At 38.7% G+C, this 70100-nt stretch overlaps 9 protein-coding genes and 3 pseudogenes across 12 annotated transcripts in view; 6 read left to right on the plus strand and 6 right to left on the minus strand.

Annotated features, from left to right (window-relative positions):
* Nucleotides 1-449: 449 nt before the first annotated feature.
* LOC121805447 (polyadenylate-binding protein RBP45-like) lies at nucleotides 450-4699 on the minus strand. Its single transcript, XM_042205291.1, has 7 exons — nucleotides 4318-4699; nucleotides 3447-3918; nucleotides 1627-1682; nucleotides 1422-1552; nucleotides 1246-1342; nucleotides 1020-1169; nucleotides 450-820 (listed from the first exon to the last, which is right to left on the minus strand). Exons 1-7 carry the CDS (start codon nucleotides 4579-4581, stop codon nucleotides 818-820), a joined length of 1173 nt encoding a protein of 390 aa, XP_042061225.1. The 5' UTR covers nucleotides 4582-4699; the 3' UTR covers nucleotides 450-817.
* A 1556-nt stretch (nucleotides 4700-6255) lies between these two features.
* On the minus strand, nucleotides 6256-11910 carry LOC121802165 (DEAD-box ATP-dependent RNA helicase 32-like). Its single transcript, XM_042201753.1, has 8 exons — nucleotides 11458-11910; nucleotides 10358-10633; nucleotides 9136-9459; nucleotides 8596-8787; nucleotides 8311-8466; nucleotides 7668-8134; nucleotides 7240-7403; nucleotides 6256-6886 (listed from the first exon to the last, which is right to left on the minus strand). The coding sequence occupies exons 1-8, from the start codon at nucleotides 11824-11826 to the stop codon at nucleotides 6537-6539; spliced, it is 2298 nt and encodes a 765-aa protein (XP_042057687.1). The 5' UTR covers nucleotides 11827-11910; the 3' UTR covers nucleotides 6256-6536.
* Nucleotides 11911-25323: 13413 nt separating this feature from the next.
* LOC121803795 (zinc finger BED domain-containing protein RICESLEEPER 1-like) lies at nucleotides 25324-25746 on the plus strand. The gene has a single exon (XM_042203399.1). The coding sequence runs from the start codon at nucleotides 25324-25326 to the stop codon at nucleotides 25744-25746; it is 423 nt and encodes a 140-aa protein (XP_042059333.1).
* A 3224-nt stretch (nucleotides 25747-28970) lies between these two features.
* Nucleotides 28971-31247, plus strand: LOC121803215 (protein translation factor SUI1 homolog 2). Its single transcript, XM_042202911.1, has 5 exons — nucleotides 28971-29121; nucleotides 30161-30267; nucleotides 30449-30654; nucleotides 30720-30773; nucleotides 30991-31247. The coding sequence occupies exons 2-5, from the start codon at nucleotides 30231-30233 to the stop codon at nucleotides 31033-31035; spliced, it is 342 nt and encodes a 113-aa protein (XP_042058845.1). The 5' UTR covers nucleotides 28971-29121; nucleotides 30161-30230; the 3' UTR covers nucleotides 31036-31247.
* A 15040-nt stretch (nucleotides 31248-46287) lies between these two features.
* On the plus strand, nucleotides 46288-49469 carry LOC121804488. Of its 2 annotated transcripts, none has more exons than XM_042204045.1 (3): nucleotides 46288-46787; nucleotides 47217-47333; nucleotides 47545-49469. In XM_042204045.1, the coding sequence occupies exons 1-3, from the start codon at nucleotides 46458-46460 to the stop codon at nucleotides 49159-49161; spliced, it is 2064 nt and encodes a 687-aa protein (XP_042059979.1). In that variant the 5' UTR covers nucleotides 46288-46457; the 3' UTR covers nucleotides 49162-49469. The 2 variants fall into 2 exon arrangements, with proteins under 2 accessions (XP_042059979.1, XP_042059980.1); XM_042204046.1 differs by having other exon boundaries at nucleotides 47596-49469.
* Nucleotides 49470-49884: 415 nt separating this feature from the next.
* On the plus strand, nucleotides 49885-51312 carry LOC121804620 (annotated as a pseudogene).
* Nucleotides 51313-51865: 553 nt separating this feature from the next.
* Nucleotides 51866-54094, minus strand: LOC121804621 (annotated as a pseudogene).
* A 66-nt stretch (nucleotides 54095-54160) lies between these two features.
* Nucleotides 54161-55635, plus strand: LOC121804622 (annotated as a pseudogene).
* Nucleotides 55636-55724: 89 nt separating this feature from the next.
* LOC121804623 (reactive Intermediate Deaminase A, chloroplastic-like) lies at nucleotides 55725-57870 on the minus strand. The gene is made up of 6 exons (XM_042204229.1): nucleotides 57611-57870; nucleotides 57340-57455; nucleotides 57008-57052; nucleotides 56454-56527; nucleotides 56270-56319; nucleotides 55725-55971 (listed from the first exon to the last, which is right to left on the minus strand). Exons 1-6 carry the CDS (start codon nucleotides 57792-57794, stop codon nucleotides 55874-55876), a joined length of 567 nt encoding a protein of 188 aa, XP_042060163.1. The 5' UTR covers nucleotides 57795-57870; the 3' UTR covers nucleotides 55725-55873.
* Nucleotides 57871-60229: 2359 nt separating this feature from the next.
* LOC121804624 (protein translation factor SUI1 homolog 1-like) lies at nucleotides 60230-61342 on the minus strand. Of its 3 annotated transcripts, none has more exons than XM_042204231.1 (2): nucleotides 61193-61342; nucleotides 60230-60752 (listed from the first exon to the last, which is right to left on the minus strand). In XM_042204231.1, the coding sequence occupies exon 2, from the start codon at nucleotides 60708-60710 to the stop codon at nucleotides 60381-60383; it is 330 nt and encodes a 109-aa protein (XP_042060165.1). In that variant the 5' UTR covers nucleotides 60711-60752; nucleotides 61193-61342; the 3' UTR covers nucleotides 60230-60380. The 3 variants fall into 3 exon arrangements, with proteins under 3 accessions (XP_042060165.1, XP_042060164.1, XP_042060166.1); XM_042204230.1 differs by having other exon boundaries at nucleotides 61188-61328; XM_042204232.1 differs by lacking the exon at nucleotides 61193-61342 and adding an exon at nucleotides 61031-61181.
* A 4897-nt stretch (nucleotides 61343-66239) lies between these two features.
* Nucleotides 66240-67964, plus strand: LOC121805946 (ATP synthase gamma chain 2, chloroplastic-like). The gene has a single exon (XM_042205997.1). The coding sequence runs from the start codon at nucleotides 66469-66471 to the stop codon at nucleotides 67591-67593; it is 1125 nt and encodes a 374-aa protein (XP_042061931.1). The 5' UTR covers nucleotides 66240-66468; the 3' UTR covers nucleotides 67594-67964.
* A 501-nt stretch (nucleotides 67965-68465) lies between these two features.
* LOC121804625 overlaps nucleotides 68466-70100 on the minus strand; it is a 6002-nt gene continuing 4367 nt past the window's right edge. The window contains exon 9 of the mRNA XM_042204233.1: nucleotides 68466-70100. This exon is cut by the window's right edge and continues 263 nt beyond it. Coding sequence (XP_042060167.1) covers nucleotides 68909-70100 — 1192 coding nt within the window. The 3' untranslated portion in view covers nucleotides 68466-68908.

Raw genomic sequence — 70100 nt, forward strand, 5'->3', positions numbered from 1 at the left:
TAAAAGATGAACCAAAATAAAATTAATTTTTATATTTAAAGAACGGGAGTAGTATTTCATACAAATGGAATACTAATTCTCTTATAAATCAATTTTATTTTCAAATTCAAGACACTATTTTGGTATAAAAAAGTTTGGTTGCCTAAACGAAAATATCGGTATAAAAATTAAAGAATCACAAATCGATCTGAACTGGCAAAAGCGTTTAGTTTTGCTGCGAAAACAACCGAGTTGAAAACCAGTATCTCAAGCCGTTTCTGCACCTTAATAAGCAACGTTAATTCATAGTATATTTATTCATGCGCATGTATGTTTAACTTATACACATTAAATATTCTTTGCTGATATAAAATATTTCCGAACATTAAATCATTAGCTCAAAGGCAGTAAAAAGCACAAGAAATCATATAGCCCCAGCTTATAAATATGACAATATTAGCACCCAAAACTAAGACAAGGTAGATTTTGATTTTATATCTGGAAATTGGTTCAATAACTGAATAATAATCACTTTAACCAATAGCATTACAAGAATTTGCCGCAGCATGTTCATTTCAGCAGTTCAGCAAAAACAGCACAGCTCAAAACTAAGGCAAGCGATTGATATGCAACCGATTCATTCCAAACATGATCAAGAACTACAATTATACATGTAGTTTACTAAGAAAACCTCCAAATCCGTGGGGGAAAAGGGTCAACAAAACCAACAGAAAAATAGCACCAAATATTATTAGATAATAGTAAGTCGAATCCAACTTAGCAATATCACATAATAAGCCACTCAGCAAGGCACAAGCTCCGACTGCTCTCCAGCATATCACTGCAACAATGAAAAACGCATTCGACCACATAGCATACATCAAGTTCAATAACAATCAAATCTATAGAGTTCCATAAACAGAACACATTTCAGAAGATGATGAAGGAAAATATGAGAGGGCAATAAGTCTGCCAAATAAAGTAGATACTGAAAGTGGGAAAATCTGGTACTAGCTTCACAACACGCAAGGAATCAGTACCTGTTGCGGCTGTTGATAGTTTGCATATCCAGGATAGCCTCCATAATACATGTTTGGGTCTTGTGGTGGAGCAAATCCACCTTGCACCTCATGCCCCTGCGTGTACCCATAGTAAGCACCCCCTCCCCACTGGTTTTGATCTTGCTGAGTCTGAAAAATTAACAGCGAAATCAGAAACCAAATTCAAGTAAAGATGCAGTTATGTCAGCATTTTTAGACGCTCAACCTGCTTGTTCGAAGGACTGCGTCCCCAAGAAAGACGGATGTTCTCCCCTCCTAGCAGAGTCCCATTTAAGTTTGCTAAAGCTTGCTCAGCACAGGACCTAGGACAAATATTTATAAGAAGCAGATTAGTAGTTAGTTGGGCCATCAAAGTTATAAATGCAGTAAGTATCATGATACCTATCGGAAAACTGAACAAATCCACAACGCTTTCCAACTGGTATTTTCACATGTACCACATCACCATACTGTGAGAATACTTGTCTCAAATGGTCGTCAGTCACGTTGGAATCTAGACCGCCAACAAATATCTACATTTTTTAGGTTACAAGTAAGTTGCATACCATTACAAAAACATAGCATAAACAGGGGGAATGTAACGTACTGTTGTATTATTGGGGTCACTTTCGCCCTGAGTTCCTTGAGGATTTTGATATGAAGCTGCAACCATGAATAATTGAATTAATTGATGCCATAAAATGATAGTAGTATGCACAAAATAGACAGAGAAGATGTCAGATTGTTGGAAGGATATTTTTTTTGAATTGATTCTTCTGTTTCTCACATATTAGTACTATTTGCTAAGCACATTCTCATACCAGAATAATAATGCATACATCCTTTCTGCTTAAGCATCTTAAGCATACCTAAGGTTCAACTTTTTCTACTTAGCAAAATCCCAACCCATATTATGAGAAAAATATACTACACATTTCAAAATTCTACTTAGCTCCTGCAGTCCTATTAGAATGCCAACAGAAGAACACAATTACCCAACAAGCAAGCAGAAACAATTAGTAAACATTAACAAGATGAATCAATCGGGTTCCAGTTGCTGTCATTACCAACTTTCTACAAGGTAAAATCTCTACCTTAAAAGGCATGCATATAAAGCATCTCAACGATATACTTTTTGTTTGTTTTTAAAATGTTAAAACATTTGGCTATCGAGTCCAAGGTTAGCACCATACTGTACACAAATTTCATAACTCCTCCATAGTCCAGACAACCTACAACTTTACTATCAACAATACAAAAACCATCTCAGAATTTGTATTCTTCCAACAATCAGGACTATCAGGCTGCCAGATTCACAAAAATCAAAGGTACAAATATACTATCAAATGAGTTAATACCAACTTACAAGTCAAGAAGCAAATGTTAAGGAAAGTCGGGCATCACATAAAATTTCCATAATCTCAAAACTCGAAAGACTCCTTAAGCTAGACATCAACACATATCCAGATAAAGAACAATTAACAAGTAAAACTTCAACAATCAAAACAAATGCACACAGAAGAACACAGAGCTCTGTGACTGCACAATTACAGCTGAAGCCAGTTCAGAAAAGATAAATTGGGAGTGTCTGAATACTTGCTTCAAATACCACTATATCATAATCTCAAGTCATCTCACAGTAATGCAGGGGTTGAACAAACAACTTCTAATGGTATGCTGATGGAAGATGACCTTATTATTGGACTTACTAGCACTACATCTAATCATGGTTAGCTACCAAGAGTAGATAGCCAATAAATATGGTTTATATCGATGCGTTTTCTTTCTCGTTAAACTACAAAAGGAGCTTCAGCTGAGTTAAGAAACTAGCTCCAAAAAACGGACACTAAAAAAATTAAAGAAAGGAAGACGTCTACATTGTTGACAGAGAAAGAGGTATTGTATCAGAAGGTAAGTTCTGTGCAAGAAATGGTACCCAATTGACTGGTAACTTAAAAGGGAAAACTTGTGAAAGTAAAGAAATCTGTAGCAAACGAAATGCCACAAAGGAATGAAGGAAGCTTATGACATAAACAAATTCAACTGACCTAAACAGATGCCACGGATTATAGGGAATCATTTCAGCTGAAACCAGTCTCAGGCCCCCTTAATGAGAGCCTCTCTCTTCCCTGCTTCGAGACAACATGAGTTTTAAATAAGTCTATCTGTGCTTTATATAATTATATTATTCCAAGGCTATTAAAGTACTAGAAGGAAATGCTCGCGTATCTTCGATTTCATAACTACAACACCTTTCAAATCTAAAACTACATCATATAACTTCACAAGAACAAACTGATGAATTCGAATATCTAGAGTCACACAAACAACCTGTAGAATTGTATGATTATATAGGATATGTAGCAAACATTGTTAAACCCATTTGACAAAAAAATATCAACGATGTAAAAAAAATTATCTGCTCACCGTTCTGAGTTGGTGCATTCATAGGTTTTTTGTTAGCTGCAGGCCCAATCCGCATGGGCCTAGTTGAACAGAGAACACCGTTCATTTCACTCATAGCATGCTGTTGCTCTCTCTCATCCCCAAACTTAACAAATCCATAGCCCTTCGAGCGTCCAGTGACCCTATCTATAACAACTTTTGCACCCTTAACAGATTGGTAGACAACCTTAAACGTTTCCTGCAGGACATAATCTGTAACATCCCCAGCCAAATCTCCCACAAAAATTGTGTACTCAGGAGAGTCATCTGCACGCTTATCTCCCGCACCAAGACTAGCCCAGTTCAGTCGGAAGCTCTGTTCAGCATTAGGCATCAGTGCACCATTATATTGTTGCAATATACTTTCAGCAGAACCATGACTCCTGAACTCCAGGAAGCCATACCCCTCAGATTGGCCAGTTTGCTTGTTGCGAATCACCTTAGCAGATACTAGCTGAAAAAGCAGAAAATTATAAGATTACAAGGAGTTAAAAAAACAGACATGACTGACAAACATGATTCGCAAGAAAATTATGTGCAACCACACACACATACATAAAAGGGGGGAAAACAGAAAAAATAATTCACTCCAAATGCATTTGCTAATCCATTACACTTACACAACCTTGGCGAATCATTGCAGTCTATTTTTCTCAGCATAAAAACTGAACTACTCCAAAATCCAGACAACAATATTTAATTGGGGAGGGAAACCCTAAATCAAGAACCAACAACGCATATCAATAGAATCTCAAAAGAAGTTCAAGTTATAGCTTCCATAGAAAAAGTATCTAACAAAAAAAAAACCGTGCAACCACATATACATAGAACCACAAAAGAAGTTGAAGAATACCTCGCCAGAGTTGTAGAAGCAGGATGTGAGATAGTTCTCGTCCATCCAGAACTGAAGGTCTCCAATCCATAGAGATCGAACCTCGTCGGCGGCGCCACCAGCAGCTGCGTTGGTTTGCGGCGCACCGTAGTGCTGTTGTTGCTGCTGCTGCTGAGGCCAGACGTGAGGAGGCTGCGGTGGCATGGTCATCCACTGCTGCTGATGGGGCTGTTGCTGATCCATCCCCATAGGTTGTGGCGCCATTCCTCCTGGCTGCTGCATCATTCTCGGCTGGAGCTAAACCCTAATTCAAACCACGGCAAAATTGGGGGGTTTGAAAGGAGGTCTGTGTGTACAAAACGGACAAATAAATACGATAGGGTTTCGTGTTTCAATCGGTGGCTCAATGCCACATTAACTGAAGTCGCTTGGATAACGCGACTTCAAAATATATTTTATTTTTCTTTTTTTCGTCCATTTATACTTTGCTTTTGTCTACTCATTTCTCACGTATATGAAACTGTCAAGATAATTACTAGTAGTAATATTTATTTAAGTAATTTTATAAATTTTCTCAAGTTCCACATTTTCTGGCTTGCTTATTTGAAATTGGAAATTCAAAAATTTAAGATTGAAACTCAATATTTAAGAATGTAATTAATCCTAAATCGAATGAGTTGGCATTGGTGAATATAATGGGAAAAGACTTCACAACCAACTGCCGTTGAAGAGTGTCTAATAATTCCTCTAAAATATTCTTACTCATATTTATAAAATATCATTATGCATCCAAAATTAAAAACCCTTTAACTCGTTATATTGGTCGCTCTTCCAATTCTATAATCGTGTCATATATGTTGGACATATCATCTAACCCTAAATAAATCATTAATCCCTTCATCTATGTTTATAACTTCTGCGATCAAATTATACCATATCTCAATTTTCTAACTATCATAAACTTCAAACTATGATAGAACAAGGCCTCCAAGCTAGCCTTATTTGTACCCAAAGCAATTCACAATCCAATATTATCCACTACTAACATACTTAAACCTCTCTTTTCTCTATCAATCTTATTTTAATATGTCGTCTACGAGACTATTTTCGTGGACAAACGGAGTAACAAATAGCTAATGAATTATGCTCAATGACATACATATATTAATTAAGAAATAATAATTTACAAGACCTCTTCTTTCCATAATTATTGGTGTTTTATTATCCCAAGATTTATGATATTATAGGCTTTGACACTGCAACCGTTCACACTAGTCTCTTTCCAATCCATCCAGGTTGTGAATATTATTTCATTTAATTATCCTCACACTTCTTACATTATTCACTATTTTTGTTGTAAAATTGACCTATGGTAAAGAAATACTAGTACTATAATACCAAATTCATTCATTGATTACAACTAAAATTAAAACACCAGTACATTAAAAATCCTAAAAAATCCACACTCAAAACTGGTTGCACATAAACGGGCTAAATGGACTCTAAATAGCAAATCCATTCATTGATTAATAATTTTGTGCCAAACACCCCAAATACTCCTCCTTCACACCACCCTCCGGAACCACCCCAACAAGAGGTGTCACGGAGCATCCGCGCCTTGCTGGCGACACTCGGAATGCCCCTCCCTCCACCCCCCGTTCGTGCACCCACCGTCGCCTCCCTCCTCCATCACTGCTCGCTCCCCTCCATCTGGGTTGTGAATGCTCTTATGTTGGACAATAAAACAAAATTACCAAAAAAAACTATCCACATACATAGATCCACTTTTTCATCACACTTTCTAATCATATTTAGAGCATCCATGCGCCATCACATTCCCAAGAATTCCAGCATCTCCTCAAATGGTCCCTTGTGAAGTAGTCAGAGAGGGGCATAGTTTAAAAACCATTTATGTAATTTGCTCTACAACTAACGATAAAAGTTTCAGAAGATCCCATCTTAACCAGAAAAAAAAAATATCCAACAGAAAATATTCAATAGTTAACATTTAACAATGCGGTCTCCTGCCTATAAATTGTTGGTATATATTCTCTAGTGTACAACTATAAATCTATACGTAAATTAATGATGTAACCTTAATAATAATGAAGCACCCTTCTACAAAAATAAACCTGCAGAACACTTTTTGTTGCCTTGAGCATTACTCCTTAGACAAGAACATATAAAACCCTCTCCCAGTATACAACAATCGCTTTAAAATCAAAAGGCCCTCATTTCTATTATTGCATTGAGCTGAGCAGCTTAAGAGCCAGTTCTTCTTGCTCCGCCAGTGTAATTGGAGCTGTGTTGTTCTCGCCTTTGCCCCTCTCATCATCTTCATTATCACTATCACTGTTGAAATATTTCTTGCCTTTTTTATTTGGTCGGCTCATAGTTGCTTCTCTGCCCGAACCAGATAGATCATCCTCACTAACTTCATCATCATCGTCATCGTCATCCTCTTCTCTACCCCTTTTCAATTTCATCTTTTGCTTAATACGCTTTTCCTTCCGACGCTTGTGCTCTAGGGCTTTATCTTCCTTATCTACCACTTTCATCATTTCTCTCAACTCTGCATATCGTTGACTTACTGCAAGTTGGGGTGGACAGGGACCATTAGAGAAATGGAATAAATTTCTGAGTCAATACATTAATCAATTATTTTCATTTACTTTTCAGAGTGCATTCAAACTTTGCTCAAATCACTGCACAAACTGAGAAAAAAAAATTCGGAACCTTGGAGGAGCATGAGGGCAAGGTATCATTCTGAGCCCAAAACTAAATATAACAACCAAATCTTAAATACATAGGAACCCCCACATATAGCACCCCAACATATTTTGCAGAATTATGAAACTGGAAAGCCAAATACGAATATAACCTTTTGCTTTTCAAAATAGCATATTGCAAGGTAACAAAAACACATGGTAGCATTAGATCTACCTTTGTCCTTGTCCAGCTTGACAGAATCTGATCCAGCATTGGAGTCAGCTAATGTTGCAAGAGGCGGCAAGGTGTTTCCTTCATCATCAAATACAACTCTAGTACCCACAGGCCTATGCATATTGATCTTCAACTTCTTTTTCTTCAAGACCCTTGTAGCATTCCTACAGTAAACACAAGAAATGATGATAACAACATAAGGTTATAACAGGTAATACCAGAAAAACTATAAAGAAACATGCAGTCCATATTTGATTTAAACCTTAAGTGTAATATTTATCAAGTGAAATAGTGTAATAAGAAAAGGCAGGCAAGTATACATTGACTTTCTCCACCCACGACCAGAAAATCACCTCTTACTTTCTTTAAACCGAAGTAAAAGTAATGAAATTCAAACATTTGAACATGTAATCATGATCATAACTTACAGATCATCTCTAATATCAGTTTCATTTTCTCCTCCAAAAAGCTGTGCTTTCTTTTCCAACAGAATACTATCTTTCAATTCAAGTTGTGCTTTCTTTTCCAAGAGAAAACTTTCTTCCAACTCAATCTCTGCTTTCTCAGGCTTTACTGCATTCACAGTTCCTCTTAAGAGTTCAGAAGGATTCACATCAGACTGGCTTTCAGGCACCAGGGCAAGATCTTCAGAAACTTTTTTGCCCTTAACTTTTTGTTTCAGAAACCGAACTCTGGGAGTCAGGGGAAGACCTATTGATGCAGAATATTCATCAATTGGAAGTTTAGTGACATCAAAAATGTCCTTATCGCGCTGTTTGTGGATGGACTTCAAATAAGTAATGAAGGCTCTCTGGGCCAGACTCTGTAGATTAGGATACTTGACTAACAAAGCTGCCAATGAACCAGAAACAGATTCCAATCTTTTTGTATTTGCCTGCAAGGAATGATGCAAACAATTTACTCATTTATATGAGTTACTATGAAAAATGGGAACACAAATTGGTTTACTTAACCCAACTTATATGTGAAAAAAACAAAAGCTTCACCAATAAATGGACCCGTGGATTATTCATGCAATTATAACTGGAAACACTGGAAAACAAGGCATACCTTAATGACTCGAATAGGAATCTTTTTTTCTTGCAATTTGTCAAGCATCTTTGTCTCTGAGCGTGCAAGGAATAACACAGATCTCCCACCTGAAAGGTAACGAGCAGTTCTCCCGACCCTGTGTATGTAAGAAGCAACATCTTCTGGGCAATCTACCTGGAAGTGCACATTTACTCAAATCTATGGTTCAGAACTCTAACAGGGCACTCTATTACTGAAAATTAAAAACTTGAATTGTTATAGAGACACTGGAATTTAATTTTGGGGGACGTGGCGGGGTCCAACCTGAACAACCCAGTCAACAGCCTTGTTGAAATCAAGCCCTCTAGATGCAACATCAGTGCAAAACAAAACTGAGTGCTGCTCACAGAATGATGCATATATTCCCATACGTCCGTCCTGCTTCATCCTTCCATGAAGACATTTCAACGGAATTCCTGGTCGGAGTTTCTTGAAAGCTTCATGCACAAATTTTACCTGTTGAGACAGGTAGGAAAACTTTGCAGGATCACATTTTGGCAGAACAAAAAGGTAAATAGAAAACAAAAGAATGAAGGCCCAGAGGACAGCTAGATAACTTATTATAAATGCAGATAGTTTAGTAACTATAATCAACTAAGATATGGAGTACATATGTAAATGGCAGAGTATATTTATCAACTATGCATCCATAAATCCAGGGTGACATGAATGCACCTCCCCAGTAAAATGAAGTAAATGACCTCTTATAAACAATAAAATGATCATAAATCTTGGTATTGAAAATTTAGTGACACACTTAAATTTACCAACTCTCTAATTATTGAGAACTAATTGAAAAATTACCTGCTTGCAGCTAGAAAGAAATACCAGAATTCTTGAATTAAGGTGTGTCCTTATAAAACTCCAAAGCATGTCAAGCTTTTGTTCAAGGGGAACAATCATAGCAGTCTGGTCCAAACGATTAGGAGTAGCAGTAGTAGACTCCTCATGCACGCTAAGATATTCTGGGTCTTTCAGACTGAGTCTTGCAAGATCTTGAACAGACTTTGTTTGAGTTGCTGAGAAAAGGAAGGTTTGTCTTTGTTTTGGTAGTTGAGATATTATAGCATTTAATTCTTTCTTGAATCCCACATCAAGAATACGATCTGCCTCATCAAGAACTAAAACCTGTTTACTGACCAGGAAACTAGGTCAGAAACTGCTGACATCTGTTCCACACTTGCTTTAAAGGGAAAATAAATGGACCCAGCAATCAGATACACAAAACTTATCCTAGCAGGCAGCTAACATAACCACGATAAAGGCTCACTTACACAATCATAATAACGAGAGTATCTGTTAGTCATCACATCATTCTCTCCATGAACCAGCTAAATACAAGTGATACTCTAGTGTATGTTTAGAATCGAAGTCATAACGGAAATACTCCCTCCGTGTTCAAAAAATAGAAACATTTGAAACGGCACGGGTTTTAATGCACAATTGGTAAAGTAAGTGAGAAGAATTGGTAAAGTAAGAGAGAGGAAAAGAAAAATGAGTAAAGTAAGAGAGAGAAAGAGAAAAAGTAGTGAAAGTAGAGTTAGTGGATTGTGGGGTCCATGTCCTAAAATAGAAAGATTCTAAAGTTTCTATTTTTAAGGAAAGGCCCAAAATGAAAATAATTGCTATTTTTAAAAAACGGAGGGAGTATAAGAATATGAAGCATCTGTATTGCACAAGATTCAATGCGAATGAGGAAAAAATTGCAGCAAAAAATGTTACTCCCCTAATAAGACCATCCAGCAGGGTGAAAATAAATGAAAATTGCACACCACAAGTAGGCCATTATGACAAAAACTTGATGAAACAAAACTTAGATGCATAAGCAAGACACCTAGAGTTGAGAAAGGCAAACAATTTTAAATGTTCATCTCCATAGAAAAACAGTTATCGAGGCAAGCCCAAAGCTGAAGACATTTCATCGCAATAATATTGAAAAAGAGTTCACCCTGTCAGTATAACACAATATAAAACCACAATGGATGAAAAAAGCAAATAAAACAAGCAAATTTGTCAAAAGAAAGACCTGGAGTTGTGAACATTCAAAATTTGGAGTTTCGTCCATGTGTTGGAGAAGTCTGCCAGGAGTACAGACCAAAATGTTCAACCCGTTAACACGCTCTTTTTCTTCGACAACATCTTTACGACCACCAATCAAAAGGCCAGCACTAAATCCATGGTGCACTCCTACATTTTTCAGAACTTCAAAAAGCTGTCCAGCTAATTCTCTTGTAGGAGACATGATGATGCATCCTACCCCATCCTCTGGTCCCCATCTAGCTCGATACAACTTCTCTAAAACCTGATGAACAAAACCACAACACATTTTAGCGATCATATTAACGTATATGCTTCATAATTTCAAAATTCAATATTATCATATTAACACAAAAGAAAATAGCAGATCAATGCATATTCTAAATGATGTCACCAGAAAAACAAGGAAGCTCTGCACATTTTGTAGCTAATATATCCTGAAATGATGGTAGACTGGTAGTTTCCTTAAGAAGGGAGTCTCACAGGTGTACATAAATGAGGCATGTGTAATTAGTTAGGAATGTTGAATTTCCTAGCACACAATGCCTATTGTTGGCCGTGATTAATCCCGAGTGCTCTTCAAATACACCGTTTTCCTTCTTTGCTCCTCGATTAAAGATCGATCTCATCAATTCAAGATTTTAAGTACAATTAGGCATTAATCAACAAGCTGAATGTGTTTATACTTGGAGAAGGCCCCTTACCACACCAGAAAAATAATACTAGTATATGTTTTAATAACATTATTTGTGTGACCTACAACTATTTTAATCAATACGCCCATCTTAACCTCATTCTTTTTATATGATCTGATAATCACCACCGAAATCATTAGCAATATTCTTAATAGTAGAACACGAAACACAAGTCTACACAGTAGCTCTATAACAACATCACAAATTTCATCCAGCTTTCAAGAAAAGGTAATCGAATGAGTAGCAAAAGTCTGAGATGCAGATATTTGAGTGAAGTAACGTTGAGGTTTCACTGGTATTAACAGTATAAGGAACGAACCCCTGGATATAAATATATGGGGCCGCAAATTCTTAACAAATAGAACAAATGTAAAGATATGGATGAATAACTCACCGGGATAACGAACGCTAAAGTCTTCCCGGAGCCGGTTTTAGCAGCTCCCAAGATATCTCTGCCGCATAAGGAATGAGGCAGAGAAGCCCTCTGAATGTCGGTCATTTTCGTGTAATCAGAGGCGGCCAAACCATCCTTGGTCCTCTTGGATAGCGGCAGTTGGAAAAACTTGTCGGCGCCGGCATAGGGAGAAAAGGAGGCGTCAGGAAGCCTGCCGATAGGCGATTTCTTCAACGGCGGAGAAAGGGAAAGAGGATTAGAGCCGGCGTCGGGTTTGCAGGAATCAATCCATGATTCGAGTAGCTCGATTTCTTGGACCTCGGTGAGGCGTTTCTGGAGCTTGAATTTCCTGGATTTGGGTGCTCTCATTGTTCAGGCGATCAATTGGGAGTAGGGTTTTAGGGGTTTATGCCATTGTATTAGGTTTAATTGCTCTCTCGTATTCACGGTTCACGACTGATATTTTATATTCCTTTTCTTATAGTATGACATTTTTTTGTTTATTTTAGGGCATGTTTGGTTTAACTGTGAGAACAATGTATTGATATTTATTACCTATATATGGTTTGAGCAAATTCTTAATTGTATGGCCTGGAATTTGCCCTTCACTCTAGACTCTAATGTACTACCTACTTACAAGAAAAAAGTGTGGTTTGCTCTTCTTATTAAAAAGGATACAAGGTTGCATGATTCACTTCACACCCCTTGTTAACAATTGAGACCATAGAGAACTATACATGGTTTATGTGTTAATTTCTGTCATGTTCTAAAATGTTGTCCACTGAGCCGTCAACGGAGTCATACGAGAAGGTTCAATTGTGAGGTAGGATTGTTCAATGTGTTGTTTAATGGCATTGAATTGTCAATTCCCCATTTGTAGGTCGTTTATATTTTGATATCAAATTTGTGATTTTTGATTAAATGATATATAATTCAAAATCGAAAATAATAAGTTAATCATTTCAAACTAGTGGGTTGTCTTTGCCAATTGCATGTAGGTTTTTCATTTTTCCACTTTGTTTTAATTTTTAACATATTATGTACTATTTTTTTTTATTGTTTCTAAACCAAGGCATCCCAAAATGCACACATCATATGGCCCAAGGCCATTATAATAGTCCGACCCATAAAATAAAAGTTTCTTCGCCATTTAAATATAAAAAAAAATTGGAGAAGGATGGAGGAACGGTATGAGCAAGATATACTAGTAAGTATATTTTGAAGGTGTAATGAACAACTATGATATGAAGGACAATAAGCGTGACAAGATATTAGATATTGCAAAAAATGGACAAACAACTAAGAATAGGCTAGACCAATTCTCCACCGTTTGCTCAACCGTACTTGTTTCAAGCAACGAGGTAGGTGCGAGTGTTCATGCGTCTGAGCGTCTCCTACTCGGCTCCACGTTGAGACAAGTTAAGCTTTATTGGGTTCCGTGGAGTAACAATGAAGTTGAGTTTTATTAAGAAGTTGAAATGGAAGATAAACTATAGTCTAAAAATACTCCTACAGCTTTGCAAGCTATTTTTTGAAAATCTCCCACAAAACGTTTGGCTCAACTTAATTTCATGTCAATACCACCCATTTTGTTTATGTCTTTTTAGGTTTCAATTATTTCCTACCAATACTATTACATGCCAAATGTACAAGTGACGGACGCAGAAAAAAATCGTAGTAGGGGCTGAACTACACACCTCCTTCATCCGTGAATAATTGTCTTTTATTTCCTTTTCTCGTACGTCCGCGAATAATGGTCACATTTACTCTTTTATTTCGATAATTGAACTCCACATTCCACTAACTCGTTTCAACCACGATTTATAACTCTTAAAACTAGTATATAAAAGTATAACTCATATTCCACTAATTTTTTTCATTCATTTTCTAATATAATTCTTAAAACTCGGACTAAATCAATGTAAGAAAATTGATCGCGGACAAAGAATATACTATTTTTAGGAATATATATATATAAAATATTAAACAAAATATTAGTCCAATTAAATAACTCAAAATATTGTCCTAATTAGTTTTAAAATTGAAACTTCAAATTATTCAATATGAACACCTCAAACTCTAATTCTAGGATAAAAACTCTAAACCAGTATAATCAAATAAAAATTAACTATTTGTAGAATCCCAGTATATGAATTAAACTACACGATCAATCCATGACATGTTTTTCATATTTTCATTCTTAAATAAAGTAAATATTAAAAGTAATAAAAAAATAATGCTTGTATAATAGAATTGTAATGAAATAAAAGAAAAAGGAAAGAAAATAACAAGAGTAAATATTGGAATTTAAAATATTAAAGCCGTATAAACTTTTATCCACGTAATTAATGAAAGAATATATCACAAATTTTATACTACCACTCAATATAAAGAAATCAATGGTCAATCAGAATAGACGCTAATTTCGAGGAATACTTAATTATTTTAGAATTGGGTGGGTCATCTTCTTTCCAAAAATAGCAGTAACCGCAATTTATTTCTCAATTCCGTCTGCAAATTTTGAATTCTCAGATTCAATTTATTAGCGGCTTCAAACGCCTTCACCCCCTTGTTAACATTAATTTCACACGATTTAATCTTCAATTGCAGCAAAAAGCCGATTCCGTCACCTTGGCGGCCCCACACTCCGATCCGACATCATGTGAGGGGATTAAATCAGGGTACGCAGTGACAGTTAAGAGGGAGGGTGATGCGATATTTTAGAGTTCTTAATCAAAGTATAAATGTTATCAAGTTCAATTATTTTAACTCTAATAATACTACACTACTGCAAGAATACATTATCGTAGTAGTATTTCAAGTGTCGATCCACAGGGAGGCGAGATTGCTTACACTTAATATGACTACACAAAGCATATAAAGATTTTGTTTTGATTTTGAGATGGTTAACTAACTTAAGCTACTGAAATGAGATTTTTAACACGAGAAAGACAAGTCACTCCAAGTTGCTCTCTAAGCTTGCGTTGTTTTACACCATTTACAACGAAACATACGACGGGATTATAATTATCAACCTAATCGCGTGCACTGAACATGTCTACGACGTATAGTTCACAGTCAGTTGAACACTTGTTCCATGAACCAACTTTCAACGACATTTAATTCCTGCGGATGCGCGGGAACAAACGTCGTCTACTATAATTACTTACCTAATCCACTATCAATTTATCCCCTGAACAGTTCTAATTCGATAGCATACCAACAAACGATCAATCCTAAGCTATGTTAAAGAGACGATAGTTAAGATTTAACAACTACATCATTAGCCAAAAACGTAGCATTTTAATTATCAAACACATTGTTGGTATCAAACGTACGATTCAATGTGTTAAAACAAATATACAAGCCTAGATTACAACTTGGAGCAACAAAGAGAGCTTAGCCTAAACACATGGTAATAATAACAATTAAAACCGTAGGAAGCGTGCTCTTGTTGAGTGGAATGGGATTCGGAAACGGAGCGTCGGAATGATGGCCGAAACTTCTCTGAATTCGTCTTCCTCCTCTCTGAATTTGTCGCCACCCAAGTCACTCTCTTTCCTCTATTTCTATTCCCCCCTCACGTCACTTTTTTTTATTTTTATCACATCTGCAGCCTTTTCTTTTTCTTTTCTCACGTCACTTCCACCCCTCTCTCTCCTCTCTGAAACTGCCGAAAGAAACTGCATTTGCAGTTATAATTTATCCACCCGACCGGGTACATTATTAGGCATAAAATCCACCCGGCCGGGTGGCCAATTTTGAGAGCTTTCTGTCCTCTCGCTGCCTTCCAGAAAGCACCCGGCCGGGTACATTATTAGACATGAAATTCACCCGGCCGGGTGGCCACTTTTGAGAGCTTTCTGCACAGCTTTTCACCCTCCGAGCTTCCTTCTTTGTTTCACCATTTACTCCTCTTCCTACACCATAAAACACACTTTTGCAAGCATCAAACTATATAAATCATGTAAAGTTATAGGAATAACAATGTAAATTTGATTCACATCAGAGGGCTTAACCCACTGACTGTCAGAAGCCCATCTCCCAAGGCTTCACACTTGTGCCTGAGAGATGGAAGCAACTACACGGCAACAGTGGGATTTGAACCCAGCTCATTGCAGCAAGATCTGCCCCTCCATTGCCAACTGCGCTACGCCCCTGCGTTACCCAGGGTACGATTTAATCTTCAATAACACTGATTTAGGAAGGGCTAAAGACTGTTATTTTTTATTTCAAAAAAAATTAGCAGTAATAATGAAAGGAAATTTTTTTTGGGAAGGGCTTAAGCGTTAAGAGCATCCACAACCGTGCTCTTGCCAGCGGCACGGTTGTGGGCCCGGGCGGTACTATTCATGCCTGCTCTCTGGCAAGAGCACAACACCCACAACTGTGCTCTTCCGCAAGGACGAGCACAATTAATTTAAAATTCAATTAAACAATAACATTTCCATAATATTAAAATTCATTTAAAAACCACAATAAATATTACAAATGACAAATAAAATTAAACATTACATAATTAAAATCCTAAAAATGAAAAATTACATAATTAAAATCCTAAAAATTACATAATTAAAATCCTAAAAATTTAAAAAACCACTACTCGTTGCCGAATTTCGCCCACATGTGGTTGATTAGGTCTTCTTGTAGTTGATTGTGGATTCGAGTATCGCGCATTGTGTGTCTTGTCTCGATCCTCTGGTCAACCGTCGTATGCTCGCCTCGGCGTGGGAGAGACCTCGCTGTTGAGCTTCCGGCTTCGTCCTCGTCGTAGAAGCTAGCCGCCCTCGGCCCTTCGTCGGCTATAATCATGTTGTGTAATATAATACACGTGAACATGATGTCAGCGATATTATTCACGTACCACAGCCGAGCCGGGGCCTTCACAATGTTGAATCAAGCTTGAAGGACCCCGAAGGCTCTTTCGACGTCCTTCCGCGCTGACTCTTGACGCTGCGCAAAAAGAACCCGTCTCGGGTCGTGCAGGTTGTGGAGCGTCTTCACGAACGTCGACCACCTTGGGTAGATACCATCGGCGAGATAGTAACCCATGCGGTATGTATTTCCGTTGATGGTGAAGTCGATCGCCGGTGCTACACCATTCATCACATCATTGAAGAGTGGTGAAGAATAGAGCACGTTCAAGTCGTTGTTGGATCCGACAACGCCGAAATATGCATGCCAAACCCATAGGCGATAGTCGGCGACCGCCTCAAGGATAAGTGTTGGGCCGCCGCCTTTGTGACCGCTTAAGTGTTGCCCCCTCCAAGCAGTCGGGCAATTCTTCCACCTCCAATGCATGCAGTCAATGCATGCAGTCAATGCTGCCAAGCATTCCGGGAAAGCCATGGACTGATTCGTGAAGACGAAGCAACCGTTGGCAATCATCGGTGGTGGGTGCCCGAAGGAATTCATCCCCAAAAGCAGAACGAACGCCCTCGCAAAAATTCTTTAAACAAAGGATTCCAGTGGACTCACCGATATGCAAATACTCGTCGAAGATGTCGGCCGTTTGCCCAGTAGCGAGTTGTCGGATGGCACACGTACACTTCTGCAACGCCGTGATACTTTGCCGGCCAGCTGGATCTACACCTGTTTGAAAGTATTCAACACGTGCGGACAATGTGTTGACAATTCGCATGAACAAGCGCTTTGACATGCGAAAACGGCGCCTGAAGTAATCTGCCGGAAACCGCGGATGGTCGGCAAAGTAGTCGGCAACGAGCCTTTCGTGGGCTCCCTCTCGGTCACGATGGATGTAGCGGCGATTTGATCTAGTGCGTTGAGGAGGATGAGCGGGGGTATTCGCCGCGACATATGCTTCGTAAGCGGCACGATGTTGTTCGTAGTATTCTTGTTCTTCGTGCTTCGCTTCCGCCATGAGATTAGTGAAATCCATTTGATGTTTTGAGTGAAGGTTGAATGTGTTGATAGTTTGTATAAGAATTATGAATGAGAGATGAATTGATGTGATAAATGAGTGATGAATGTGTGTATTTATAGATGATTTTGGGAAAAAAATAAAAAAAAATCAGAAAAACGGGAAAAACCGGCCATATTTTTGGGATTTGGAAAATATATTTTTTTATTTTTTAGCATTATTTATAATTAAATACCGATTTTAAAAAAAAAGTTTGAATGCAACGGCTACGCCGTTGCCCAATCCCGTGCCGCCACGTGTGCGTCCGCTGGCACGGACGTGCTCGATACATCGAGCAGCGCCGTGCCAGCGGCGCGGACGGCGGTGGCGACGGACGCCACCGCTGCGCATGCTCTAAGCCCCTCCCTGGGTTACCGTGTCCGCTTTAATGTCCCACATTTTCTAATGTATAGAACGTTTGAAGCTAAATACAGTACTACTGTCTCTTTTTATGGGATTGAAGAAAAATATGTAAAATACAAATTAACATAAAATAAAGTTTAATTATCAAGGTTTATACAGAACCAGCTCCAGAACACTTGGTACATTTTCTTTTAATTTCTTTCAATTTATTTTAGGTTTTAGTCGGTCAAGACTCAAGAGTACAATGAATCAGACCCAATTTTATGAGAACATGTTAATAAATTCCACACCTAAAAAAAACACAAGATATACTCACCTTTTCATTAAGCTCAACCCACTTTTTACTATATTTCTTAAAACAGTACTTAGTCAAATGTGCTCTATATTGATAGGCGGAGGGAGTATATTGATTTTTCAAAATTTAAATTAATAAAAGTAGTTTAAAATTTATATTAATAATTATTTACAGTATTATTTATTATTTAAACTGCATAATTTATTATATTCTGTACTTTTAATGTTATTGTTAAAGTAATTTCCAGTGATTATATACAGTATATATATTTTTATTATTGTTTAATATATAGATGATAAATTAAACCTAAAAGTACTATTTTTATAAAATAAATTATCGTTAAATTATGAGAATTATTATATATTTTTAACAGAATACTATGACATAATAAAATTTATATGATGTTAATAGTTAATCTATAATTTATTAAAATAAATTTAGAGAGAATCAATTTTTATTTATATATTCAAATACAAATATAAATCCTTTTTGTTATGGTTTCAGTGTAAAATAATTTTGATATATGTTAGAATGAAATCTATCTTAATATTTTCTTATATGCTTCCGTAATCTATATTTTTGGTACCTTAATTCCATGGTAAAAATTAACCTAATTAATTCCAAGACGATTTCAGTTTTATTATACCAAGATACCATAATTTTTATTTGTATATAACATTCATTCATGAAATGTCGTCCATTTATATCATTTTTATTCGTCCATGAAAAATTACTCATATTTTTTAGCAGGTGGATTCCACTTTTCACTAATTCATTATATTCATATGTTATTATAAATTAATATATAAAACTGGGTTTATATTCAACTAACTTTTTTAATTCTTGAATGAGAAGAGTAGAATCTTGGAAAAACGAATTTCACCAATTCGTGGAGAAAGATTTCGGAAAAAAATGATTAAATTCGCTGACCTTTCGAAAATTAGGATTAAATTCGCCGACCTTTCAGAATATGAGATCGAGGCATACAAATTTTTCGAAACAAGGGATTTCTAGTTTTTTTTATATCTTTTTTCTCTTCTTTTTTTCTTATTATTTCTCTCCCACAATTTATCAAGTGACTAAACTGCCCCTTCATATTTTTACCTGTATATTTCCTCTCTCCGGACGTCTCTGTTCTCTGTTCCACATTTTTTCTTGTTATCCTTTCTCCCACACTTCTATTATCTAGTTATTGCTCCATCTTTGTTCCACAACTTCATCTTTGCTCCACCATTTTTCAGTTCTCAAATTCACTTCTTACAACCATACCCTTCGTTCTTGTTGGAATGAGGAAATTAATTGATTGGAGAACAAGAAGGCAATGGATGAAATTATGGCAAGAATATTGAAGGAAATCAATTAAAAATTAAGGAAAATCAAATAAAAGGATATTAATATAATTAGAATATATTTTTCATGTATAGTTAGAATTAGAGCCTCTAAAAGGTGTGTAACCATTGAGAGAATTAATTCAAGTCATTCGCAATGTAGTCTTTAAAGTTCTCATGTCTTTTACTTTCTGCAATAATCTTTTATTTTCCGCATTTAACTTTTTAACATGGTATCAAAGCAGGTTCGATCATAGGGATCGATCACTGTCTCTATATAAAAATAAATAAATCCAGAAAACCCTAAACAAGCCTTCATCATCGGCCCTTTCCGAAAAACAGCCAAAACCCTTTCAAACATAACCATTAATCAGCCATTAAACGACGTTGCCACATACAATATGAGAGATCTGCTATCTGTAAAGAATCTGTTGGTGCTTTGCGGTCAATTGTTGGTTGGAAATTGCCTTGCTCGTTCGTTGAGCAAGATTTTCGAAGATGCGGTTATTTATGTGGACGGCCTTGTGAAGATGATAAGAGACAGCGCCAACTATGTGAAGACGTCTGAATCTCGTGAGGAGAAGTTCATCGAGCTCAAACAGCAACTCCAAGTGCCTAGCTCCAAGACTCTTGCTATCGATGGCCAAACTTGATGGAACACGACATATGAAATGCTGCTGGCTGCGTGGGAATTGAAGGAAGTATTCTCTTGTCTGTTGAGAAAACCGGGTAATTTTCTCTCAAATAGTGAAATGAACCGATTCAGTAATTTCAGAGTTAACCCAATGGGGTCTACTCGATAAAATTACTTCTCCAATTAAATTCTTTGGAAAGACTGGCTAGGACACTGTCCCTCTTAAATACCAGATTCCTAACAGAATTTATCAATCGGTGTATTTATCACAATATAAAAACACCCAAAAGAACCGTACAAAACACTACTACCAAACCCGCAAATAATATTGAATACAATACTACTACAGAAAATAAACCCAGAAATAAATGCGGAACAAAATAAATAATAAAGAAAGAACACACCCGGAACTTTGATAACGGAGTTCAGCCAAATTGCCTACGTCTCCGAGCACCCTCTGCAGAGCCCACTTATATATTTAAATGGAGAAGAGTACAATTTGGGATATTTTACAAAATGGGGGGTGAGCTCCTTTTATAGGCAGCCACTCCCCCAAACTCCCTAATGCCCACCGATGTGGGACAAGAAATTTTGACAAAAATTTCTACAAATCTCCACCTTGGCAAAATTTCAAATCCCACCAAACACAAATCTTCTCCATCCAAACAGACGACTCGCGGTGCTTTCATATTGGCGCAGTTAAGCGCCAGCTCCAAATCGCAGAATATTAACCAAGTCCAAACAATGTTCAAACTTGGCTCTCGTCACCACCTTGGTCAACATATCTGCAGGATTCTCCAAAGTTGGAACCTTTCGGATGACAATTTCCTCTTCTTCGAGAATTTCCCGCACAAAATGATAGCGAACATCAATGTGCTTCGTCCTTGCATGAAAGACCTGATTCTTTGCTAAATGAATAGCACTCTGGGTGTCAGAATATACTTCAAGTTGTTTCTGACCAACCCCTAATTCTTTCAGCAACCCATGAAGCCAAATTGCCTCCTTCACAGCTTCAGTAATGGCCATGTACTCTGCCTCTGTCGTAGACAAAGCTACCGTTGACTGCAAGGTAGACTTCCAACTAACTGGCGCATTCGCTAAAGTGAACAAATAGCCAGTAGTAGATCTTCGCTTATCCAAATCACCAGCATAGTCGGAATCACAATATCCAACTGCAAAATGACCAAGTGATTTATCCTGCTCAAACAACAAACCAATATCTACAGTATCTTTGATATACCGCAGAATCCATTTCACAGCTTGCCAATGACCCTTTCCTGGATCATGCATGTATCTGCTCACAGTACCAACGGCCTGTGAAATGTCTGGTCTTGTACACACCATTGCATACATCAAGCTTCCAACTGCGTTAGCATAGGGAACCTTCGCCATATATTCTCGCTCATCTTCCGTATTTGGAGATAACTGAGAACTAAGTTTCAAATGAGGACCAAGTGGGGTACTTACAGGTTTGGAATCATCATTTATACCAAAACGCTGTAGTACTTTGGTCAAATACTGCTTCTGTGTCAGCCAAAGCTTGCTTCCTTCTCTATCTCTTGTTATCTCCATGCCGAGAATCTTCTTGGCTTCCCCCAAATCCTTCATCTCGAACTCTTTACTCAACTGAGCCTTCAATCTGTCAATTTCAACTTGGCTCTTTGATGCTATCAGCATATCATCAACGTATAAGAGTAGGTAGATGTAGGAACCATCTTGAAGTCTGCGCAAATACACACAGTGGTCGTATTTGCTTCTTGTGTACATCTGATCCTTCATAAACTTGTCAAACCGTTTGTACCACTGTCTTGAAGACTGCTTCAATCCGTACAACGATTTGTTCAACTTGCAAACCCAATTTTCTTTACCAGCAACCTTGAATCCTTCCGGTTGGGTCATATAGATTTCCTCCTTCAGATCACTGTGTAAAAACACGGTCTTCACATCAAGTTGAGCTAGCTCCAAATTCAACTGCGCTACCAAAGCCAACAAAATTCTAATGGAGGAATGTTTAACAACAGGAGAAAATACTTCATTGTAATCAATTCCCTCCTTCTGGGCGTAGCCTTTAGCTACCAATCTTGCTTTGTAGCGAACATCATCTCTGTCAGGAAATCCCTCTTTCTTTGCAAAAACCCATTTACATTCAATTGCCTTCCTGCCTTTCGGCAATGGCATCAGCTTCCACGTCTTGTTCTTCTGAAGAGATTGCATCTCTTCTTCCAAAGCACATTTCCAACCATCGCTTTCTGAACTTTCAATAGCTTTCGAAAAGATACATGGAACATCATCAACAACTGGAAGCGCATATGCTACCATATCCGCAAATCGAGCAGGTTTCTTGTTTTCCCGCCTCGTTCGCCTAACTGCAATTGGCTCTGATTGCTGCGAAGGTTCTTGGGGTGGAACCTCTTCATCATCTGACTCTTCTTCTTCCGTAGGAGAGTCATTTGTGGTGTTCGTAGTTGGGATCACAACTGCTTCTTCGAACTCCACCTGCTTCGGTGTATACTCCACCTGCTGCGAAGTATCACTACTATTTGGATTTACCTTATTCAACATGGAAGATTCATCAAAGGTAACATCCCTACTTACAATCGTCTTCTTAGACTCCAAACACCATAACCGATATCCTTTAACACCAGCACTGAAACCCATAAACAAAGCCTTCTTTGCACGTGGATCCAATTTTGACTCAGTCACATGATAATATGCAATAGAACCAAAAATACGCAAAGAATCATAATCAGTTGCTGGTTTACCGGACCATACCTCTAAAGGAGTCTTGCCATCAATGGCAGAACATGGCAAACGATTGACAATGTGTTGAGCGTATGAGATGGCCTCAGCCCAAAATGTCCTGTCCAGCCCAGCATTAGACAGCATACAACGAACTTTCTCCACTAGTGTTCGATTCATACGCTCTGACACTCCATTCTGCTGTGGTGTATTTCTCACTGTGAAGTGCCGAACTATGCCACACTCCTGGCATACATCTTGGAAAGGATCACTCTTGTATTCTCCACCGTTGTCTGATCGGAGAACCTTGATCTTCCTCCCCATCTGATTTTCAACTTGAGCTTTCCATTTCAGAAAAATCCCAAGGACTTCATTTTTGCTCTTCATAGTGTACACCCAAACTCTCCTGGAAAAATCATCAACAAAAGTGACAAAATAGTGTCTACCTCCAAGTGACGGAGTCTTGGCAGGTCCCCACACATCTGAGTGCACGTAATCCAGAATTCCCATCGTATTATGGATTGCAGTGCCAAATTTCACTCTTCGTTGTTTTCCCAGAATACAATGCTCGCAAAACTCTAATTTGCAAGACTTCGTACCTTTCAATAATCCTTGCTTGGCGAGAATTTGCAATGATCTCTCACCAGCATGTCCCAATCGCAAATGCCAAAGCTTCGTCGCCTCTGCATCCTTCTTATTACTCGAAGTTGCAGTTGCTACTGTCCCAACAACTGTACTACCTTGGTAGTAATACAAATTGTTCTTTCTCACGCCTTTCAACATCACCAATGCTCCTGAAATTGCTTTAAGAATTTCATCTCGCATCATCACAACTAGGCCTTTAGATTCTAAGGCCCCCAATGAGATGAGATTCTTCTTCAACTGGGGCACGTACCGCACATCCTTCAAAATTCTGGTGGATCCATCCTGATTCCGTAGCTTGATTGAGCCTATCCCGGCTGTCTTACATGGACTGTCATTCCCCATGTAAACAAGTCCGCCATTGAGTTCTTCGAAATCAAAGAACCACTCCCTGATTGGACACATATGATAGGTGCAACCTGAATCCAATATCCACTCGTCTGGATGCGATGTTGAAGGTGAAACCGTCAAAGAACAATCTGACTCCGCATCATTTTTACATTCAGCAACATTTGCATCTTGCGAAGCCTTTTCTTTCTTCTTCAACTTTGGACAGTCTTTCTTCCAATGTCCTTTCTCATAACAGAAAGCACACTCATCTTTGGCAACTCGCCTTTTCGATTTGGACCTTCCTCTTCTCTCCTTTGATCGGCCTTGTTGACGACCTCTTGCCACTAATGCTTCATCTGTAACTGCTTTGCCTTTCATTTTATCTGCCTTTCGCAATTCATGACTATACAAAGCAGAACATACAGTATCTAAAGACACATTCTCTTTACCGTGGAGTAATGTGGTCTCCAGATGTTCAAATTCATCAGGTAGAGACGACAACAACATCAATGCCAGATCCTCATCCTCAAATTTCACATCTAAATTTAGCAGGTCTCCTACTAATTGGTTAAACAAAGTAATGTGTTCATTCATAGTGGTACCTGGTCGGTATTCAAATCGGAACAACCTTTTCTTCATAAGGAGCTTATTCTGACCACTCTTCTTCAGAAATTTGTCCTCCAGTGTCTTCCACAATCTATGTGCAGAAGTCTCATTCTTGACAGCATACTTCTGCTCCCTGGACAGACACGACCGAATTGTTCCACAAGCTAACCGATTTATGGTACTCCAATCTTTATCATCTATATCTTCTGGTTTCTTTTCTTCAATGGCAATGTCAAGACCCTGTTGAAAAAGAGAGTCTAGAACCTCCCCCTGCCACATACCAAAATGGCCAGTACCGTCAAATATCTCCACCGCCAATTTCATATTTGACGGTGGAAACCTCGACCACGATGACGAAGAACTAGCCTTGTTTTCTTGATCATTACCCGCCATTACAGACTCAAAATAAAGTATTCAATATTACAAACAAATAGAACCAAGGACGAACCTTTGGCTCTGATACCACTTGTTGAGAAAACCGGGTAATTTTCTCTCAAATAGTGAAATGAACCGATTCAGTAATTTCAGAGTTAACCCAATGGGGTCTACTCGATAAAATTACTTCTCCAATTAAATTCTTTGGAAAGACTGGCGAGGACACTGTCCCTCTTAAATACCAGATTCCTAACAGAATTTATCAGTCGGTGTATTTATCACAATATAAAAACACCCAAAAGAACCGTACAAAACACTACTACCAAACCCGCAAATAACATTGAATACAATACTACTACAGAAAATAAACCCAGAAATAAATGCGGAACAAAATAAATAATAAAGAAAGAACACACCCGGAACTTTAATAACGGAGTTCGGCCAAATTGCCTACGTCTCCGAGCACCCTCTGCAGAGCCCACTTATATATTTAAATGGAGAAGAGTACAATTTGGGATATTTTACAAAATGGGGGGTGAGCTCCTTTTATAGGCAGCCACTCCCCCAAACTCCCTAATGCCCACCGATGTGGGACAAGAAATTTTGACAAAAAATTCTACATTGTCTCGATACTATGGACCCTGATTACAAGGACACCCCGACAGAAGAGAATTGGAAGCAAGTGGAGATACTCTGCACTTACTTGAAACCCCTATTCGACACGGCTAATCTTCTGACGACAGCAGGTTCTCCAACAACGAACACCTTCTTTCATGAAGCGTGGAAGATTCAGTTGGAACTAGCGCCAGCAGCTTCCAGCGAAGATCCATTTGTTAGTACTCTGACAAAGTCTATGCAAGAGAACTTTGACAAATACTGGAAGAGCAGCTGTTTCATTATGGCGATTGCTGTGGTTATGGATCCACGGTTCAAGCTGAAACTCGTGGAGTTCAGCTTCTCAAAAATATATGGCGACGGTTCTGCCTTGTATGAGAAGAAGGATGACTGTAGCCGAATAGAAAACTACATCAGTCAAGAGAAGAAAACAGAGGAGTAATCCTCGGTTTGTCCAGCCGAGGGGGAGAGGACTACCATAGCCGGAGAAACCAGAAGGAGGCAGCTCGTCGGAAGGAGGAGACATGACTGAAGTTTACGCCTTTAACTAGGCTGTAAACTTGGATGTCGGAAAAGTGTTTCCAAATGGAGGTGCTAACTAAAAGTGTATTGGCGCCGATGAACAGATTGTCGCCAAGAAGAGAAATTCAGGAAAGGAGTCGAAGCAGTCGAAGAATTTGTTGGATAAAATTGGGAAAATTCCCGAGCCGTTTACAGGCAGTACTCTAACTATTACAACCGAAGAGCAATACAGATACAAGTGAAAAGGAAATTACAACAAAAATAGAAAATTACAGTACTAACGATAAGTCGAGTCGAGGAAAGCCCTCTTTCCGCAAGACAATTTACGCCCCGGCTAGTGCTCACGGATTGGCGTAGTGTCCCCAAAGATAAAACGACTTCGTCCAAGTGAGTAGAAGCACCTCAAACTCACTAGGCACCGGCGAACTTTCGGAGTTTCGAGAATTGAGGAGACGATACTCCTAAAGTGGCTATATGTGAATGAGAGAATTAGTTTAGAGAGTGAAAGGAGAGCTTGTGATGTTGGTGTGTTTATCATGAATCTCCTTTCAATCTCCTCACATATTTATAGACTTTTGGGATAGATGATGTGGTGATCATTTTTTATTTTACTACTTAAGAGATAGTTATCAAATTGATAACTAAGTTGGTTATCAAATTGATAACTAAGTCCTTAAGAAGCTTCTAACTTAATCAACTTGATAACTAAGTGGTTATCAAATTGATAACTACTTAAGAAGCTTCTTACTTAATCAAATTGATAACTAAGTGGTTATCAAATTGATAATTCCAACAGAATTATCCGGTAGAGGGAGAGAGGAAGTACACTACCGGAAGATTCGTCTCCAATTCTACCAGCCATAGTGGTGCGTGCAGCCAGTTAACCGGAGAAGAAAGCAGCTGCGAAGGAGGCGCGGTGCACGATTGGCGATAGAGTCGAGGCTTGGCAGGAATCGGCGAGGAAATCTGCCGTGATGACGGCAAGAGGAAGAGATTGTGAAGGTGAAAGAGGAGGCCGTGGTGAATAAGGAAACAAAAAGTAAACTTGAAGAAGAGGCTAAGGGGCCTCGAGCTCCTAACAAGTTGAATGGCCTTGATATGGATACGTACTCTTGGGGTCAGTCTCTACAAGAGGTTAACATTTATGTGTGTGAAATCAAGATTTATTGTGCGTGAAATCAAGAAAAAACACCTGAAAGTTGGGGTCAAAGGTCAGCCACCAGTTTTTGGTAGAGAAAAAAAAAAGATGGAGACCAAATGAAAGAGCTTAGTTGGTGGTTGTTGATGGAGCGGTGTCACTCAGCTGCAGCCAAGAGAAGAAAACCGAGAAAAAGATAAAGCTCATAGTTTGAGCTGGAATGGACCGAGAATGGTCTTATGATGGCTCCTAGATACGAGCAAAAACAGTCTAGATAAGCTCCTCGACAAGAGTCAGAACTGTTTGAATTAGCTCATCGACAAGAGTCAAAACTGTCTGAATTAGCTCATCGACAAGAGTCAAACTGTCAGAATTAGCTCCTTGACACGAGTAAAAACTGTCTGAATGAGCTCCTCGACACGAGTAAAAACTGTCAGTCAGAAAAAAAAAATGAAGTGACTCTTGGATACGATCTAAAACTATCCAAGATTACTCTTTGACACGAGTTAAAACTGTCAACTAAAAATTGAAGCTCCCGGATACAAGTTAAAACTGTCTAGATTAACTCCTTGACACGAGTTAAAACCGTCAACAAAAATTGAGAACTCCATGAAATGAGTCTAAACTTTCAATGAAGAAAAATTGAAGAACTCCTTGAAACGAGTTTAAACTTTCAATGATAAAAGAAGAGCTCCTTGAAACGAATCTAAACTTTCAATAACTCTTTGATACGAGTATAAATTATAAATGATGAATTGAAGAAGCTCTATGACACGAGCATAAACTATCAATGGAAATTGAAGAACTCTTAAATACGAGTATAAACCATTTATCAAACTAAAGATCGTGCAAGTTAACAATCGAAAAACTCGATACTGAACTTGAGGGGGAGTGTTGGAATGAGGAAATTAATTGATTGGAGAACAAGAAGGCAATGGATGAAATTATGACAAGAATATTGAATGAAATCAATTAAAGATTATGGAAAATCAAATAAAAGGATATTAGTATAATTAGAATATATTTTCCATGTATAGCTAGAATTAGAGCCTATAAAAGGTGTGTAACCATTGAGATAATTAATTCAAGTCATTCACAATGTAGTCTTTAAAGTTCTCCCCGTCTTTTACTTTCTGCAATAATATTTTATTTTCCGCATTTTACTTTTCAACCGTTCTTGAGTATAGATTCCCAACCATCAATTAAACTTTCATCACTTTCCAAAATTGAATTTTGCGCCCCTCAATCCACCAATTCTGCCAGCGCCACATATGATTGAAGAAGTAAAATCAATAGTTATGAATATCTTGATCAAGAAGAATCTCTCATCCTAAAGTCAAAGAATTTATTGATTTCGCACGTTGAATCAATTAATCTCAAAGTCACGTCTTTAATTGCAAAACCAGAGATAGTTCCAACTTCCAAATTAATGGTAAATGAACAACTAATCATCCTATCCCCACACTAAATCCAACCTTGCAGATCGAATCCAAACTCAAAAAAAAAGATTGGGATGATTCTTTGTTTGATTAATTATTCCTAACCCATTCAACAATTTTCTCCAAATAACCTAGAATTCAGATTGTTTCTGGTTCCAGTGGGAAAAATATTTCATGGGTTTAATTTGAAATTTGATCTCCGAATCAGTTGAAACAAAGAGACGGATAGTTTGGGAGTCTTCACAGAAGCGGATGATTTTTTAGAATTTAGGTAAAAAGTTGAAGGGTAGTTTAGTCGCTCCCATAAATTATGGGAGATAAATAATAAGAAAAAAGAAGATAAAAAAATAATAAATTAGACATTCTCGTTTTGAAAAATTCGCATAGCGATCCCATATTTTGAAAGGTTATCGAATTTAATCTCAAATTTCAAAAGGTCAGCAAATTGAATTCCCTTTTCTGACATATTGTGGATGGAAAGAGTAGCTAAGTATCTTGTAAAAACGAATTTCACCAATTCCTAGTCGAATTCAGTTTTATTATATTAGCAACATCGTATCTTGCGACGATTTGAAGCGGAGTATATAGTATATTGATATCCAAACGCGACTTCTTCTGGAGTCGGCTATAAAAGACGCATAAGACTTCAATTTTACTGATTAGCTTTCTCTGTATTCATAATCACCCTCTCCCTTCTCTCTCTTCTCAATCAGATCAGGTATTCATCGCCCCCATTTATCACTCTTATCTCCGGTATTTGTTGGATCTGTCGATTGCTAATTCTCTATTGATTCTAAAGATGCGGCCTTTTGGTTTCGTTTTCTTTTTCCGCCCTATTTATCCGATTAATTTTTCGGTTTGTAGACGACCGCAGCGCTTGATTTTTCTGTTGATTGTTGATTAAACACCGTCACAGCGTGTTGCTTTATTATTTTATTCCAGATAGTATTTAGGGTTTTCCTTTTCGGTAAATTTCAAGAATTTAATCAAATTTGTGCTTTTCTTGGATTTAGGGTTTAGGGTATCAATTGATTGTATAACGATTGATATTTGTTCCAATCCATCGTCTTTTATTGTTGAGCCTTTATCTATTCTTGAGAAAACCTTTAATTATCAAGAATTTCATTATGAAATTTATCTACATGTTAAATTTTAAGAATGTCATCAGATTTATACCTTTCCTGGCATCAGGGTTTAGGTCGATCTTTTATTACTATCTTATCCGTTGAGTTATTGCTCTGTTCGTGAAAACCCATGAAAAATAGTTTGTTTGAGTAAAATCTGAAGGCTAATCCTTTAGTGATCTGCTTGGGTATTATCGTAATTCGTTCCAGTTTTTTTGGGTTCATGTGTAAAGGACTTGAATGTAATATCTGTAGTTCGTATTTGAGGTTTGATTGTTGCATAAGATTGCTCTACCTTGCCTGGTTGCCAGCGTGTTGATGTTGTTGAAAGAATAATGCTCGGGTCTCATGCTGCATGCTCTTGCTACTTGTTTCACTAAAAATTCTAAATCAGATCACTTTATAGGTAGAGTGAGAGTGAGAGTTTTCTTTCTGATATGCCTCTGAAGAGCATATCATATACTGAAATGTGCTATTACATGGTGAACTATATTGTTATAAAATTAATGCATCGGTATTCACATTTTTATTTCTTGTTTTGTGGAAAAATCAAACAAATATGTTACTATAACTTATAATCGGCTTTGACATGTTTATAAAATTATATCATCAATATTTGTTTATTGCTTACAGGTTTGATCATTCCAATCCAGTTACTCAAATCTTGTTCTCTGTGTCACGTTTGCTGCATCAACCAAGTTTCATGTCTGATCTTGATATCCAGATTCCCACTACTTTTGGTATGCTTATCTTTCGTATTCTTGATTCTTTGAGCAAGTCTTTCTTCAGTTCATATATGGAGAGGTTTTCTATACAGTGGTTGAAAAATTGGCATAGCTTGGATTCTTTGTATAAACCAAAGTGATTGGAAGCCAATCTTCCCTTCGTGCCCCATTGATTGACTTGGTTTTGTTAACACAGATCCTTTTACTGATGCAAATGCTGACAACTCTAGCACTGGGTCAAAGGATTACGTACACATTCGGGTACAGCAGCGGAATGGTCGGAAAAGCCTGACAACTGTGCAGGGATTGAAGAAGGAGTTTAGCTACAACAAAATCTTGAAGGATCTTAAGAAGGAGTTCTGCTGCAATGGAACTGTTGTCCAGGATCCAGAACTAGGCCAGGTCTGTGCTAACATTTACGCTTCACCTTTATTACATGTCGAAACTGACCTTTTTCCTTTGTACAGGTTATTCAACTCCAAGGTGATCAGCGGAAGAACGTCTCTACTTTTCTTGTTCAGGTTATTACCTTATATCTCTCTTGTTATTAGATGTGATGTGAGCATGTTATCTTGAAGTAAATGGGTCAAATGAGGGCTGTGAGAGAAGGGAAGTGATGAAATGTTATGCTTTGAGGGCGAGAGTTTTTGTAGTAAAACTGGATCTTATGGTTTATACTTATGAAAATCTTTGTATGCATGAATTGTGTATTTATGTAGTGATTGGTTTGGATTGCAGGCTGGAATTGTGAAGAAGGACTATATCAAGATTCATGGTTTCTAAGCTGCAGTAGCAGCATCCATCCTTACGACCTATTATGATATGTGAAGTTTTATAAGTGAACTTTGTTGTATGCTCAACCTCTTTATATAGTCGTTGTTACGTTATAAGTGTCATGTGTTATGTTGAATTAACTTTTCCGATTGCTTATGGATTAAAGGAACAAATGCATTGTCTTTTTGAATAGCATATTCTTCATTTTTTTCCTGTTTCTACTTCATTCTGTTGTGTTATGTTCAAGTCTTTTGACATTGAAGATTGTGTTTATACTTGATTTTCTTTAGTTCAACTGATACATATTTTCTTTCTAATCTACATATTTTGTAAACTATTTATATACTCCTTAAGTTATTAAAACGGTTATGGAGATCTATTTGCTTTTGGCCGTGCACGAATAACTTTTTATTCTTTGGTCATCTACAACAGCTTATATCAAATTTAACTTATCTATGAATATATATCACACCAAAAGAGGTAATTTTACTTTAATCATTTTTACATTTTACAATTTTTAAGTGTATGTTTCCTAAAAATGTTTTAAGGTCATCCGCAACGAGTCTCGTTGTCATCTCTATCTGGTCTCGGCGAGACGAGACGGCATCGAGACGGCGTTGCAGCCCCGCGTCGGCCGCATCTCGTCCTGGTCTCGGCGAGCGTCTCGTCCCAGTGAGACGGTTGGCGCGCCAGCTCGCCACGCACCAGCGCCGCATGACGCGCTCTGGCGCTAGGCGTGACGCCCACTCGCTGGCCCGCTAGTGGGCGTCACGCTAACGCAATAAATCATTTTTTTAAAGAGTGAACTACATAAAACATCCCTGACGTTTCCATTTGTTTCACTCCAGACCCCTGACTTTTAAAAATATCGCCACAAGTCTCTGGCCTTTAACATAATCACGTATCAGGTTTTTTCGGACTAAAAGACCCTTCAGCCCTAAAGGGGCATTATGGTCATACCACAATGATTTTGCATGATGACTGCAACCACTGGCGTGATTTGACGGCCGCGCGTCAGCCGTCAGTTATGATGGGTGCGTCAGCGGCGGTTCAGTCGATATACCACACAATCACGCCACGTATTGAGGACTTCAGACGTGATTTATCAAAATAACTTTCGAAAATTTCATAAGCCTTTTTTCTTCTTATATTAAGCGTAATGCATTTTGAGAACATGTAAGGAAATTAGGTACACACATTCTTAAATATGTAACCAATTAGTAAAATAGTGTGATCAAGATAAGATGCTATACTCTCCCGGTCTGAAACATAAATAAAATAAGATAACCCATTCAATAAAACATAAATAAAATAAGATGCTTCATTTCAATACAGCAGAATTTAAGGCAGCAATGGTTGCTGGGAAAGTGAAATCTGTAATGGGGCTGCAGAAACCAGCAGCGGCTCCAGCTAAGCAAAGGCCCGCCGCCGCAGCCAAACCGTCGTGGTCAACCACCACCAAGCCGCCGCAGAAGGCCTCCGCCGCCCCTTTCTCGCGCTACTTCCCGTGCGCGTCGGTTCAGGTCCAGCCCCGCCCTCCCGACGCTGCTGAACTCCTCCGCCTCGTCGAGGAATTGCGAGAGAGCGAGTTGCGCTTGAAGACCTAAATTAGAGAGTCCGGGTTCATCGATATATATCTATATGTATAAATCTTTTTTTTGGAGTTTAGATGCGTCTTCAATAGTGATGCACCTTTTGTTCTTTATTGGCAATTAGTTTATAATTTCATAGTTGAATTTGAATCTTTTTTCTTATTTTAATTTTAAAAGCATACTTTCGTATTTTTCATTGTGATCATGATCCAATACAAAGTGCTCTTTTTTTTTACTTTCTGCAATTTTTTTTAAATATGTGAGTGTAACAGATAGTGTGTTGTGAGTGTAACAGACTATCAAACAAACTCAAGACACACACATAATTATGTGAGTATAAAATCTCATCACATAATTATTTTAAATCTTAGTGATTCTAATAAATTAAAAACTAACACTCCAAATGAACAATTAAAAATATAGACACTAACCAACTTCTTCAATTTTCTAATTTTATTTCAAATTTATTAGTAATAGTAATTTCACCAATAGACTAAATACAACCACGTAACTTTATTTATTTGGAGTACATATAATATGATTAATAATTCTTTAAGGAACTGGGTATTAGAAGAAAAAAAATGAAGAATCAGTACTAGAATTAGACAATATTACTATATTTGATTGTTGACTGATTATATTGGCAGTACGTGTAACATCAATTTGAGTTGACAAAGGTACAACCCTATTTTCTGCAAAAGTGCCGCCTCCCTGGAGAGTAAGCCTGCAACAGGGTGCAAGATGACTGAAATGCCCTTCAAGGCATAAGGGCCTTTTAGTCCGAAAAATGGCTACAAATACCTGATATGTGATTATGTTAAACGCTAGAGACCTGTGGCGATATTTTTAAACGTCAGGGGCCTGGAGTGAAACAAATGCAAACGTCAGGGACGGTTTATGTAGTTCACTCTTTTTTTAAAAAAATGATTTTAATAAAAAATAATAATAATAAATTTAAAAACGGTCATATGACCGTTCAACGATTATTTATTTTTTATTTTTTTCTTTTTTATTCTATAAATACTCTTCTTTCATCCTCATTATACACACAAACACACATCTATTCTTCTCAAATCATCTCCATTTCATCTCAAATCATTATAGATTGAAAATGCTCTGCGGTCATTTTGACCGAGTCGACAGAGAAGTCAAAAATTTTTGCGAGATCTACAAGAATGAAGCGGCGAATTACCTAAGCGGAGCCAGTGGAGCCGACATTCTGAGAGCGGCTTTGAGAGACTTTTTTGACGACAACGACAAAGAATTCAAACATGTTGATATTTGGGAGGTGGTCGGAGACGAGGAAAGGTGGGTTGGCGGTGTCCAGTCCAGCATAGGCTCCACCTCAAAACGCACGAAGCACACGGTCGGTGGCCAATACTCGTCTAGTGAGGGCGGTTCAGGCAGCACCGCACAAGAGTTTGCCTCACAGGAGGTTGAGGGCACGGCCACCAATGCATGGGGGTCCTCCGGTGGGCGTCGTCGGTCGCAAGGGACCAAGGCGGCGAAGGCGGCTAGAGGGAGGAGGGGCCGAGGCGAATCAAGTCAGGCGGGCTCGGGCTCAAACACCCTATTGTCCATGTACTTGACCGCCACGATGGCGGACACTTTCCGCATGACGCCTCCACAATATCAAGCTCATCTTGCCGGAATTGAGTATATGGCAAGACAAATTGGTATTCCGCCTCCAGGTAGCTTGAGTGCACCGCCACCGCCTTCGGGGGATGATTCACCGGCGGAGTAGTTTTTTTAATTTCTATAAAATTGTATTTTAAATTATGTAATTTTTATTTTTTTTAGGATTTTAATTATGTGTTTTTTTTGTTTTTTTTGAATTTTAAGTTGTATTTTTATTTTATTTAATGAAGTGTGTTTTTTATTAATTGAATTTATTGGAAATAAAAATAAAAAATGAAATTGAATGAATAGTTAAGGGATGAGATGGTTAAGGGACAGATAAGAGATGGAGGGTTGCAGGTGCTGTCTCTTAGTTAAGAGATGGAGTGAAAAGTAAAGAGATGAGACGGTTAAGAGACGGTTAGGAGACATCGTTGCGGATGGCCTAACACAGAGATAAAAGAGAGAACATTTTTTTTAGTTTGCGAACTTTGCCAAACTATCATTTTTAGTCCATAACATTTGAAACTACCTTTTATGGTCCGTCAACTTCGAGTCAATATCATTTAAACCAGTTTTTTCATTTTTTTAATAAAAATACCCTTATAGCCATGAAAGATAATTTAGTCTATTTTACTCTTTCTTTTTCATTAAAATATTTAATTCTTCTCTCTTTCTTTTCCCCTTCATTAAAATACCCTTAGGGCCACGAATTAAAATAAAATAAGGTTTAAGAGCATCCACAACCGTGCTCTTGCCAGCGGCACGGTTGTGGGCCCGGGCGGTACTATTCATGCCTGCTCTCTGGGAGCTCTTTCTTCTTTTGTGCTAAGAAGTTAATGGAATTCCAAAATAATGAAGGAGAATAGATTCATTCTAATTGAGGGAGTGACGCATAATGTTTGTGCGTCGTTCAATATCGACGCACAATCCTTATGCGTCGTTAATTAATGACGCACAAGGATTATGCGTCGCTTAACAACGCATAAGGATTGTGCGTCGATATTGAACGACGCACAAGGGTTATGCGTCGCTATTGAACGACGCACAAACATTATGCGTCGTTAAATCGGCTTTTAACCCCCTCCAGGCAGACGCAGATCACAGGACGAACATACACACACTTTCATTTCCTCTCTCGGCGATTTCCGGCGTTTTCAGGCGATTTCCGGCGATTTTTCCATAAGATCCGGTAATTTGTTAATCAATTTAGCTACATTCGACATTATTCATGTTTATTGTGCTTTCATTTGTTAGTTTGACCCAATTTATACAAATTAGGGCTTGTAGGAAAAATGTCCTTAATTGTCGTTGTGTTAAATGTCTTTGATGCAGAAATCATGCAAGTATTTGTGAGTTTGTATTGGGGTGGTAGAGTAGTTCAACTACCACATATGGGTATTGGTTATGAACCACCTCGTCCGAGGAGCTCCATCATATTAAATTCAGGTGTTTCCTATTCTGAATTGGTAGCAATGATCTGTGATGCGATGGGAATAGATATGAACCAACACACAATTGAATTATTATGGAGACAATGTATAGTCGTTGCTTCCGGTATGAGTTATACATGTTCTCTGATTTGCAATGATGACAGTGTGATGTTTATGTTCAACAATGCTCAAAATTCAAGTGGGTGTATTGAATTATTTGTTGAGTATTCACCGGTGAGGAGTGCAGAAATCCCACCAGTTGTTGATTATGGTATTGGAGCATCTGCGAGGTTTGAACAAATGAGTTTTGACTGTGGTATTGGTTCATCTGCGAGGGTGGACCAAATGAGCTTTGATCGTAGTATGAATGAGCAACGAGATGTTTTAGATGTTGTAGATGTTGCTGATGTTGGGGTTGGATTGAATGATGAGGTCGATGCTGCAGATGATCTTGCTGAGCCAATGCCACTATCTGAGACAGAGGCAGACCCCGATCTCAGTGATGGTGATGGTGCTGATGATGTCGGTGCTAGTTCTGATGATGAGATAGTACCATGTAAACCTGTTATGCAAGGTGAACAACCACTTCCGGAATACAATCCTAGTGGGTTTAGATTCTTTCGTGAATTACCAAGTCGTCCTTCTGGAGTATCGGATGATGTGGGTGGTAATGAACACAGCCTTTTGTATTGGAATGAGAATGAGCCGCATCGGATTGTGTTGGGAACAAAATTCGATTCCAAGCTACACGTGAAGACTGCTATTACTATGTGGAGTTTGTGGAATGAAAAACAGTTTAAGGTTGTCGAGAGCAAACTAAGAAGGTGGCATGTTGTATGCAAATTTCCAGCAGGAACGACAGTAACAGGGGCAGGCATCATCAGCACCACCGACGCTGAAAAGGCGAGGGAATGTAAGTGGGAGGTTTCAGTTACACAAAGGTCGCATGACGATATGTGGGAAGTTAGGAAGTGGAAGAATCGACATACTTGTATAGGCCATCGTGCTAATAGAGATCATGCTAACTTTTCATCCCCAATGATAGCTCTGTTGATTCGACATCATGTGCGACAATGTGCCGATTTCAAGGTCTTCTCCATAATAGCTGATGTTCAAGACAGATTTGGTGTGTTAATCAGTTATAAGAAGGCGTGGTATGCAAAGAGAAAGGCTATAGAGTTTGTATACGGTGGATGGGAGGAATCGCTTAGGCAGTTGCCAAGCTACATGTTGGAACTCCAGTCACAGAATATGGGCACAATTGTTGAGTGGAAGCATAACGATCTGTTGAGTCAGAGGCGTACAATGGTGTTCAACTATGTTTTCTGGGCATTTGGGCCTGCAATACATGCGTTCCAGAAGGCCGCACCGGTGTTAACAGTTGACGGGACTCACCTCCGAGGAAGATTTAAAGGTAAGTTGCTTGTTGCTTGTGGTTTTGATGCTAACAAGACATGCTTGCCTATTGCATATGCTGTGGTGGATGAAGAAACCAATGACAGTTGGTCGTGGTTTATGGATCATGTCAGAACTCATGTGGTGAAATACGAGCGGGAGGTGTGCATTATATCAGATAGGCATAAAGGACTCTTGAATGCAATGGAGTCTGAAATCATGACAAGGGCCCCGCAGATACACCACAAATTTTGTTTGCTTCATGTTAGGGCAAATGTGTTGAAGAAGCACAAGGGTCCCAATGTTGGATACTCCATCACATCAGTATGGTCCGTCGTACGAAGCGCATCAGCAGCCATTGCACGAATCTGCCGTAATCGAGGGTCTGTGTCGTGTTCAGAGGTCAAATGCCATATCCCCTGAATGGTCTCGACCTAGATAGCACAAATACAAAATCATTACAATCAATCTATACAAACTTCAAACTAAATACATTATTATATAAAAAAACATAACATACCAATTTCATCATAGAAGATGCTGACTCGTTCATCCCAACCGTTGACTGTGTCGCAGGTTGAACTAGGTACGACACTGTGATCCTATTGAACCACGCCATATAGCACGGATTAATGCGACCATCCATGGTCATCGTGGCATGATCAAAATTTGCTTGGAACCTGTGGTGTCTCAAATCCCATTCTTCAATGTAGAATTTATGTACCTTAGCCCAATCGGCGCCCTTCCTCCCACGGCGGTGACTTTTAGACAGATGTCCGGCATTATGTAGCATCCTATCACAATACTGAGGAATACGCTGGTAGTGGTTGAATTGTCGGCAAACGCGTCCAGCCTCGTGTGCCTCGACAAATGACCAGCACACCAAATATGTGTCGCACAAGTAGGATGCGGTCGAATCAATGCAGTAATCGGGCAGGATACAATCTGTATATGGTGTCCACAGAAACTACAAAAACATAATATCATTCACACAATTAATTTCATACTAGATTAATTCATTAGCTAAGCTAACAAAAATAAATTTCACCTGGCCCGGACGAATCAATGATAACTGATCACGATAATGAGCTACTGAATGTTGGGGCGCATTTCCAATTTCAGTAACTCCGTGCCACCTACACGGAATATTAATATCAAAAGTTACCCAAAAAAATACATAATTAAGTAAGTTACTTAAAAAAATATTACTTGACTCCACACGGGGTATACGGCGTGTGCGTAGGCGATATCAAGAAAGCTGGCCTCAATGTAGGCATTCTTTCCCACGCCCACAGCTGCAAGAGAACCATAGGGCCACCCACATCTCTTCTCTGTCTGCCTACAAAAGCTTCACACAAATAATGATACAGGTATGCTAAAGCAGCACTACCCCAACTGATATTAGCCACGTCTTCCGGATCGTCAAAGGCATTTATCCACATAAAGGGGACCTTGCACCCGGTAGTGTCCGGTAAAATAAGCCCCCCTAACAAGATTAGAGCATGTATACGTGCTCTTTGGACGTATGCATACTCATGCAGCCCATCACCCAACGGCATAGTCGCTTGGTTGATCAGAGACGTCATCAACAACCCACCGTGCTTCGTTTCTGTTTCTGCGTCAGGTATCCATCCCAACACATCTCTACACTTGCTGGGCCAATCTTCATATCCAATAGGGTAGTCACAGCCAGTGAAAACACGACCGTCTGCTCTCAAACCCCACAGGTTTTGCACATCCTGTAAGGTTACGGTTACCTCACCAACTGGAAGGTGGAAACAGTGGGTCTCAGGCCTCCATCGCTCGATCAATGCAGTTATTAGGTCATTGTCCATCCTTCTTGGCCTTCCACATTCAATCACACCTCTGAACCCCCAAACATCAAGCCAATGCATCACATCTTCATGTATTGGCAATGCCCAAACCTTACTCTCCGTCCTACGAACTCTGAACACATTTGTTGTGCCATTCGCCAACAATGAGGCTGAAATATGTTCGTTTTGATGAAACAGTACGGATGGATCCTCAGGTCCATAACATAACTGTTGTTCAGAACTTGCACATGCCATCTACTTCAAAACATTCACCCAACATATAATAGCATAAGATAACTAAAATTTTCACATTTTTGCACAAGAATATATATATTTTCTGCACTTTGGGTATATAACTTCAATTGAACCACTTACTTCTACAATTGACCCTAAATTCATGTGAAACACACAAATACGCAACAAAACAACACAAATAAGCAACACACTAACAGTAATCGTCCGTAAATTGAGCAATTTCATATAAACCCTAACTTTACTAAATTAGGGAAAACCTCCATAACTTCAGCAATTATTGATTTATGTAGCCAAATGGATGAATAATTACCGAAATATGTTTGGTATTTGGTTGAAATCTGTCGGAAAACGCCTCAAATCGCCGGAAATCGTCGCTGAAATCGCCCCTCCTTCGCTGCTCGCTGCGTCGTCTGTCAATTACGAGCATTCTGCCCTCTTAATCCCGATTTAACGACGCACAAATAATATACGTCTTTAACAAATGACGCATATATGTTATGCGTCATTAAATAACGACGCATAACATATATGCGTCGTTTATCGACGCATAATCTATATGCGTGTTTATTAAAGACGCATATTATTTGTGCGTCTTTCAGTAAAGACGCATAACATTTGTGCGTTTCATTAATAGCGACGCACAAATGTCATGCGTCACTCACTATGCGGGAATTAATCTATTGCTCTTCATTAAATTGGAAGTAAGTTGACATGCTTTCACAAAAGAAGAATTAGTCCGCTCTTTGGCAAGAGCACAACACCCACAACTGTGCTCTTCCGCAAGGACGAGCACAATTAATTTAATATTCAATTAAACATAAACATTTCCATAATACTAAAATTCATTAAAAAAACATAAATAATATTACAAATGACAAATAAAATAAAAAACGACATAATTAAAATCCTAAAAATTAAAAATTACATAATTAAAATACTAAAAATTAAAAAAATCACTACTCGTTGCCGAATTTCGCCCACATGTGTTTGATTAGGTCTTCTTGTAGCTGAATGTGGGTTCGGGTATCGCGCATTGTGTGCCTTGTCTCGATCCTCTGGCCAACCGTCGTATGCTCACCTCGGCGTGGGGGAGACCTCGCTGTTGAGCTTCCGGCTTCATCCTCGTCGTAGAAGCTAGCCGCCCTTGGCCCTTTGTCGGCTATAATCATGTTGTGTAAGATAATACACGTGAACATGATGTCGGCGATATTATTCACGTACCACGTTGCCTGCTCGCTGGCATGGCGCTGCTCGACGATGCATCGAGCAGCGCCGTGCCAGCGGCGCGAGCGCAGCGGCGGCGGCCCTCGTCCTCGCCGCTGGCACGGACGGCGGCCTTCACTCCCACCACCGTTGTGGATGCTCTAATTATCAAAGTGTATACAGAAGTACAGAATAACGGAACCAGCTCGAAATCACTTGGTACATTTTCTTTTAATTTCTTTCAATTTATTTTCTGTTCTAGTCGGTCAAGAGTACAATGAATCAAACCCAATTTTATGAGAACATGTTATATAATTAAATTCCACACTTAAAAGCGAGCACAAGATATATATTGTAAAGGTCAAAATCATTATGCCTTTACAGGTGAACTTAATGCAGCATGGAAATACATCAGAAACTTGGTAGGGGAGGCCGCTATGTTCTTTAATAATCTAGAGAACACTATTGTTGTGTATATCAGAAAGGAATTGTAAATAATTTATAATATTAATACAATTAGAAAATATTATGTGAACTTAAATTATTTTGTGAACTAACATAATTAATCATATTAAATTAAATTAAAATAATACTCCTAAAATATAAAATATAATATTTATTTTAAAACAAATCAAACTTAGTAACCAATTTTATATCCATTTATAATATATATGCGGCAATATTTTTCAGAAAACTAAATATATATGCATCTATGGGGAGTGATCAATTGCTAACTACAACTAATTTAAGACCATAGGATTTTAGAAAATTTGTGGTCTACAATTTGCCACGTGTAATTTTCGTTTTTATTAATTAAATCGAAAAAGATAAAAAAAACTACCAAATTAGGGTTTTGGATGAAAATGTCAATATAGTGTTTCAAAAATATCAACACAATGTTATGAGAATGTCAACACAATGCTTTGAGAATATTAACACATTGCGTATATTGACATTCTACGTGTATTATATTGACATGTTTTATATATCATGTTGACATTTGTTGCTGTACGAAAAAAATTGAAAATTTTCATTTTTTTTTCAAATTTTGACATCGGAACATATGCAAGTGGGATCTCGTTAGAATCCTTATGAAATTATCTTTAATTTGATATATGTTGTGCAAAAAAATAATTTAAATCGAGAAAGTTATATGTGTTTTAAAGTTGTGAGATAATTTTCAAACGTTAGTTACAACTAATTTGTTGTAAATTGACCTTAATACCCTTATTGACGTTTTTTATTCATCGTATTGACATTCCCGGGCTAATGATCTAGGCCCTTAATTTGAATATCTAATGACTATTATTTAATTGTAGTATTGAGTTTGCAATATAAATTTATTAGGTGACAAGGGTTCAGTTACATAAAGATTGCCAACATATACACAAATTTATATAACACAAGATTGCCATTTCATATTATCTCAACAATATTGTCAACCAAATTTTGTTGTCATTGATGGCATATCTCGTGCAATAACTGCTTTTACATGGCTGAATATATAAGTTTGCATTATAGTGGAAAAAAGGGGGAAGTATCAATACTTGATATAGAAACCTTAAAATATGCAATGAGGAAAGAGGTAAAAGTACGATATAACGCAATAACGGTATAAAAAATTAACGATACTGAATTTTCGGTATACCGCATTTGTATAAAAAATTAACGATACCGAATTTTCGGTATACCCCAATGCGGTATACTGAAATTTCGGTATGGTATAGGTATGATATTTTGTTATACCGCAGTTTTCGGTAAGATATTCGGTATGACGTTCTCGGTACGGTATACCGTACCGATCCACTCCTAGACTAAGTAGAGGGTTGCATTGTTTTCCCATTCATTAAAGTATTTTTCATATTTGAAAATGTTTATAGTAGTAATTGGTTTACTCGTACATTCAAAAATGACTTTATTATCCAAATCCACCAAAAACCCAGTTAATACCTCTAATATGAAATTAATTAAATTTATAGAATATTTAATAATCGAGCACACGTCCCAATTCTCAACAATAATTTAAACATAACAAAATAAAACAACCCTAACAATTAGTTGGAAATATGATTGATTAAATATTATATCCCAAGTAGAAAATTTAAAATTATACAATTACTGAGAATAAAACAAAAATTGAAGTTAATTCTATTATTTATCTTATTTTGCTTATTAGTTTTAAAATGGTTACTTATCATTTAAATCACGATGATCCATCAAATTTTGTTTCGTCACGCAAGTTAAAAATATGAATTTGAAATGAATATTGGTCTCTAAAATCATAAATTTTGGCTAAAATTTATTATTTTTCATGAATTTTAAAATTGGTCTAAAATATCACAAACTTTAAATTTTATTTGTTATTTCCCACGACAGTTTAATCACCATATCCAACTAATTTACGTGCATTTTTTTAATCCTATTTGGCACTACTAAATCAACATGATTTTCTATGTGATATTTTTTTATCATATTTGTCACGAACTTAAAAAATGTCTAAAATATCATAAACATTTTACAGTTACCAATGTAAAACAAGTTTTTTCCTGAAAATATCTTATTTGAGTTAGGTTGAAAAATAACAAACAAAATATAAAGTTTGTGATATTTTAGACCAATTTTAAAATTCACTTAAAATACTAAAATTTTGGCAAAAATTAATGATTTTACGGACCAATATTCCAATTTGAAATTGCCAAATTTATTTTTTTTGCAATCTTAGAACAATTTTTATTCGGCGCATATACGAATTAATTTTATTGAGGAATCGCTTGTGCCTATTAATTCAGATTATGTGGTTGACTTACATGTATTAAACAACGTCATTTTAAACAAATTGTCCACATATATTAGCCAATAATTGTCTAATCAAATGCTCACATATATCTTTGTTTGGAAATGACATCAAAATTATTTGTTATTCTAGTACAATATAGATATTGTTTGAACATTGGATTCTACTGTAAATACGAATAATATAATAGCTCAACTTGGCCGTTAATGTAGCATGGCCAAACACCCACATGTATACATATTTTCAGAATTATTTATATATTCCTTAAGTCAGAAGTTATTAAAACGGATTTCAGTTATCTAATTTGATTTCGGCGGCATAGTATTGCACGAATAAAATTTTATTCTTGAGCCATCATCTACAACTATTTAATATTGTTTCATAGAAAAAAAAAGTTCAAATTTACAGTCTGAATGGAAAAGTTTCTACACAAAAAATGAAATTTGATGTATTGCAATATTTGCATATAATGTTTTCTATTTATGGATGAGTGATGAGACAATAAAATATGAGTAAGCTTGTGTAATTTTTACTATTCATATACGCTTTTTCAGTCCAAGTGCATTGTACAATGACATTATTATTACAACAATGCTCAGCCAGTGTGGTTTGTCACAGGTGTCAATAGTATAAAAAATGATAGTACTACTACAAAACAATAATTTTGTATAGTGCTCTTATGTTTTGCGGTTTTGGGCATATCCAATCAAAATTTATCCTTATTTTTTTTGCTGGAAGAGAAAGCTGTAACTAAAATACGGAGAATAATTTTTTCATTGTTACTCCAACTAGGATTACTATTTCTTTCCCAAGTAGTAGTATATGTTTTCTCTAAAGACATTAAATTTTTTTTAAAAAAACTTGTGTTATCCAACTAATATGACATTTTTTGTAAAAAGGAGTGAATATCAAAATGAAAAAAATCCAACTTTCTATTACAAAAATTCAAACAATTACTCAAACCAGCACAAAAAGAAATACTCCCTACTCCACTATATAGCTGAATAGCTGTAACCATTGACATGCAAAAAAATCAAGACCCAAATAATAGTAGCACTCCACGTTAAATAATCCAAATCTGGGCAACTGCTGGTGGGATCCCACAAAGTAATTTTAAATTTCGCCCCAAAACGTCGCCGTCTAGTTATAAACGAGCACCCACACCGCGTCCCGCGGGTGTCTCTTATCTCGTTCCTCCAAGACGAGACGGACGCGAGACGCGTTGCAGCGTCCCGTCTCGTCCCCGTCTCGCCGAGACACCCGTCTCACCGAGACGGCTGGCGAGCGCTGGCGCCACTCGTGACGCCCACTCGGGAGTGGGCTTCGTCACCCTGACGCAATAAATCATTTTTTTAAAAATTTGAATTTAATAAAAAAAATTAAAAATTAAAAAATGATAATATGACCATTTTAAAAAATAATTTTTTTTCTTTTTTTATTCTATAAATACTCATCTTTCACACACACAAACACGCATCTATTCTTCTCAAATCATCTCTATTTCCTCTCCAATTGTCATCTCAAATTATCTCTTTTATTCTTCTCCCAAATTTAATCCATTCATTGATCCATTTGAGCAAATGCGTCGAATAATGGAAGAATCGTTTGAAAAAGATCGACATAGGGAGGCGGAGGAAGCCGCGCCGCCCCAATGACGATCCCGTACATACATCCATCGTAACCGGGAGAAAGCCGCCGCAAGGTTAGTACGCGACTACTTCTGTGATAACCCACTATGGGGAGAGACCTACTTCCGTCGCCGTTTCCGCATGCGGAAACCGCTATTTCTGCACATCGCAAATACATTGGCAGCCCGGGAAGAGTTCTTCTAAGAAGGGTTCGACGCCGTTGGCCGTCCCAGCCACACGACGCTGCAGAAATGTACTGCAGCAATCCGTCAGCTTGCTACTGGACAAACGACGGATTTGTTCAACGAATACCTCCACATTGGAGAAAGCACTGGGATAATGTGCTTGATGAACTTCTGCAAAAGCGTCCGGACAGCCTTCACCGACGAATTTCTCCGGAAGCCAAGCACGACAGATTGTCAGTTTCTGCTCCACCTTCACGAAGAAGTGCACGGATTCCACAGGATGCTTGGCAGCGTCGATTGCATGCATTGGCAATGGAAGAATTGTCTTGTGGCGTGGAGGGGGTAATACACGAGCGGCCACAAAGGCACCCACCCCACTGTTATTCTCGAGGCCGTTGCTGACTACCGGCTATGGATTTGGCATGCGTACTTCGGGGTCTCTGGATCGAACAATGATGTCAACGTGCTCAACCAATCCGACCTCTTCTCCGAAGTTTTGGATGGTAAAGCACCGGCCATCAACTTCGTCGCTAACAACCGGCGGTATAAAATGGGGTACTATCTTGCCGACGGCATCTACCCGAAGTGGCCAACCTTCGTGAAGACGTTCAACAGGCCGGTGAACGAAAAACAAACTCTTTTTGCGCAGAAGCAAGAGGCTACTCGCAAGAATGTGGAGAGGGCGTTCGGGGTTCTCTAAGCGCACTTCAACATTATCAAAGCCCCGACTCGTACGTGATTTATGGAGAATATGGTCGACATCATGTATACGTGCATAATCTTGCACAACATGATTGTCGCCGACGAAGGACCTGAGGCGGGAAATTGGTTCGACCCTAAAACCCTGGGAAGCTCTACTGCAAGTAGTCCGCCTCGCAGTGGAGTGCATCATTCTATGCAAGATCGGTTGTCTATTAGGGCAAGGACACGTGATTCTACCGCCCACGCCCAACTCCAAGATGATCTAATGGAGCACATTTGGGCAAACTTTGGCAACCAGTAAAGTGCGCGGAAGAAATTAAATTATGTATTTTTAATATTTTTTTAGGATTTTAATTATGTATTTTTAATTTTTTTTTAAGAATTTGAAGTTGTAATTTTATTTTATTTTATTTAATGAAGTGTGTTTTTATTAATTGAATTTGTTGGAAATAAAAATAAAAAATGAAATTGAATGAATTATTAAGAGATGAGATGATTAAGAGACGGATGGTTAAGAGACGGATAAGAGAGGGAGGGTTGCATGGGTTATCTCTTAATTAAGAGATGGAGCGAAAAGTATAATGGGGTCCATGAATAGGGATATGACAATTAAAAGATGACGGCGCAAAACGCAAGCCTTCGTTTGATTTTTGATGTATTAATAGAAAATCAAAAACCGTTGACCGTACCAATCTTTACTCACTCCCACCACCAAAAGATTGAAGCTCCGCCGCCGGAAAACGCTCCAAGATCCAACATTTCGAGCTTCTACCTGCAAAAGGAGGTCAATTTGTAAATGGGGGAGCTTGGAAGATGAAGGTCACAATAGAGAAGGGTGTGGGCCAACAAATCCAGCCCCCTCCCGAGAAGCCGCCGCGCTGCAAAACCCGTTCGGGGGTCCGATTGAGAAGAGAATCCGGAGCTCCGGCTGCGAAGCGGAGCAGCCGACCCGAGACCCCTTTACTTAGGTGGAAGTTCGATGAGAAGAATGTAGCTGTGGAGGAGGAAGAGGACAAGTCCGGGGAAGTCGCTCGCCGGAGTAAAAGGGCCGCGATTTCCTCCAGGAAGCTCGCCGCCAGCCTGTGGCGGCTGCGGCTGGCGGAGCTGCAGGATAATGTCGGTCAAGGAGGAGTAGGGCTTCAGGTTGATTATTTTTTTAATTGTTTTCTCTAATTAGGTTCTAATTTGTTAAGAAATAGGTGCGTTTGTTTATTAGGGTTTCTAATTAGGCTGTCAATGTGCAATTTCATGAATCTTGTCATATGTTTTCCGTTTGGCGATTGTGTGTGATTAATGTTGGTTGTATTTCAAAAGTAGAAACAAGACTGGTGTGATTAAAATTGATTTCTTCATTTATTATTAGTTGGCAGTTGGCTTTACTGGTTGGAGTTTCAATTCTTAGTGATTAATTGTGATGATAGAGCTCTTGTATCACCTTTGTTTTCTCTTTTTGTCCTTTTATTGCTTCTTTGATGACTGTGATGCTGTTTAAGATCCAATGCTGTTATGCATTGTTTGGGATTATTGCTAGTTTTTCTAGTTCAAGGGATTGATTTTGATTGTTGCTTGCAGTCTCGAGCTGGCCATTTCAGAGCCTCAATCCATTGCTGTCATGCTGACAGAGAGCATCGTGAGGATCCTGACTCTCCACACTCCGTCTCTGGTGCTAAACATGGCCTTCCCTACAAGGTTTACTTTTTATTGCTGTTTATTTTTTTTGGGTTATCTTTGTATGTTTTGGTTTCTGTTTTCGTTTCAGTGTCAAATGAATTAATTGCAACGTCATAGCATGTCGTTAAAGAAAATTTATGTCGTAAAGATGAATCTATTTGTAAACTCACTTGAATCTTTTGCCTTCTTTGCTCGAGTGAATTTCAATTTGGTTTCTTTGTTTTTGCAGACTTTGAATACATTTTATTCTGAAATTGAAAATCCTCTTTACACCATGCAGTTTGAGCCTTCTTCTCAATTTCCAAACTATGCAATGGAGGGTGCAACAAAGTGGGATCCTGATGGTTGGAAAGCATCGGATGAAGTGAATCAAATATTTGGCCAAACAAAGCCGAATAATGAGCACCGAGCAAGTTCTGCAAAAGTTATATCCGCTCTTGAGGCAGAGCTGGAGAAGGCTAGAGCAAGAATCAACGAGCTTGAAACTGATCGTAGATCTTCAAAGAAGAAACTAGAACAATTCTTGCATAAACTCAGTGATGAAAGAGCTGCATGGCGGAGTAGAGAACACGAGAAAGTTCATGCTATCATAGATGATATGAAAGGTGATGTGAGCAGGGAGAAGAAGAACCGTCAAAGGCTGGAGATCGTCAATTCTAAGCTGGTAAACGATTTGGCTGATGCCAAGGTATCGGCCAAGCGTTACCTGCAGGAATACGAGAAGGAAAGGAAGGCCAGAGAACTGATAGAGGAGGTTTGTGACGAGCTAGCCAAAGAGATTGGAGAAGACAAGGCTGAAGTGGAAGCGTTGAAGAGAGAGTCGATGAAATTCCGGGAGGAAGTAGACGAAGAGAGGAAGATGTTGCAAATGGCCGAGGTTTGGCGTGAGGAGCGAGTTCAAATGAAGTTGGTCGATGCCAAGGTGATGCTCGAAGAAAAGTACTCCCAGATGAACATGCTTATAGCAGATCTTGAGCCGTTCCTGAAATCAAGATCCGATTCGCAGGAGATTAAGAAAGCAGATTTTTTACGGCAGGCGACCGCCTCTCTTAACATACAAGATGTTCGAGAATTGACATACGAGCCCCCGAACTCTGATGACATTTTCTCCGTCTTCGAAGATGTCAATATCGGCGAGTCCAACGAGAGGGAGGTAGAGCCGAGCGTCGGCTACACCCCTGCAAGCCATGCCTCCAAGATTCATACAGTGAGTCCTGAAATAAAGATGCTCAACAAAGACGCGTCTCACAGGACGTCCAATGTGTATATGAACCAGAGTGGCGAGCTGGAAGAGGATGCGAGCGAGTGGGAAACTGTGAGCCATCCTGAGGATCAGGTCTCGAGTTACTCCCCAGACGGAAGCAACCCTTCTGTCAACAAGAATTTCTGGGCCAGCAACGTCTCAATGAATGGGACGGAATGGGAGAAAGTTGGAGGGCAGGAGGGACCAATAATGGAAATCAATGAAGTCGACTCAGCAAGACTGAGGCAGTTGAAGAAGGTTTCTTCGATATCTAAACTATGGAGGTCGTGCCCGAGCAATGGTGATAGTTACAAGATCATAACAATCGATGGAAGGAACGGAAGGCTCTCAAATGGTAGGCTTTCTAGTGCAGGTATCATGTCACCTGATCACGGCTCAGGAAAAGGATGCCTTAGCCCCCAAGATTTGTCGGGACAGTGGAGCTCGCCCGACACTGGAAACCCACATGTAAACCGCACTATGAAAGGGTGCATCGAATGGCCACGCACCGCGCAGAAGAACAGTTTGAAGGCGAGACTGCTGGAGGCGAGGATGGAGTGCCAAAAGGTCCAGTTGCGCCAGGTTTTGAAGCACAAGATCTGAAACTCCTCTAAATGGTAAAGGTAAGGTAAGTGGCTGCTAAACCACGTGCAGTGCCACGGGGCCTAGGATCGTACCAGCAGAGCTAGCGGCTATTGGCATTCGCAAAGCTAAGATATGGATTATTATAAGGTTAGCTGATATCAATTTTGCGGATGAGCAGCCTAAGCAAATGGGAGTAGTATTTGTAAGTTATGATGTAATATGTTAAATTTTATTCAAGATAAACCAGTTACTGATACAGAGGGAAACATTGTATCTGTAAAATTGGCTTCAGACAATTTGCTTCGTTAGTTGCTTATCTTCCATCATTCACGAAGTGTCTGCTACTGTATTTGCATGAAATCCTTATACAACCAAAAATTGCTCTCTTTTTATAAGCGTCATGTCATGGCGGGTAAAATACTATAATTGTTTCCACAAATTAGATCCATTCATTAAGTTGTATATCAATATTGTCTTAATATTTGGATTTGTTTCAGATTTGTACATTTTATTCGTTTGTACTGCTTTGAAGCTGATTTAAATTTTAGACATACATTGAAGTTCTTCATCCAGTGTCCAAGTTCCACCTCCTCCCTCGTCAATTTTCGTGGCATTTATCTCTAATGAAAAGGAGATATCCTTTTTAATACCAACGTATTTGCATAATTGGTGATCCATTGCGGTTGTCAAATATCTCTCTTTTTTTTCCATTCTTTCTTATGCTCTATAAATAAGAAAGAATTGTGGATCGAATGACTATTCATCTATTGTATTTTTATATAATATAGTACAAATAGGGGGCAAGAAAACTCTATGGAAAGGTGTTGGTTTAATTCGACGGTGTTTAAGAAGGAGTTACAACGTGGGTATGGGATAAAGAAATTAATGGACAATCTTAGTCCTTTTGAAAATACTAGTGAAAGTGAAGATCTGAATCCAAAAGGTAGGGCTAAAAACATTCATAGTTGGAGGGGTCGTGGAAATGCTAGTTACAGTGATGTTGGTCGTTTATTTGGCATCAAAGACATTCAGAATTTCATCTCTGATGAGACTTTTTTAGTTAGGGATAGTAATGGAGATAGTTATTCTATCTATTTTGATATAGAAAATCAGATTTTTGAGATTGACAGCAATCATTCTTTTCTGAATGAACTACAAAGTTATTTTTCTAGTTATCGCAACATGTATGATACTCAATCTAGTTGGAATAATCACATTACTGGTTGCATTGACACTTATCTTCAGTCTCGAATCTGTATTGATACGCCCATTCTAAGTGATCTTCAGTCTCGAATCTGTATTGATACGCCCATTCTAAGTGATAGTAGTGACGGTTACATTTCTAGGTGCGTTTTTAATAAACGTAAAACTTATAGTCAAGGCGGGGGGTCCAGTATACTAACCCGTGCTAAGAGTAGTGATTTAACTCTAAGAGAAAGGTCTAGTGATCTCGCTGCAACTCAAAAATACATGCATTTGTGGCTTCAATGCGAAAATTGTTATGCATTAAATTATTAGAAACTTTTGAAATCACAAATGAATGTTTGTGAACAGTGTGGATACCATTTGAAAATTAGTAGTTCAGAAAGAATCGAAGTTTCGATTGATCCCAGGACTTGGGAACCTATGGATGAAGACATGATCTCCGTGGATCCCATTGGATTTCATTCGGAGGAGGCGCGTTATAAAGATCGGATTGATTCTTATCAAAGAAAGACAGGATTAACTGAGGCTGTTCAAACAGGCATAGGTCAACTAAATGGTATTCCCGTAGCAATTGGGGTTATGGATTTTCAGTTTATGGGGGGTAGTATGGGATGCGTAGTCGGGGAGAAAATAACCCGTTTGATTGAGTACGCTACCAATCAATTTCGACCTCTTATTATAGTGTGCGCTTCGGGGGGAGCGTGCATGCAAGAAGGGAGTTTGAGCTTGATGCAAATGGCTAAAATATCGTCTGCTTTATATGATTATCAATCAAATAAAAAGTTATTGTATGTATCAATCCTTACATCTCCTACTACTGGTGGGGTAACAGCCAGTTTTGGTATGTTGGGAGATATTATTATTGCCGAACCAAATTCCTACATTGCATTTGCGGGTAAAAGAGTAATTGAACAAACATTGAATAAAACAGTACCCGAAGGTTCACAAGCGGCTGAATATTAATAAGTTTTTTGCCCCACCCTTTTCTCTTTTTATAGATTTTGTAGTTTTATTTATTTCATTTTTGAATTGCGTTGTATCAAAATTGGATTCTGTCGAGTGAATGCAATCAAAATAGGGTTTAGAAACTCTTTTGATTATTTGAACGCACCAACTAGTTATGAAATTGCACTGACAGCCTCGACTCATGTCCTAGCTCGTCGGAGAGCTAGATTTGCCTCAATTATTTGTCTCTTTCCTTCAGCTTTTCTCAAACTAGCTTATGCTATTTTAAGAGTTTCCTGAGCTTCATGTGGATCAATATCACTACCCTTTTCCGCATCATTTACTAAAACAGTGATCTCATTATTGCCTATTCTAGCAAAACCGCCCATCAGAGCCATCGTTAACCATTGGTCCTTAAGGCGTATTCTCAAAATCCCTATATCTACAGCTGTAGCAATAGGAGCATGATTTGGTAATACGCCAATTTGACCACTATTTGTAGATAAAATGATTTCTTTCACTTCTGAATCCCAAACAATTTGATTAGGGGTCAGTACACAAAGATTTAAAGTCATTTCTTCAAATTGTTCTCCATTTCTAAGTTGATAGCCTTCGCGGTAGCTTCATCGATATTCCCTACTAAATAAAAGGCCTGTTCAGGAAGACCATCTAATTCTCCAGAAATGATCAATTGAAACCCTTTAATGGTTTCTGCTAGACCAACATATTTCCCCGGAGAACCGGTAAATACTTCGGCTACAAAAAAGGGCTGTGATAAGAAACGCTCAATTTTTCGCGCTCTTGCTACGGTTAAACGATCCTCTTCGGATAATTCGTCCAACCCAAGGATAGCTATAATGTCCTGAAGCTCTTTATAACGTTGTAAAGTTTGCTTAACTCTTTGTGCAGTTTCATAATGTTCCTCACCAACGATCCGAGGTTGAAGCATGGTTGAGGATGAATCTAAAGGATCTACTGCCGGATAGATCCCTTTGGCAGCTAATCCTCGTGATAGTACGGTAGTAGCATCTAAATGTGCAAATGTGGTAGTAGGGACACGATCGGTCAAATCGTCTGCAGGTACATAAACCGCTTGAATAGAAGTTATGGATCCTTCTTTGGTAGAAGTAATTCTTTCTTGTAAAGAGCTCATTTCAGTACTCAGGGTGGGTTGATAACCGACAGCGGAAGGCATTCTACCCAATAAGGCCGATACTTCAGATCCGGCTTGAACGAAACGGAAGATATTGTCAATAAATAGAAGTACGTCTTGTTCATTAACATCTCAGAAATACTTCGCCATCGTTAGGGCAGTCAAACCAACTCTCATACGAGCTCCCGGCGGTTCATTCATCTGGCCATAAACTAAAGCCACTTTTGATTCTGCAATATTTTATGCATTAATTACTCCAGATTCTTTCAATTCCATGTAAAGATCATTTCCTTCACGAGTATGTTCACCCACTCCGCCAAATACGGATACCCCCCATGGGCTTTGGCAATATTGTTAATCAATTCCATAATGAGTACCGTTTTACCAACCCCAGCTCCACCAAATAGTCCGATTTTCCCCCTGCGGTGATAAGGTGCTAAAAGATCTACTACTTTAATTCCTGTTTCAAAAATAGATAATTTTGTATCTAACTGTATAAAGGCAGGCGCAGATCGATGAATAGGAAATGTTGTACGAGTATCTACAGGACCTAAATTATCAACAGGCTCTCCAAGCACATTAAAAATGCGTCCTAGAGTCGCTCCACCGACTGGAACACTTAGAGGAGCTCCCGTACCAATCACTTCCATTCCTCTCATCAGACCATCTGTAGCACTCATACCTACAGCTCTAACTCGATTATTTCCTAATAATTGTTGTACCTCACAAGTCACATTAATTGGTTGACCAACAGTATCTCGGCCTTTAACTACCAGAGCGTTATAAATATTAGGGGCATCTGGCCTGGCGGAAAGGCCGCATCTAGTACCAGACCAATGATTTGGATAATACGCCCCAGTTTTTTTTTCAAGCGTGGAAACCCCAGAACCAGAAGTAGTAGGATTCATTCTCATAATATAATAAATAAAAAAATATGTCGAAATTTTTTTGTGAAAATTATCGAATTCAAAATAAATGTCCGATAGTATGTCGATCGGTTAATTCAATAACAAATGGGAGTTAGCACTCAATTTTGGCGGTGCCCTCCAATCGAATCCAATTCAATCGTTTACTCTTCAATGATTCAATGAGTTAATTTTCAAACTCAAGCAAGCTATTTTAAAATTTTCAAGTGGATGAATAAAGATCTTGAGAAAGTTTTTCATTTGTCTATTATTATAGACAATCCCATCTATATTATATAAAATATTCTATGGAATTCGAACCCGAACTCTATTTACATTACGATGCATTATTTATATCTTATTCTTATTGGCTTTTCTTATTTTTTATTTCAGCATATCGATTTAGGTCTATAGCCTATTCTTTTCGTTTTTATACCCTTTCATCATCATTTCATAGATGAATTAGCCCTACTTTCACATCTAGGATTTACATATATAACATATACCACTGTCAAGAGGAAATTTCTTATTAGTTAGGTTAGGTATTTCGATTCCAAAAAAGATCAAAAGGAAAAATGGGGTTGCGCTATATATATGAAAGAGTATACAATAATGATGTGTTTGGTAAATCAAATACCATGGTCTAATAATCAAACATTCTGATTAGTTGATAATATTAGTATTTAGTATTAGTTGGGAAGTTTGTGAAAGATTCCCGGGAAAAGTTTCATTAACGCCCAATTCATTCATGTGGAGTAGACCTTGTTGTTGTAAGAATTCTTAATTCATGAGTTGTAGGGAGGGATTTATGTCACCACAAACAGAGACTAAAGCAAGTGCTAGATTCAAAGCGGGTGTTAAAGAGTACAAATTGACTTATTATACTCCTGAATATGAAACCAAAGATACTGATATCTTGGCAGCATTCCGAGTAACTCCTCAACCTGGAGTTCCGCCTAAAGAAGCAGGGGCCTCGGTAGCTGCCGAATCTTCTACTGGTACATGGACAACTGTGTGGACCGATGGACTTACTAGCCTTGATCGTTACAAAGGGCGATGCTACCACATTGAGCCCGTTCCTGGAGAAAAATATCAATATATCTGTTATGTAGCTTACCCTTTAGACCTTTTTGAAGAAGGTTCTGTTACTAACATGTTTACTTCCATTGTAGGAAATGTATTTGGATTCAAAGCTTTACGTGCTCTACGTCTGGAAGATCTGCGAATTCCTATTGCTTATATTAAAACTTTCCAAGGCCCGCCTCATGGGATCCAAGTTGAGAGAGATAAATTGAACAAGTACGGTCGTCCTCTGCTAGGATGTACTATTAAACCTAAATTGGGGTTATCTGCTAAAAACTATGGTAGAGTGGTTTATGAATGTCTTCGCGGAGGACTTAATTTTACCAAAGATGATGAGAGCGTGAACTCCCAGCCATTTATGCGTTAGAGAGACCGTTTCTTATTTTGTGCCGAAGCAATTTATAAATCACAGGCTGAAATAGGTGAAATCAAAGGGCATTACTTGAATGTTACTGCGGGTACATGCGAAGAGATGATGAAAAGAGTTGTATTTGCTAGAGAATTGAGAGTTCCTATCGTAATGCACTACTACTTAACAGGAGGATTCACTGCAAATGCCACTTTGGCTCATTATTGCCGAGATAATGGCTTACTTCTTCACATTCACCGTGCAATGCATGCAGTTATTGATAGACAGAAGAATCACGGTATGCACTTCCGTGTACTAGCTAAAGCATTACGTCTGTCCGGTGGAGATCATATTCACTCTGGTACCGTAGTAAGTAAACTTGAAGGAGAGAGAGACATTACTTTAGGCTTTGTTGATTTACTACGTGATGATTTTGTTGAAAAAGATAGAAGTCGCGGTATTTATTTCACTCAAGATTGGGTCTCCCTGCCAGGTGTTATTCCCGTGGCTTCAGGGGGTATTCACGTTTGGCATATGCCTGCTCTGACCGAGATCTTTGGAGACGATTCTGTACTACAGTTCAGTGGAGGAACTTTAGGACACCCTTGGGGTAATGCGCCAGGTGCTGTAGCTAACCGAGTAGCTGTAGAAGCGTGTGTACTAGCTCGTAATGAAGGACGTGATCTTGCTGCTGAGGGTAATGCAATTATCCATGAAGCTTCCAAATGGAGTCCTGAACTAGCTGCCACTTGTGAGGTATGGAAAGAAATCAAATTTGAGTTTAAAGCACTGGATACTTTGGATAAATAAAAATAAGGAAAATGAAAAGTAATTACTCTCGGTTCTCTTAATTGAATAGGGATTCTCTTAATTGAGTTTAAAGCAGTAGCTAGTTTTTGGTGGTTTCAAATTTCGATATGAAAAAAAAGAATCATAAACATTTTGATTGCAAAGATGGAAAGGGATTTTATTTGATAATCTCATACAAGTCTGCCGTCTCCAAATTAAATGTCCAGATTTCATGGAGAATTAGTATGGTTCCGAGTAACATCCCTATTACAGTTTAATATTGGACAATAGCTTAACATGCTACTGCAGTGTGGCTATGCACTCGATTTCGATCCTTGCATCCAATGGTAAGGCGGCAACCTGGTAGGTCGATCGCGCTGGAGCAGGTGCTGGAAAATCTGCACCACAAGTTGCAGTTGATTCATTAGTACTATGCTGAAATATAATCTAACTGGCTGTTTAATGCATTATGCATCCTACACACGCACACAACAAACTTAACAACTACTATTAGATGTTCTATAATAGGAGATGGTTTAACAACTAATAAAAGTGGATGAAAATTTTGTAAGAGAAGAACTATATACAAAGATTGAAGAGTATGATAAATCAAACTTTGGATACCAAAGAAAGAATAAACATGCAACTAAGTAAACTATATTCACAAATATTAACTGACTTCATTAAAAAACTCACATTTAGCATATATTTCATTAACTTTCTTGAAGTCTTTCAGATCCGCCAACCTAGACAAGAAAGAAACATAGTATTAATTGGGGCAACAAGTCTTTTAACAAGAACAGAAGGTCATTGCACGTGTGTGAGGAAGAGAAGGAAGAAAGAGGGGAAGGATTTTTCGGACTGCAAAAGAAGCACCCACATGATTGTTGTCTTAACAACCGAGGCATAGCTGGCACCACTTGCCTTGAGTATTTCACCCATATTCTTAAGTACCTAGTAGTGTGCAAAAGCTCAAATATATATCAGCAAGCCTCATTTGCAACAAAGAACATCACAAAAATATCAATATCTGCAAGTATCCATGATAGCCATATTACATGTACTTTCATCAAAAGGCGGCCTACAAGTGAAAATTCAGAAGACAGTCTATAGAATAACAGAGTTACACCTCTTCCAAAAGATCTCACATCATGTTAGTGTTAGAGCTTCTTACATGTAGGTTGGCTCGTTGACCAAGAATTAACTTTAATTGAATTGAAGAACAAAAAATGATCTCATTATGCCCAAGATTTTACAGTAGCAAATCTTATGTTCATCAGAAAGCCTTACATGTAGTGAGAGATTTGCGAATTCATGTGTTTAGGCTTCTACAAGTATACACGTGTTGCAAACTATACATATATGCTAATTGAAAATACAATCTTCAGAATAAGGATTCCATAATGCAAGAGGGGTTCGGGTATAACAGCATACCTGCTCAGTTTGTTCTTCTATGCTATCCGAGACAAACTTTCCGGTCTGCATATCAAACAAAGAATGTACTTTTAACAGCCTTGACACATATATTTCATTTCAAAATTTTCGAATAGAAGTTTTCCAGCACAGACACACAAACACTCACACAGTATATTATGTAGTAAATATGTATATATAGAGTGAATTGGGATCTACTCCTACTAGACATTGATCATAATGCAGAAATGTAAAACATGCCTGCAATGTTTCTTTTATAACAATGTTTTTTTTTATAATGATCAATCAATAGACCATATATTGTTTGTATATAGTATCAGGTTAGGACAAACCTCAGGAACAAGTCCAAGAACCCCAGACATGAATAGCATATTATTTGCTTTGATGGCTTGAGAGTAGGGCCCCAATGCTGCGGGGGCTTTATCTGTCTGGACAGCTTCCTTCAAAACTAGTTTCAATACCACAATAAGAATAATGGAAAAATCACAGAAAACCTAAATCAGCCACAAAAATAAAAACAAAGAAATAAACAAATTACTAAAAGTAAAGATAGAAACCCAAATATAGATTCGTCAATAATCTCGTAGAATCGGCGTAGCTCACCTGGTGTAGCAGCATCAGTGGAGATTCCTAACGAAGCGAAAGGCGGCGACGGACCGGAGCGGCGAAAGTTAGCGCCAGCCAAGGAAATGCAGCCGATTCCGACGGCTAAGGGCGCCCGAGAGCATAAAGAGCCGACATCAATCGCCGGCATGTGGAAAGTCCTCGCGGCGGCGCACCACGCCATCACTCTTTTTCACTCGCTTTTTTTCGATTAATTTTCTTCTCAGTGGAGTGTTGACTATTGAGTGTTAAATTGGTCGTACTCGTATCATTGGGCTATAAAACGTGACAAATAAAAAGCCCAAATCGTCATTATACTACTCCCTCCGATCCCACTGAAATCACCTTTTAAAAAAAAATTGATTCACTCAAAATAGAATTATATTTATCTCTATTTTATTTCTTCTTTCTTATTTTATTCCCTTCACTTGATACATAAAATAAAATTATACTCCCTCCATCCCATAGAAATAGGTCATATTTCATTTTTCATCAATCCATACAAATAGTCCATATCCATTAATGATAACATTTTTCTCATTCTCTTTTACTTTATTATTTATGGACTCTACTATCCATTATACAATTTCAGCTACTTTTTCTTCATTTCTCTTACTTTACCAATTATGCATTAAAATTTTATGCCGCCCAAAAAAGGGATCATCTAACTTGAGACGAAGAGAGTACTACTTGTTACTCCTAGTATTTGTTAATTACTCCATTATTTCAGTCTGGTGGAAATTCAAAGACTCGAATGATTTCTACTACAACATCTTTCCGTCTCAATTAAGTTGAATCATTTCCTTATTTGACCAAAAAATAAAATATTCAGTCACTCTTATTTTATTTCATCATATACTTTACTCTTTCTTATCTTTCCTACTTTATTCAAGTGGATCACGCTCCGAATCTCAAATACCAAATATCAATAGCAAGAAGACCGAAAGCAAAGAAAAAGAATTAACAAGAAGAGTTACGTGGTTCAGCCGTAAAGGCCTACGTCCACGGAGAAGGTGATCCAAGCTTTATTCAAACACTCCAAACAATTACAACAAAAACTACAATCGATCGAGATCGCCAAGAACACTCAAGCTCACATACAATTCGCTCTTCAGCAAGAACGAACACGAACCTCACCAAGATAATGTTCCCCCTTTGAATCTCTCTAATTTCTGACTAGAGAAATGTGTGTGTGAGCTGCTCCTTTTATCCGAAGCTTCGAGCTGCAGAGATCAGCTCGCTTAACTCCCAAAAACAGAATCCGTTGAGCTCCCAAATTGAAGTCAACTAAAAGCCAAACAACTTTTGCTTATTCCACTTTAGTCCTCAACTCTCATCTATTTATGAGTTCCACCCCAACAATTCATCTCTTCTACTTTTCAACATAATTTCTTAATATCCATGCCCAAAAATTATGACTCAACTTAGTTTGGACTAGGGAGTTTGATTTCCGATTGCAGCTAAATTTTTATCCAACGGTCTACCCAAACAGTAAAAAATGTAGTACAATATGAATTTTTACATGCCCGTAGAATATCTTTTCTTGCCTCCAAATAGTTGAAGGCGTGTTGGCTAGATACTCTATTTCAATGATTTAATAAGAAAATTTAGCTTTTTATCAATCTATTTGAGATATTTTTAAAATGGCTTTCTAAAATTGGATTTTGGGAAAGAAATGAACAAAAGGATGGTGTTTGAATTTTCAATTCTCACGGTCACGGAAACATCTTATTAACCATTTGAGCGACTTTAGGAATTTGAATGATACCTCATGGTCCACATCCACCCCTTCAAGAGTAGTAGTAGTAGCTTGCAAATAAATGATCAAATTGTGTTTGAATTAAGTAATCAGCTCCTATTTCGACGAGATTTTCAAATAAACAATTGACTAAGACATGGTAGAATTGACAGATAGGTCGGGGAGGTAGCTTCCAAGTTGTAAGCATATATTCTACGTTGAGTGCATAAATAATGAATGGCTAATGAGGCAGTGGAAACATGTCTCATCGCCACACATTCAGTCTCATCGCCACACATTCAGTCTCATCAAATAGGAAAAACACAACTTGTTGGTTTGCCTTCATCCTCATTTTGCTTCCCTTTTGTACGGTTGTACCTACACTAACGTGGCATGCACCTATCTTTTTCCTAAGATGAATGGAATTATGGCCCATTTGTGAATTCAAGCGAAAATGATTGATCGAAAACACTTCTCAAAGAAGGAGATAACTATACTTTTCACTTCTTTTACTTTGCTAGTAGTATAATATTTTTTGCGACAATCAATATTTGAAAATACCGTCACGCGTCACTAAATAACTAGTATGATCACTTTTGCATTTTTTTAGATTTTTTAATCTAAAATGCCCTTCAATCACCAATTATAATATGAAGGTTCCAGAAAATCCTTGAACATATTACGAAAATGACATATACATAAAAAAAATGCGCCTCATTTGCACATAGAAAAGTAGTAGTAGTAGTAATTTACTTTCTTCTAAACTTTATAAACAAGAAACTAAATATTGTTTCGAAACTCAAAAAACACATTTTAGCTTGAGTGATGGTTTCTCAGTAAACGAGTGATCAAGTAAAATCTGACAAACAACATCTTGGTAGTTAATTGTAAACAAGTAGAACTTATATTATTAGATAAATACCAAACACAGATATTACAATTTAGCAAACACCCCATAGAGTATGATCATCAAGGGAGAGTAGCAAATAAAAAAAACCACAATAAAACATGAGCAGCTTCAAAATCTAAGGCTTAGAAGCCATGAATCTTGATCTGATCTTTCTTGACGAGGCCAGCAGTGGTCAAGAAGTGCGAGACATTCTTGCGCTGATCGCCCTGCAGCTGAATGACCTTGCCCAGCTCCTTGTCCTGGACCACGTTGCCGTTGCAGCAAAACTCCTTCTTCAGATCCTTCAGAATCTTCTCGTAGCTGAATTCCTTTTTCAGCCCCTGCACTGTCGTCAAGCTTTTCTTGCCATTCCTCTGCTGGATGCGTATATGCACATATTCCTTGGTCCCCGAGTCCTTGGCCTCAGCAAATGGGTCAAAAGCAGATGGAATTGTAATGTCTACCTCAACCATCAACCTTGTTGGATTTTTACTTTCGAACCGGGATCCGATTGCCTGCCAATCATCAACACCAATCAACAATTGCAAAGACAGAGGACCAATTTCAGTAAGAAAAACCCTAATATTGATTCAAAAAAGATGATCACGTCCGATTTCAAGAATAAACCCTAATTTTGACTTGCGCAAGCACAATCAAAAGGCAAAAGGACGATCGCGTCCAATTTAAAGATAAAAGGATTAGGAATAATTTCAACAACAAAAAATCATTCTGCCTTCAGGAAATCCGTAACAGATACAGCTGAATCAAAGTAAACTAATTCAAAATCGTATACCAATAAATTTCCACAAGCTAAATCACCACCAGAAATTGGAAATTTGACTTCGGATCACAAATCACGAAAACAGCATGATCACGACAATTTTACAATTGAAAGATAAAAACTGTCAAATCCATTTTGGATCGGAACGAATGATAGCAGAGAGAGAGACCTTACGATTTACGAGATGATTTCGTGAGTAGAAATTGATGAAGGAATTGTGTCTGGGTATGAGTCAATTTATAGAGGAAATAGAGGCGGTGCATAGCCACACAATAAATTTAAAAGATAAAAAATAAATGGGAGAAAAAGTTAACTAGGGTTAAGGATTTGATCTGACAATGGTTAACCCGTTTGATCTGGCTGGATTGGTATAACGAATAGCTTAGATTCCACGCTCTTGGACTAAATAAGAGAGATTTCATCACGCTTTCGTATTTTTTTATTTTATTTTTTTATTGTAACGCGCTATACTTTAACTACTCAGATATTAGTGTGATGAGATGAGATGTAATATGGTCGGCTAGCATAATTTACTTATACAATTTAAATAAGTTAGGTAGTACTCCCTCCGTCCCAGTCCCAGTTAAGATGACCCATTTCATTTTTTCGCATATATTTTATAAAAATCATAATAAATATTTAAAGTGAAAGGAAAGTAAATTAAGTGAGAGAATAATATGGAAGAGACTCTCTTCTACATTATTCTTTCTCTTACTTTACTTTTTCTCCAATTTAACTATTTATTATGATTTTTCTAAAACACGTGTGAAAAACGAAATGAGTCATCTTAAATGGGACAGAGGGAGTACTACAATGCATCATAATTTAATTGGAATGGGACCAATTTCATATTAATACATATATGCTCAAATTGTATCTTAATGGTGCAAGTTGGAACTTTCATTATGATCTCGTGATGCAAAATATAATCGAGCTTTCAAAAGATATGGTTTTTTTAACGAAATTGTAGTAAAAAAGAGTAAATTTATATTATGTCAGTGGCGTTCAAATTTGGAATAGTAAATTCCCACTCCACGGATATGAGAATTACTTATTGATGAGAGTAAGATAATGGAAAATTCTCAATTTGGTCGCAATCAAATTGGCATAAAGCTACAAGAATTTGCTTTAAATTGCAGGGATTAATATTCGAGACAAAGTAATTTTAGAAGAATAAAATACCATAAAGTTAGAATCATGCTCACAAAACAAGTAAATTGGATCGCAAAATAAGTGGTAATTTCTTTGGTTAGCCATTTTTAGTTGCTATGTTCGTGTTAAAATTTTTATAATTGAAAAAAAATGTCTACGTGTATATACTACTTGACACACGCCATTGATTTAATATAAGTTCATGAAAATTGAGTGCATAGTTCAGAATTGTCATTCATCCTTATATAAATTAACAAGTTGAAATCATTTTCATTTATTTGTACCCGAAAAGTGGATATTAGATTAATTAAGCATTAAAATGCAATATTGTAAATATAAAAATTTAAAATAATTATGGGCATTAAAGTTTTCTTAAATTCTTAAAACTTCACCTACATATGATTTGAGAAATTATTCCTAGGGAGAGGGAGAAAGAAGAAAGATTCTAGGAAGCTATCATCATATTCATCGTATACTCGTAACAGTAATTAATTTAATGATTGGTAAAATATGAGATTGATTGGTCGGAAGTTCAGAACAAAATAGCTACACTAGATTAGGATGGTGTTCGGTTTCCTAAATAAAATAGTATCAAGATATAACCTAGGATTGAGTTGTCAGATTATTTTAGTTGAAGGGGGTTAGCTATGATTAATCATCCCTTAGAGCATCCGCAATGGGCGGACGATGGCGCGCATCGTCCGCGCCATGCATCGTCCGCACCCATTGCGGGTGCGTGCCATAGGGCGCGGACGATAGTCGCGCCCTATACTTCGGTCGCGGAGGATAGCGCGGACGATGGCCATCATCCGCGCCATCGTCCGCCCCATTGCGGCTGTCGCGGACGATGGCCGCGGACGATGGTCATCGTCCGCCCCATTGTGGAGGTCGCGGACGATCGACTCGGACGATGGCACGCGGTTTTGATTTTCTATTTAAATCTCGTTTCTCAGTTGTGCATACGAACATATCGACTATCTCTTTACATATTCTCTCTCTACATCCAACCAAAATGAATCTCGGCGACGACACTAAAAGTTCTAGTTCGTCTGAATCCGGTGGTTCGCTTGACGAAGCATTAGATGCAGCCGTTGAAGAGGCCATGGCGGCATGCTATGCGCAAATGCAGCGCGAGAAGGAGGCGGCGGCCGCGGCCGCGGCAGCTGCGGCTGAGCAAGTCCATTGGCCTATTCGACATAGGTCGTATGTCCGACGCGACCACCAGGAAGCTCACAGACGTCTGGTTGAAGATTATTTTGCCGATCAACCGCGATGGGGCCCGACTGTTTTCCGCCGCCGATTTAGAATGTCGAGGTACCTTTTTCTCAACATTGTTCGTACATTGTCTTCACGTGATGAATACTTCACGTTTCGGGAGGACGGCATCGGGAAACCCGGCCTTACACCATTGCAAAAGTGCACGACTGCTATTCGTCAGTTGGCATACGGCACCACGACGGACATTTTTGACGAGTACCTCCACTGTGGGGAGACTACAGGCCGCGAGTGTCTGAAGAGCTTTTGTCGGGGGATAGTAGAGGCCTATGGCGACACATATTTGCGCAAGCCGACAACCACTGATTGCCATGGTCTGATGCAGATGCACGAGAGGGCGCACGGGTTTCCCGGGATGCTCGGGAGCATCGACTGTATGCACTGGGAGTGGAAGAATTGTCCGACGGCGTGGAGAGGCCAATTCACAAGTGGATACAAGGGCAGCTACCCGACGATGATCCTCGAAGTCGTCGCTGACCATCGGCTCTGGATCTGGCATGCTTACTTCGGCGTAGCCGGGTCGAACAACGACATCAACGTCCTCAACTCGTCCACCCTCTTCACCGACCAATGTAACGGCAACGGCCCGGCCATCGAGTTCACTGCCAACAGACGTCAATACCATATGGGGCACTACTTGGCCGATGGCATCTACCCACGGTGGCCAGACGGTCAGCTGCTCAATTGGTGAGAAGAGGGTTTTATTTGCGCAAAAGCAGGAGGCGGCGCGGAAGGATGTCGAGCGGGCATTTGGGGTGCTCCAATCACGGTGGGCAATTGTGAAAGGGCCGGCTCGTTTCTGGTACAAGGAAGTCATCGCCGATGTCATATATGCGTGCATAATCATGCACAACATGATAGTCGAGAGTGAAGGCGGAAGCATCACCGACTGGAATGAAGACGACCGTGTATCTAGCTCTTCCGGCACATCGACCGACACACCCGATAGAGGGTTACCGTTAGGCTTCGAAGAGGTTCTATCTAGACAGGCCTCAATGCGCAACCAACAGGAGCATGCACAGCTCATGAGTGACATGATTGAAGAAGTGTGGGCTCGTAACCGCCGTAGCTGAGTTTGCGTTTTTTTTTAATTCGCATTGTAATGTATTAATTTTTATTAAATGAAATGAAGTTTATGAAATTCGTATTTTAATGTATTATTTTTTTTAAATTCGTATGGATTTTGTAAATATAAAAAAAAGGATGACGTGGCGCGCTTTAGCAGGTGGGGAGGTAGGAGGATAAAACTGCTGACGTGGCGCGCCTTAGGGCGCTTCATTGCTAATGCCCTTAATTGTTCATCTAGTATTGAGTTGTGTGATTGAATCCCGTGAACCAAACACGTTATAAATTTAATCTCGGGATACAATCTTGTAAACCAAACATCCTCTAATAGTAGTACTACTAGGGGCATGTTCGGTTTGCAAGATTATATCCTGGATTAAATATGTAGTGTGTTAGGTTCATGGGATTCAATCTCACAATTCAATCCTAGATGGATAATCATGGGATAATTAGTCATAGCTAACCCCATATGACTAAAATAATCTCATGACTCAATCATAGATTGTATATTGATATTATTTTATCCAATGTTTGTAAGTCGTCCGATATATCGCGATATATCGCGATATATCGCCTGTATCGGTAGGCCAAGGGTCGATACACACCCAGATGCGACTTAGGCGACTAACATTCGAGTCGTTCGATATATCGCGCGACTCGACCGATTAGTCGCCTGATCGAGTCGAGGACGACTTAATGGGCTTCACTCCAGATTGGGCCAGGCGGACAGGTAGGTGTCTATTCAGCCCATTAGGGTTTCTTTATACATCCCCCACACCCCCTCCCCACGTCCTCCTCCTCCAGAACTGCAACCGCCGCCGACGCTCCCTCCACCTCCAGAAACTGAAGAACGCCGCCGCCTCTCCTGGACACGCCTCCGGCCTGCCTCATCCGCCGCCTCTCCTCATTCAGGATGAACTCTAGTTCCGGTACATGCTGCTGCTGCTGCAAGTAAAAGGACTAAGCAACCTAGGACAACTGCAATTCCAGTTGAAGATGAAGTGTCAAGTGAAGAGGATGATGAAATGGGAGATGAGAGTGGATCTGATTACGAAGATCATGAAGAGGGTGGTGGAGGTTCAGCTGCAGGGGCTTTCCAAGTGGATGATGTTGTGCTTTGAGTTTGCTTAATTGCTTGTTAGTTGTTATCATGCAAATCGTTGAACATGACTAAATCATTGAACAATATGATGCTGTGTTTTTTCCTGTTGTAATTTGAAGTATATATTGCATATTTTATATGTGTAAAAGGGCAAGTCGCCCGATATATCGATATATATCGGTCTTGAGGGACCTGGACGACTTGTCTGGTGAGTCGCCCGACTTACTATCGATATATCGACTAAGTCGACCGATATATCGACTGAGTCGATATATCGGTCCTATGGCGACGCGGTTCGATTCACCGACTTAAAAACATTGATTTTATCTAGCAAACCGAACATCACCCTAGCCCTAGTAGTATTTTCTTGTGTTAGTTAAACTTTTCCATGATTCAATTTCTCAATTAGTCTGTGTATGAATAATGGTATCATTGTACTCCTATGTGACATAATTGTGGTTTGATTTATAATGAGTCAAAAAAATTTACATGATCAGATGACTAAGCATAAAATTCTTCATTTGTTAATAAATAAATAAATTTAAATTTAAAGATAGATTCAAATTCAATATTTTTGGCTAGCCATTTAAATATTTTTTAACAAGTGCACCGACCACGCCCTTTAAATAAACCGGATCTGCGGCTAGAACCGGTTTTCTTGTTCCACCAACCTCATTCTCCCCGACTCCGGCGCCGATTCTATCCGGAGCAATATCGTCGCCGGAATAATCACTCATCAACAACTCATTTGCTTCTTCTTCTTCTCCTCCTATGGACTATTTCTCTGCTTTTCCGATCAAAGCTCATTATAGAAAAATCAACCCTCTCTAACAAGTTGAAGAGAAAAATCGATAAGATGTCATCTCTTATCTCGTCGAAGCCTCTCTCCCCCAACAACTGCGCTTCAATATCCTTCCACTCTCACCTCAACCCCTTTCCACTTCTCCGCCTTCCCCTCTCTCGAACCTCTAATACCCCAAGCCTCCCATCGATTCAATGCGGACTCCGTCAAATTCGGGAGAGAATCGAGACGGTGAAGAGCACGCAAAAAGTCACCGAAGCAATGAAGCTCGTAGCGGCGGCGAAGGTGCGGAGAGCTCAGGAGGCCGTCATCAACGGCCGCCCCTTTGCCGAATCCCTCGTGGAAATGCTCTACAGCATCAACGAGCAGTGCCAATTGGATGACGTGGAAGTCCCGTTAACGGCCGTTAGGCCCGTCAGGAGTGTTGCCCTAATTGTCGTCACCGGCGAGAGGGGGCTTTGCGGGGGTTTCAACAACGCCATATTGAAGAAGGCCGAGCTGCGGATGGAGGAATTGAGGAATCAAGGGCTGGATTGCACTTTGATCAGCGTTGGGAAAAAGGGGAATGCCTATTTTAGAAGGAGGGATGATGTGAAAGTGGATAGGTTTGTTGAGGGGCAGAGCTTCCCCACAACTAAAGAAGCTCAAGTGATTGCTGATTATATTTTTTCATTGTTTCTGTGTGAGGAAGTTGATAAAGTTGAGCTTTTGTATACCAAATTCGTTTCGTTGATCAAGTCTGATCCGGTTGTGCATACTCTGCTTCCTCTGTCCGCGGAGGGGGAAGTTAGGGATGTCAATGGGAGGAGTATCGATGTAGGGGATGACGAGTTCTTTCGACTGACTACCAAGGGAGGGAAGTTGGCAGTCAAGAGGGATCACGTGACAGTGAAGAAGAAGAAGGGAATGGTGCCTGTTTATGAGTTCGAGCAGGATCCTGCGCAGATTCTTGACGCGCTGATGCCTCTGTATTTGAATAGCCAGATCTTGAGGGCATTGCAGGAGTCATTTGCCAGTGAACTGGCTTCTAGGATGAATGCAATGAGTAATGCTACTGATAACGCGGTGGAGTTGAAGAAGTCCCTTTCAATGGCTTTGAATCGTGAAAGGCAGGCAAAGATCACTGGCGACTTGTTGGAGATTATTGCAGGAGCAGAGTTCCTTAGGGATTCAGATTGATTTGATGGATAATGGTTTGGCTCTTCTTAATGTCACTATTATGAGTTTGTCCATCATTCTTTCGAGATTCATACTTTGGAGAAGTGATGTACCTTTTGCATCTCCTCATTCACTTCAGGTTTTCAGTGTACTTTCATAACATCCTCTACTTTTACAGTTCTATTGTTTTGCTGAGGTAGGGAGTTAAGGTAAGTTATAGAGGATCTTACAGCTATATTGTTTTGCTGAGGTAGGAATTTAAGTAAGTTGTAAACTATTGTCTGTTTTTAGATTGAAAAAAGGTGTTGGATCATCTTCTGTGTAGAAGAACTGTAGTGATTATCTCAATGCTACTTGGGGTAAAGAGTCTGAAATGAGATACAACAGTGAAATTCTTCCTGTGATTTATAGCTTTACTTGGAGCTATATATGTCACGTTCTATAGTACATGTATTTTAGACATTCAATTGTAAGGTTAAATGGATGAAGATGCTATCACAATAGATGCATGTACCCTCACTTCTTATGCTTGCCCCCGAGTGATTCTGAAAGAAAATTAGAACAAGTGAAAGCTTGAAGTTCCCTTTGCTAATTGCTGTCCAAATTTAAATAAAATTATTCTAGAGCATGGCAATTATATATGCCATTTTATTGTCAATTCAGTATCCAATTTGGACTGTTCCATTTCTGTCTCATTCAACTCCCAAAGCTATCTAATGAATTGGTTATGCTGAGTTGTTTACTTGGTCATGGGCAGAATCCTGCCTTTTTCTTTTTTTTTTTCTCAACATAGCTAATTTTTCCTTGCAAATAATACCTGCATGCATGGTGAATTACTGTCAATTCATAGTGTAGTATAGATTTCGAAAGGAAGGTGTAAAAAACGGCCCCTGTGGATGAACTACTGAATATTTTCTCAAAATATGGTGGTGTGAAAATTACAAATCTCTAAATTCTAATTGAATGAACCCCAAAGAACTAAGGTAAAAACCTTGACTCCTCCCATTTCACCAACCATAACGTCCGAAGCTGCAAACACTAAATTATTCTCTTCAAATAATCTCACAGCTAAAATGCTGATTCCTTCAGCTCCCCACTAGAATACAATACCTTCTAAATACATTTCTAACACAAAATGAACCCCACTGCTTACACATAAACTAGCCTCCCACCATTTTCTTCTTAGCTTTTATCTACTCTACACCTAAACTGAATCACTGGATAACTCGCAACAGATGTCGAACATGGGCTCTGTTGCACCCGACATATGATCCTAAACAAAATTTCCCAAAGGCGCGTGCAGAGTTGCGAACCAAGACTAACAATGCAGTTGCTCTCAGAGTTGGAGAGCCAAATCAGGCTGCTGAGAATCTACCAGAACGCCTGAAGACGGCCTTCCTGGTGACCCCGATGATTGGAAACCAATGTTCAAGTCAGGAGGAAGTGATTGTGATTCCTGCTTCTGTCTTGAATGCATCTGCGGGCTCACATTGTACCAGGGAGACTGCAGTTGGAACCGAGACAAGTCAGCAGGAGCCAGCTGTGGAAACATCATTCGCTGGTTCTGAAACTGTATTTGGTTCCCTACTAGCATTGGTATTGGCCCTTGTGGTACAAACGTGTGCATTGGAGCACTGTTCTTGTCTGGCCGAACTTGCATTCCGGAAGAAGGAAATTCTCCACGGATCTCTGGCTGGATATTCCGAGAAGGGTTGTAGATTGGATCACCATACATGTGGTTCTTGTTTGGGTTGACATTTTCAGTAACTGGCCTTAGCCCTGCTGCCCCTACAGACATCCATGCACGTGCAGCAGCCATAGCTGCATTATTTGGATCATTGTCGTTCCACCCGCTGCTGCCCAAGGATGGTTGTGATGTTAAAACTTGAGGAGCATCGCCTGATGACTTATTTGAGGATTTTTGTTGATTGTGATCTGCCAACATTCTCATCAACTGAACTGGGTCGCTGAGACCCTGACCCTGTTCATGGGGATAATAGCTAGGTGGTTTTGTCGACTCACCAGACGAACTAATCACTGTATTACCATCAACCTTATTACTGTTGACTCTTCCATTAGGAAATCCTCCAAAAGTAACACCATTACTATGATCGGGCTGTTTAGAAGATCCGGATTGCAAAAAATGCATGTTCTTTGGAGAGGAATCAACAGACCTAGAAGCTTCCACTTCCGACCTCCTAGGAAACTGCCTGCTGCCAACAGAACCGGTGGCAGTTCTACTTAGTGCACGTGGACTGTTTGACTGAACCTGCTTCTGAGCCTTTTTGTCTAATTCAAGCAGATTTCTGGATTGTAAATTTTGATTAACGTAGCCGAGATTATGAGAACCACTAGGTCTAATACCAGGAGACAGAAAGAATGACTGCTTTGTCTCTGATATACTCCCTCTGATTGGTTGAGCCGTGATGATAGGAGCAGGCGATCTGATTCCAGCGGGACCAAGAAATGACAGCTTTTGTTCAAAGAAAGGAAAATTACCTGGGATTTCCTTGGAAGCATTCGAGATT

Source organism: Salvia splendens, chromosome 5, assembly GCF_004379255.2.
Source record: "Salvia splendens isolate huo1 chromosome 5, SspV2, whole genome shotgun sequence".
Classification (NCBI taxonomy): Eukaryota; Viridiplantae; Streptophyta; class Magnoliopsida; order Lamiales; family Lamiaceae; genus Salvia; species Salvia splendens.

What these genes read in the sequence shown, in the direction of transcription:
- LOC121805447 (XM_042205291.1), bottom strand. Translation starts at nt 4,581, where the DNA reads ATGATGCAGCAGCCAGGAGGAATGGCGCCACAACCTATGGGGATGGAT. An exon ending in GTGACCCCAATAATACAACA is followed by an intron (nt 1,553 to 1,626) that starts GTACGTTACATT and finishes TAAAAAATGTAG; the next exon opens with ATATTTGTTGGCGGTCTAGA. An exon ending in GCAGTCCTTCGAACAAGCAG is followed by an intron (nt 1,170 to 1,245) that starts GTTGAGCGTCTA and finishes TTAATTTTTCAG; the next exon opens with ACTCAGCAAGATCAAAACCA.
- LOC121803795 (XM_042203399.1), top strand. Translation starts at nt 25,324, where the DNA reads ATGGACCCTGATTACAAGGACACCCCGACAGAAGAGAATTGGAAGCAA.
- LOC121803215 (XM_042202911.1), top strand. Translation starts at nt 30,231, where the DNA reads ATGTCTGATCTTGATATCCAGATTCCCACTACTTTTG. An exon ending in AGGATCCAGAACTAGGCCAG is followed by an intron (nt 30,655 to 30,719) that starts GTCTGTGCTAAC and finishes TCCTTTGTACAG; the next exon opens with GTTATTCAACTCCAAGGTGA. An exon ending in TCTCTACTTTTCTTGTTCAG is followed by an intron (nt 30,774 to 30,990) that starts GTTATTACCTTA and finishes TTTGGATTGCAG; the next exon opens with GCTGGAATTGTGAAGAAGGA.
- LOC121804624 (XM_042204231.1), bottom strand. Translation starts at nt 60,710, where the DNA reads ATGGTTGAGGTAGACATTACAATTCCATCTGCTTTTGACCCATTTGCT.
- LOC121804488 (XM_042204045.1), top strand. Translation starts at nt 46,458, where the DNA reads ATGAAGGTCACAATAGAGAAGGGTGTGGGCCAACAAATCCAGCCCCCT. An exon ending in AAGGAGGAGTAGGGCTTCAG is followed by an intron (nt 46,788 to 47,216) that starts GTTGATTATTTT and finishes TGTTGCTTGCAG; the next exon opens with TCTCGAGCTGGCCATTTCAG. An exon ending in AACATGGCCTTCCCTACAAG is followed by an intron (nt 47,334 to 47,544) that starts GTTTACTTTTTA and finishes TTGTTTTTGCAG; the next exon opens with ACTTTGAATACATTTTATTC.
- LOC121804623 (XM_042204229.1), bottom strand. Translation starts at nt 57,794, where the DNA reads ATGGCGTGGTGCGCCGCCGCGAGGACTTTCCACATGCCGGCGATTGAT. An exon ending in CACTGATGCTGCTACACCAG is followed by an intron (nt 57,456 to 57,610) that starts GTGAGCTACGCC and finishes TATTGAAACTAG; the next exon opens with TTTTGAAGGAAGCTGTCCAG. An exon ending in TTCTTGGACTTGTTCCTGAG is followed by an intron (nt 57,053 to 57,339) that starts GTTTGTCCTAAC and finishes TTTGATATGCAG; the next exon opens with ACCGGAAAGTTTGTCTCGGA.
- LOC121805946 (XM_042205997.1), top strand. Translation starts at nt 66,469, where the DNA reads ATGTCATCTCTTATCTCGTCGAAGCCTCTCTCCCCCAACAACTGCGCT.
- LOC121802165 (XM_042201753.1), bottom strand. Translation starts at nt 11,826, where the DNA reads ATGAGAGCACCCAAATCCAGGAAATTCAAGCTCCAGAAACGCCTCACC. An exon ending in TTGAATGTTCACAACTCCAG is followed by an intron (nt 9,460 to 10,357) that starts GTCTTTCTTTTG and finishes GTCAGTAAACAG; the next exon opens with GTTTTAGTTCTTGATGAGGC. An exon ending in ACTGATATTAGAGATGATCT is followed by an intron (nt 7,404 to 7,667) that starts GTAAGTTATGAT and finishes TGTTTACTGTAG; the next exon opens with GAATGCTACAAGGGTCTTGA.